General features: G+C 47.7%; 1 protein-coding gene across 1 annotated transcript; it reads right to left on the bottom strand.

Annotated features, from left to right (window-relative positions):
• Positions 1–7254: 7254 nt before the first annotated feature.
• On the bottom strand, positions 7255–10875 carry LOC142754428 (D(4) dopamine receptor-like). Its single transcript, XM_075860379.1, has 2 exons — positions 9918–10875; positions 7255–7550 (listed from the first exon to the last, which is right to left on the bottom strand). The coding sequence occupies exons 1-2, from the start codon at positions 10873–10875 to the stop codon at positions 7255–7257; spliced, it is 1254 nt and encodes a 417-aa protein (XP_075716494.1).
• Between the last annotated feature and the right edge of the window lie 47306 nt (positions 10876–58181).

Here is a 58181-nt window from a genome sequence, read left to right as displayed (position 1 = left end):
GAAACGAGGCAGCTGTTTTCTCCTGAAAACAGTCTGTCTTTTCAGACGTAAAAGCCTCTCATCGTGTGCACATACCCTTAGGGTATGTGCACACACACTAATTACGTCCGTAATTGACGGACGTATTTCGGCCACAAGTCCCGGACCGAACTCAGTGCAGGGAGCCGGGCTCCTAGCATCATACTTATGTACGATGCTAGGAGTCCCTGCCTCGCTGCCGGACAACTGTCTCGTACTGTAATCATGTTTTCAGTACGTGACAGTTGTCCGGCAGCCAGGCAGAGACTCCTAGCATCATACATAACTATGATGCTAGGAGCCCGGCTCCCTGCACTGTGTTCGGTCCGGGACTTGCGGCCGAAATACGTCCGTCAATTACGGACGTAATTAGTGTGTGTGCACATACCCTTAGTGGGCTGTGTGCGCATTCAGATCCTCATTGCCTGGGGAGTGGCATTTACAAATGTATATTGAAATGAACAGCATTCCAGACTTTTGAATGTTTTTTCGGTTCAATCTTTATTATAAGCTTCACATAATCCAAAGCATGTAGTATAAGGTTATGTGCACACACAAAATCCAAAACGTCTGAAAATACAGAGTTGTTTTCAAGGGAAAACAGCTCCTGATTGTCAAAAGTTTTTTGAACCACTCGCTATTTTCGCTGCGTTTTTTACGACACTGTTTGGAGCGGTTTCTCTATAGAGTCAATGAAAAACATCTCCAAAAAGTCCCAAGAAGTGACATGCACTTCTTTTTCACAAGCGTCTTTTTATGTGCCTTTTTTTTAAAGACGAGGTGTAAAAAAACAGCCCGTCGGTACAGAACGCCGTATTTCCCATTGAAATCAATGGGTAGATGTTTGGAGGCGTTCTGCTTCCGTTTTTTGAGGCGTAAATGCCCCAAAATACGCCTGAAAACACCCCGTGTGAACATACCCTAACTGTAGAATAGCAACATTTTGGACTACACAGGCTTTGTCAGGCTGTGGGGAGCACTGGATTGCTCCAAAGCAAACAAAAAAACAGACCAAAATACTGCAGTGAGAATGCAGCCTAAAGAACGAACATACACATACAACCGTATAAATCAATCTTTAACCCATTAAAGACACTGCCTTGTATTCTTGCATTCAGAGCCATAACTATTTATTTTTCATCAACATAGCCATAGGAGGGCTTATTTTTTGCAGAACAAGTTTTGTTTTTTTAATAGCACCATTTTAGGGTACATATAATTTATTATTGCATAGATTAAAAGCTATGTACACTTTTGAAGGCTTTTTTCTTTTTTAATAAATCAATGTTTTATTCTAAACCACTTTTGAATTTGCTTTTAATAAAAAAAAAAAGGTAAAACTTTTTGAGATACAGCTTCTATGTATCCTGTATACATAGAAGCTGTATCTTGCCATCAAAGCCGAATCCGTCAGGTTAGCAGGAGTGACTGCTTCGGTGAAAACTGGTCCTGCGTGTCGGACATGCAGGATCCAGTTATCGATCACATCTGAGTTCATGAACTCGGAAGGGATACCGCAGAGTATACAACTTTTAACATGGGAGCCTGTGTGAAGTATGCTACTGTATGGCATAAGTCACAGACATCCATTTAAGGGATAGGTCATGTGATTCTTAGGCATTCATGCCCTATCTGTTAAACTGATAAGACTATACTCTATAGGTGACAGGCATCCATTTAAAGGATCTAATAGTGGCATCAGTCACCCATAGGCTGTATGGTATCCATTTAACAAATGTCATAAACTCTCATGACCTCAGTTCATGATGTATTTATTTAGCAGATAGTCAATGGTGACCGATACCACTGTTCGGCATTAGTCACAGCCTACATTTGATGTATATGTCGGGAACTTTATCCCACCATATACTTTAAATGTAGGCAAAAACATTGAACAGGGCCTTACACTGTTTATTTTAGCCACATGAGGACTTGTTTTGCAGAAAAAGTTTTATTGTTTTTTTAATAGCTCCATTTTAGGGTACATATAGTTTATTATTGCATAAATTAAAGGCTATGTACACTTTAAGGCTTTTTTTTTTTTTTTTTTAAATAAATCAATGTTTTATTTTAAACCACCTTTGAATTTGTTTTTAATAAAAAAAAATACACTTTTTGAGAAACAGTTTCTATGTATCCTGTATACATAGAAGCTGTATCTTGCCGTCAAAACCAAATACGACTGCTTCGGTGAAAACCGGTCCTGCGTGTCTGACACGCAGGAACCAGTTATCAATCACATCGGAGTACACGAACTCAGACGGGATACCGCACAGTATCCAACTTTTAACATGGGAGCCTATGGGTGAAGTATTTTGTCACGATCCATGGGTATGTGGACCCATTAGACCGCACCACCATAGCAGAGTAGCAGCTGGTCTAACAGTCCTAGTACAATAGTACCTTTAATAGTCCAGACAGTAATGGCAGCTCGGCACAGATCAATTTGTAGACACCAGACGTGTATATCAGCAGGCGTGACCGGTGGCACAACACGACCGCAACAGGTTAAGGCACAGGAACAGATATAGCATGAGATACAGGATACAGGTAAGCAAAGGGAACAATGCTGAACAGGATAACACTAAGGGACCATTTGCTAAGCCTAACATGGGTAAAAACAACAACGCTCAGGCAATGAGTCAAAGGGCAGAGCCCTTTTTATAGTCCAGGGTGATCATGGGCTAATTGCAGATCTTACTCGTGTGTGTGCACTGGCACTAAGGCTGGACGCAAGCGCGCACGCGCCCCCTACGGGAACCAGTGCAGTGATGCGGAAGGTAGTGTCAGCGTCTCTCAGGAGGAAGATGCCGCCCGGTACTCACTCGTCCATGGCCATAGGGGAGCAGGTAAGAACTTTCCGCGGCTGTGGACCTTACAGTAAGCTACTGTATGGCATAAGTCACAGACATCGATTTAAGGGATAGGTCATGTGATTATGAGTTCATGCCAGATCTGTTAATCTGATACTACTATACTCTATGGGTGACAGGCATCAATTTAAAGGATCTAATAGTGGCATCAGCCACCCATATGCTAGAATGGTATCCGTTTAACAGATAAGTCATGAACTCTCATGACCTCAGTTCATGACGTATCTATTTAACAGATAGTCAATGGATGCTACTATTTGGCATTCGTCACAGCCAACATTTAATTTATATGTCAGGAGCTTTATCCTAACGTATGCGTTAATCGTAGGCAAAAACTGAACAGGGCCTTACACTGGCAGGCAACCTATTAGGTCCTGCTTCTGGCAAGGCCTAATAGGCTTATTTACATGACAGACCTGGAGGGATCCCCGCAGGATCCCCCTCCCCTATATCGAACTACATTGATCCCAGCAGTTAAACCCCTTAGCAGATTTGCAATCCCAATTAGAGTGGGTTGTCAACTGTATAATAAGTCACGTGCCCACATCCCCATGCCGTAATTGGTTCAGGAGCTAGTTCAAAAAGGAACCAGCTGCCATTCTTAGTGTGAATGAGTATGTCTCAAACGTCGCTACTCTTGTAAACTTGCTCACAGAGTCAATAAACTACCGTAAATTGCATCCAAGTGCAATCCCCTGGCAGTGGGGACCAGAACAAGCACACCAACATACAAAGCCAATAGGTGTGTGGCCATTGAGAACATGATATTGTGGCGGCATAGTACATCATGTCGTAGGAAGGAGTTAAAGGAAATGTATCTATGAATTATCTTTTACTAATGAAAACCATATACTAAAACCTTCCAAAATTGGTTTATTTTCTGTACACAAATATGAAGGTAGCGGTCTTGTCTGGACTGCTCTGACCTATGAACATCAGTTTAGAGATTTGTTTTACAGCAGCCACATGGACATAGACCTCAATAGGAAAGTGTCAGAAAATTACCCATCAGAGTGTTGTGGGCATGCTCTGCGATCTGTGCAGGGTTTTTTTGTGCAGGGAGAAGGTGAGCTGCCCTCATCCAATGTTAAAAGTTATGTCTGCAGCTGTAGACTAGCGGTGTTATCCTTCATTGTAATCCTGCCTGTAATGATTGAGATTCCGGTGTAGAAGGGATCTCTAGAAAAAGGGATCATCTATTGTGAAACTGCAAGATTTCAGGTTTTTTTAAATTGAAAACACAAACTTCCAAAAACAAATAAAAAAAATTTCATGAAAATTTAACACGGAAATGTAATCTCCTTATCAGGGAGGTCTAGAAGCAGTAAAGAAATAGTTTGCTTACAGGCTGGCAGTTGCAGTTAGGACATTGAGAAATTGTTCCAAATCAAGTTTAATAAATGTATTTGAATATAGTGTGCTATCTAGTCCTACTGCTCTTTAATAAATGCAATTCTAAAACCATGTAGCAATGCCTACACCATATTTTAATATTGTGCAGACCCAGTCCAATTTTCTTTTTATATATAGTATAAATTTTATATAGCGCTTTTAAAAAATAAAAAGTTGTCCTGGGTAATAGTCATATGCACAGGGCAGCTACTAGATTACTTTTCATATAAGGTATGACCTGTACCCATCCAATTCATTTTCTGTGTGTGTTGCTATATTTGAAAGTCTAAATTGGCAAGATTTATTTATTCTGTACATTTACACAAAGACTTCCACATGCTGTCCAAAGTCTTGCACAAATGATCCCCTGTAGCGTATCATACTGCAGGTTTTTTAGGGTACCTCCAGTGTTTTTAGGGTACCTCCAGTGTTTTTAGGGTACCTCCAGTGTTTTTAGGGTACCTCCAGTGTTTTTAGGGTACCTCCAGTGTTTTTAGGGTACCTCCAGTGTTTTTAGGGTACCTCCAGTGTTTTTAGGGTACCTCCAGTGTTTTTAGGGTACCTCCAGTGTTTTTAGGGTACCTCCAGTGTTTTTAGGGTACCTCCAGTGTTTTTAGGGTACCTCCAGTGTTTTTAGGGTACCTCCAGTGTTTTTAGGGTACCTCCAGTGTTTTTAGGGTACCTCCAGTGTTTTTAGGGTACCTCCAGTGTTTTTAGGGTACCTCCAGTGTTTTTAGGGTACCTCCAGTGTTTTTAGGGTACCTCCAGTGTTTTTAGGAAAAATGCTGCCTTTTTTTTACCAAAGAAACGCCACTACCAGGTGTGCGCTGGAAGTCATAAGGGAAATATTAAACGCACTACAAACATTTGTGGCTTTTCCTACCATGTGTGAATGGGGGTTTATAAATCTGTATTCACTTCTATGGTGCTGTACATTGTTGCGGATCTGCCACATGTTAACATTGCCCACCCATTCCCCAACATTGCATCCTACATCATACTTGTGTTATGCTCCATCAGGAAAGAGATTTGTATAAATGGAGATTGTCTATATGAATTTCTCCCCTCTTAAACCCTAGTAAACCGATCTTGAGTATAGAGAACACAGCAGAACACATTACTATCAAAGGCCTGAAGCTTTATTTTAATATTCATAATAATAACTATATACAAACATTGAAAATACAATAAAACCGGACAACCGAACAAAATAAAATATAAAGCAAATCAGGAAAAAATAATAAACTTAAAGACTTTGAACAGAGTAAGGACTTTGACATCATTGAGGCCCGTGTGATCTTTGCCATAAGTTTTTTTGTCAAGATGACCTGAATCCCAGCATAGGGAAGGGGGTTCCCTACTTCCTCTTGCTGGGATCAAATCCTTGTTTTGGCATATATACATATACATACTTTTTTTTATTGATGCAAGCCCTAGAAAGAACATATTCTGAAAATTTTCAAAGGCACTTGACAGAAAAGCCACATAGAACGTTTAGGGGACATTCATAGAGTCATTTTCTACTTGGGTTACATCCATATAGTTCTTGCCAGAAATTAAACTGGCTCCCATCTGAGAAGGTAAGCAGAAAAACTTATACTTTGGGAAAAATGTTCTTGCTTTTCTCTGACAGTTCACATTAGTTTGTTTTGGCAAGAACTAAACAGACTGGAAACATGGCTGCATGAATGCCAAACGTTTCCTACACAACATACCAGACACTTCTTCCAAGGTATCATATAATGTGCTACAACTTTAATAATGCAACTCGAGCAAAAGGAAATTGTGGCATCTATAAAAATAGTGTTATTTCTTGTAACGTTTTACCTAATGGAAGCTACATATCAAAAGGCACAGAATTTTGAAGAAATACATTTACTGCTACCATCTTCTTTATATTGATCACTGTCCAACATCTTCTAGACTTTGTCTGCCACCTTAGGCTCTACAGCTGTTGGGAAGCTACAACGCAGCCTATGGGTACAGCGGTTTTGACATCATGGGGATTTGTAATTTCTCAACAGCTATAGAGCCACAGTCTATAGACCAATGCTAAGCACTACAGTACATAGCACTTGATAGTTTTTATTGAATCAACAAGTTGCCTACTCTTTCTTTTTGCAGGTAACAAAATGTAAGATAGTGTGCTAAATATCCAGAATATTAAAACATTTTATCTACTGCATCAAGATAGAACCAGTCTATCTTTAGAAATTTAATTTGAGTGGTTTTATAAAATTTTAAATAAAATCAAAATTCAGCAAGGTCTTCAAGACAATAGGCAAAACTCAAGGCATTCACAGCCACGCACAGAGTTGTTTTTTTTTCTTTTTCTCTTTTTTGGACCAAACCAATCCGTGGACAGGCTACAATACTACTCGGCCCATCCACAGGAAATTCACTTCGTTTTTAGAGCCTTTTATGCAATTTTTTACTCTTTAAATAGATTGACATTATCTTCATCCATCATTGACATGACCCATTGCATTACGACTGCATAACCAAAGTGAACACATTAAAAACCTATATAATAGAGAAAGTTATTTCACACACCAGAATCCTGGTCAATAGTTGTGAAATAATTTATAAAGAAAAAAAATCAAGCCAAATTCATTTTCTGACATGGACTTAGTTTAGGAATTGGCAGGTCAGAGCTGATAAAACATATTTAATGTAATTTTAGGTTATAGTCATTGAACATGCCACAATGAGTTTGGTTATTATACCCGTTTAAGAAACAGTTTTTGTATTCGTGTCTTGTTCTCCTATGTCTTATACCATTTGTTACACAGCCAGGCAAGCCATTACACTCCTCACGATCACTCATTTAATTAGCTTTTTACAACTAAATAAGTTATGGGCGCTGAACAGATTGCCAGGCATACATTCAGGGGTTAAAGTGCATTTCTAGGTTCATTACAGGAAACCACTGTTGAGAATAGAACATATAAATCGTTTTACTTAATTAATATTAGAAAACAGAGTCCGTTGCTTGGGGAAGAAGCATACAAGTTGATGACATGCTACATGACCTTTCTTGTAAAGCTGCCATCGCATTTTTTTTTGTGACCCGAATAGTGGACTTCCTTTTACCACTTTTCCAGCAGCACCATCTCCACGGACACAGTTTACGGCTAAGTTGACGGAATTTATGGCGAAAACTCCTGTTGATCCAGAAGTAAACAAAGCAGTTGAGGAAGCCATTTCCACTTGGAAGCCACAAGGAAACAAATTCCACCCACTCAGGGACTCTTTCTTTTTTAATAGCTGAAAAAAAAATAAAAAAACGTTTAAAGAATACTTGCAGGAAAAAAAATCTACAAAACTTTAAAATGTATTTCCAATTAGATGTAAAATGCCCTTCCTGCCTATTCGTGATCACGTTCAAAGCTGCAGTTTAAGGGCTCATGCACATGGCAGAGCAGTGGGCACACAGCCCGTACAACATTGCAGAGCCTGTACAGCAAAGGTGTGCTGCCTTATAGCACCCGATTGAATTCCTAACAAAATTTGTTGGATTTGTAAAGAATCTCCCAAAAAATGCCTCCATATAAAATCATAATACAGTCGTGTGCATAAACCCTAAGGCTAGGTTCACACTTGCAGATTGTGCTCTGATAAAGTGGTGAGAACCCACTTTGTCACCAAGGGAGTTGACATAGGGCTAAACCAGGGAGCGGAGTCTAAGGGAACCTCTTGTATGCATCCTTACACCCCTATACAGGTATCTAAACTTCGCTGCAGGGAAACCCTAGTTTGCTACCCCCAGATTAGTCTCTAATGGAGACTGCCAACGTAACAGGTGAAGTGCAGTTGTAGCAGGTGGCAAGATTTATAATGGGTAACTTAGAAAGAGGTCAGGACAGATGGTAGACAAGTACGGTCAAAAGTACAGGCAGAGGTCAAAACAGGAATTCAATAGATGAAATAGCAAGGGTACACTAGGAGAACAGGTTACATTAGGAAGAACCAAATTGCTCCAGCAAAGAGAATGAAAGGAAGGACCCCGTAGACCCAGGAAAGGCTGAGTGGAAAAAGAGGGCATCTGCAGCTTGGAAGGCTGCCAGAAGAGTAGCAGCTCCAGTCATGGCACCGGGAGCAGATAAGTACAGAGCGGCAGCTATTACATTACCAGTCCCCCTATGCTTTCCGTCACATTTCTTTCCCCAAGTTTACGACCTGTAGTCGCTTAGCTCTTGCCAGACAAGCAAGCACATTTGTCCCACATTGACAGACCGGACTTCCAATGCATGGTGCGTGTGCAAATCCTTTTTTACATGGTGAGAATGATCTTACCATGTTGACAAGCAGGGATGCCGGAGGTGTGGCTCTGCTATGAACCAATCAGTGAGCAGATCTTCCTGTAAACTCGCACAGACTGCAGTTCAGTGGGGAACTGTGGGATTTGAAGTCTAAGGCAGGTGAACTAACAATTAATATTGGAGTACTGGGGACATATGGGAGGGGGACAAACAAGGTATACTTTATTACACAACTCAAGACATTGGGAGAGAAGTTGGAAATATCTTCTGTAACCGGAATACCCCTTTAAGAAAAATCGCAATTTTTATACGCTGTGAATGGAACCTGTAGGGGAAGCAAACCGTCCTGACGGTTTTGTATCTAGGAGCCATATGCACTCACACTAAATGCTTCCTGCGTGAGGCATTGTATTCTCCCCTAAAACAGTGCCACAATTTTTTTTTTTTTCATGGATTCCTTTTAATTACTATGTCTATGGGCGCTGTATTACAGAATCCTACAATAAAGATCCATAATATAGCCGTGTGCATGAGGCCTAGTTTGGTTAAATGGCCTTGGAGTGAATCAAGTTATATAAAAGGCACATTACTCAGCAAGTTTAGATACAGAGCCCAGGAGAGAAGACTATATAGGGCAAATAAGTGCGGTTCATCCTGATACATGGTAGAAAAACAAACGTTAAAATAACTTTTTTTTTTTTTACTCACTTTATAGGGCTACTAAACTTTCAAAAAACTTCTGACATGCCACTATGACATGTCAGAAGTCTTGATCGGTGGGGATCTAAGCACTGAGACCCCCACCGATCGCTAAAACAAAGCGGCAGAAGCACTCGGGTGAGCAATGAGCTGCTTGGTTCCTGGTCGGCAAGCAATTTGTGTATGGGCTCAATAGAAAGTCTATAAGTTTGCTAGTTTGTCGGCTGATCGCTTGACTCTTACACGGACCGATGATCAGGAATAAGTGTGCCGTTCCCCTGATCATCTTCCCATGTAAAAGGTCCTTTACTGGCACCATTGATTAAAACATCAATTGAGGTTGGAGATACTTGGTTCTAAGAAATTGAATTATATGTATTTCTTACAGCCATGCATGGGTCAGGTAATGTGGAAAGACCGTTAATTACTGGAATAGAAAATTTCACTAGAGTCATTCTGATTACCGGACTCTTGATTTGTGGCAGGTATATACAACTTCCATTATGTATACTAGGTACACTACAGTTTTCATGACAAATACAGGTGATCATCTGTATACTTGATGACAAGACTATACTATAATATAGAACCACCAAAATTAAAAACCCAGCCAAAGACGGACCTATAGTGAACATTGGAGAATGAATAAATGGAACTATATTATATGTCTTACCATTATACAGGATAGTAATCATGCATGGCGCCCAACATGCGTAGAATACACAGACTACTGGAACCAGGACCTTGGATGCAGCATCTCCTTTACGTGGTCCTTTTTCACCCACTTCCTTGGCTTTACAGAGACTGTTATCTATTCCAGACATTCTAGTTGAAGGCACATTTTCACTCACTGTGGGAATTCCCAGTGTCTGATTTCTGCCAGCTAAGCACACACTCATCCGTCGGCTCTGCTTTCTTGCCACCAGCCACAATCGAAGGTTGGCAAATGTGACTATAGCTGAGCAAGGAAAAAAGATGACTGTTGTGAGGAGTAGAGAGTAAATCATATTACTGGCATAGTCTGGGTTACAGATAAGGGAGGCCCGGGAAAAATAGACATGTATTACTCTCCCACCAGGGATGGATATGGGAGACAAGAAGATTGGTGGCAACAACCAAGCTGCAGCAATTAATAACTTGACCCGGCGGCGACTCATTACCCTGTTGTAATGTAGAGGAAAGAAGACTGCCACATAGCGTTCCAGGCTAATCGTTGCCAAGGAGTAGATTGACGAGGCAAATACAGAAGAATTGAGGAAAGCCACTATGTGACAATATGACCCAAGGGTAGAATTGAGGTCATCTTCATCACCAGGTTCTAGAACAAGGCTGCCATACAGATTGAGTGGGACCACAATTAATGCCAATGTGACATCTGTGCCGGTCAAGGAGATTAGAATATAGCGGCTATTACTGGACCAGCCAGAAACAGATGAAGCAATGACTAACATAACAAAAAAGTTCCCCAAGATGATTAGAAAGCCTAGTGCTGTGATGATTCCTATTTTCAGAGCATGGTTACTATCGGTGCGCCACCACCTTTCTACCATGAGCTCCCCTGTATCCATCTCCATGATGCTTGCATTCCAGGTTGATAGGTTTGTCACGGCTCCGAGCAATATTGACCGCATAATTGCAGCAGAAACAGGCAGTCTGGTGCTAGGAGTTCAGGAGATGGATTCACACCCTATAAAAAAGGAAATGTATAAATAGCAGTCAAGTGAAGTACCAGAGAAAAACGCTAGATAGTGGGTATTAACTAAAAGAAATGGCGCAGCTGTATGGGTCTTGTTTTTTGCCGGAAATACTGCAGTTTTATGGGAACCATCTTGGGATCCAAATATATTAGCATTCATTTTACAACCATTTTTATATTGGCATAGGTTTATATGCCAGTAGGTTTACAATGTGCCATTATTGACATAGGCTGTTCGACATGCCCTAAGATTTATTTTTATTATGTCCTGGTAAGTATTGACCAAGGAGGTTAAATAGTCAGGATCGTATTCTTCTACGATTCCGGCCATTAGGCCATGTTCACTTGTGGCCTACTTGTTGAATATTTGGAATGACATATGCTCTATTTTGCCACCGATTTATACCACAGTATATAAAATATTTATTTAGCTACATTTTGTAAGGAGCCGTAATAGGGCTTTCATAGAGGTGCAAGATCTCTGTACCGTACCTCTTTATGCCTCCAATTTTATACAAGTGCATACAGAGAATTTTTCTCGGGTCTCTAGGTGCCAATATCTGCACTGCGTACTTGAATTAGTCTGTACGGGAATGCACAAAGGCTTTAAAGTGTAACTAAACGTTTAGAAAGTCTATGAGCCCGTACTCCGATACATCGGCTTTCCGGAAACAAAGAGGCTGATCGCTCACACGAGCGCTTCTGTTGCGTTGTTTTAGCAATTAGTGGGGGCCTCAGTGCTCGGACCCCCACCAGTCAAAACTTCTGACATGTTACTACGACATGTCAGAAATTTGGTGAACGTTTAGTTACCCTTCAAGCCATGAGCCATTGTGGCGGGAAGTGGACGTCAATTACAACTACCCGCCCACAGTTTATCAACAGCAGGAGGGCGATTTTACAATTCTCATTATTATATAACAAATAGATGATGCAGATTTTCAACTGTAATGGTAGGAACACAGCGTGAACACCGCGGATTTTCCGCAATGGATTTCATTGCAGAATACACAGCGCAATACAGTAGCAGCAGTGTGGGTGAAATTTTAACAAATCTCATCCACACAGTATAAAAAAAATCAGCTGAAAAAAGGTCATAAATTGAACTGCGGTGCGGTATTTGACGCTGCAGCATGGAAATTAACGATGTCGATCAGGTTTTCCCCATTAAATTCAATGGGGCGGTAAAACCTGCAACAAAGTGCTATAAGTTGGCGACTTTTGCAGCAAAAATGCTGCGATTACACCACAAAAATAAAGATATTATGAATTTGAAATTAATAAATAAAGCTCATGCTTACCCCCTGCAGTAGTCATAGCAACGCAATACTCTTCTGAGCGCAGCCTGGCCTCCTCGGATGACGTTCCATCCCATGTGACTGCTGCAGACACAGCGCCATGACTACGGGTGGGTAAGTTAATTTTTTTTATTTATTTCTGCGGGATTTCCGCAGCAGACATTCACCCGAAAAACCGCACCACAACTTGGTGCCTTTTTTTGGATGGAATTTCCTGTGGCTACCAGGGCGGATTTACGCAGCGTATTTGTCCGGATTCTACCTAGTGCGTTCCTACCGTAAAACAATGTTTTTTAAACAAACTGCAGTATACGCTGCTCGTTCCAATATTTTTGCAGAATATCAATGTGGAAGACGTCAGCATTGAAAATAGCAATTAGACCTACCGGTAATTGTATTTCCAGGAATCCATCATGACAGCACTACAGGAGGTTGCCCTCTTGACCTCTGTAGGGACAGGAAGACAGAGAGGTTAAAAGGCCCCTCCCACCACCCACTTGCCAGTGTTTTTCAATTACTACACCAGGATGGATGCAACCCTATTTTATTTCTAGGGATAATAACTGACATGTTAATTGCACAAATCAGAATTCAATCAGGGAGGGATGTAATGGTGCTGTCATGATGGATTCCTGGAAATACCATTACCGGTAGGTCTAATTGCTATTTTCCAGTACATCCCTCATGACAGCACTACAGGAGCAATACCAGATTATAATGCTCAGGGCGGGACTATGGATTGAAGGACTTTCCGTCCAAAACTTAAATCCGTATCGGACAGAACATCGAGTCTATAATGTTTGTAAAACGTATGATGGCTTGACCAAGTGGCAGCTCTGCAGATTTGGTCCATAGAGGCTTCTCTTCTTTCTGCCCAGGATGCCGAGACTGCCCTTGTTGAATGGGCTCTGATGCCTTGTGGGGCACATAGTCCTTGGGACTTGTAGGCTTCTTGTATGGTGGTTTTTACCCATCTCGCTAGAGAGCCTTTTGAGGCTTTCTTTCCTCTATTCTTTCCCCTATTCTTTCCCCCGAATAGGACAAATAGATTTTTATCTTGTCTCCAGGAGGAGGTTCTATCCAGATACTGAAGAATTGTTCGCCTGACATCCAGGCAATGGAATTTTTCTTCTTGTTGGTCTTTTGGATCTGGATAACAGGAAGGTAGAATTATTTCTTGTTCTCTATGGAAAGCGGTAGATACCTTTGGAATAAATGAGGGATCCAGCTTTAGGATGATCTTATCCTCTTGTACTTTTAGGTACAGTTCTATGATTGACAGAGATTGGATTTCTCCAATCCTTCTTGCTGAAGTAATAGCGACTAAGAATGCAGCTTTTAGAGTTAAAAAATGCATACTAATTTCGTCGAGCAGCTCAAAGGGGGGCTCACAAAGAGTCGTTAACACCACATTCAAATCCCAGGTAGGAACGGATTTCTTTAGGGAAGGTTTCAGTTTAGAGACCGCTTGGGTGAATCTTCTGATCCACCGATGTTCAGCCAGAGGAGTGTTAAAAAAATTTCCTAAGGCTGAAATCTGTACTTTTAAGGTACTAGGGCCAAGTCCTTTTTTGAATCCCGATTGTAAAACATCTAGGATTTTCGCAATGTTGGGAGAAAAGGGATCTGGTCCTGGGATTCCATGCCAGGAACAGAATTTGTTCCAAATCTTTTGATAGATTTTAGAGGTAACTTCTTTATGACTTGATAAGATAGTTGAAATTACCTCGTCTGACAGACCGTGGTTCCTCAAGATCTGCCTTTCAGGATCCAGGCTGACAATTTCAGAGTCTCTATTCCCTGGAAGAAAAAGGGACCCTGGGAGAGAAGATTCTCCTTGACTGGGAGCATGATAGGATCTTCCAACGCTAGGTATTGTACGATTGGAAACCAACTTCTTTTCGGCCAATAGGGAAGAATAATGATGAGCTTTGTCAAATCTTCCTGGATTTTTCTTAACACCATTGGTATTAGAGGAAACGGAGGAAAGGCATAGGCCAGATCCATGTCCCAGTGTTGGGACAATGCATCTACTCCCAATGGGTTGTCTCTGAGATTTAGGGAGAAGAATGTCTCTACTTGAGTGTTTTTCCTCGTGGCAAACAGGTCTATTTGTGGATAACCCCAATTTCGGGTTAGGGACCGAAAGACTTCCTTGTTTAGGGACCATTCTCCTGGGTCTACTTTTTCCCGACTCAGGAAATCTGCTGATAGGTTCTGAGCCTTTTAGGTGGACTGCCGTGACTGATAGGACGTTTTCTTCTGCCCAACTGAAAATTTGTGCATAGAGGGCCTGAAGAAGAATGTGTCTTGTTCCCCCTTGATGGCGAAGAAAGGACACTGCTGTCGTGTTGTCCGATAAAATTCTTATATGCTTCCCTTTTATGGTGGGTGAAGCTCTTATAAGTGTCTCCCATACAGCTCTTAGTTCTTTGAAGTTTGAGGACATCATCTTCATTTGACCAGTCCATGTGCCCTGAAAGTGTTGGTCTTGGATTACTGACCCCCAGCCGTGTTTGCTGGCATCTGTGGTAATCACTACATAAAGGAGAAGTTCTCCAGGGGACTCCCTTGTCTATGTTGTTTGTGCAGAGCCACCACAGGAGGGATGATTTCACAGTCTCGGAAATTTGAATTTTTAAATTCAGGGAGTTTTGTTTTCGATCCCACCGGGACAAGATCAGATTCTGTAAGGGTCTGGAGTGAAATTGGCTCCATGGAATAGATTGGATGCAAGACGTCATCATTCCCAACAACCGCATACATTCCCTTATGGAACAGGTGTCTTTCCCCCAAAATTTTCTTACTTCTGCCAGTAGGAGTATTTGTTTCTCTTTTGGGAGGAAGGAATGTTGAAGGGAGGAGTCCAGCAGTACTCCTAAGAAGACCTTCTGTTTCTGGGGAGGAAGACTCGACTTCTGAAAGTTGATTATCCATCCCAATTCTTGTAGTAGGGAAAGAACCTGTGACCGATGACTGACTAAGATAGCCGGAGTATTTGCTGTCAACAAGAAGTCGTCTAGATATGGGATAATTACTATACCTTGACTTCTTATGAATGCCATGATCTCTGCCATAATTTTTGTAATAATTCTGGGGGCGGAGGAAAGGCCGAAGGGGAGGCAGACAAACTGGAAGTGGAGAATGGAAGGACCGTCCTGAATTGCGAATCTGAGGAATCTCTGGTACGCAGGGTGGATAGGAACGTGATAATACGCATCCTTTAAATCGATCGTACACATTGATGCCTCTTCCCTTATTAGAGGAATAGTCGATCTGATAGACTCCATCTTGAATTTCCGATAATTCACCCATTTGTTTAGGACCTTCAGGTTGATTATTGTCCTGTAGGAACCGTTTGGTTTTTTGACCAAGAAGATTTTAGAATAGTGGCCCTTGCATATCTCGTTGTGGGGAACTGGGGAAATGTCTCTCAATTTGAGTAGTTTCTGGACGTCCTGGATAAGGATCTGATGAAGATCTTTTGCATGGTACTGGGTTATTAGGAATTTCTTTGGAGGAATGGAGGAAAATTCTATTTTGTATCCTTCTTCTATTATCTTTAGAACCCAGGGGTTCTGGGTTATTCTCGACCATTCGGGATAAAATTGTAGGAGTCTTCCCCCCACACTCTTGGCGTCATTGCTTTGAGGGCTGGAATGAATTATTTGGGTTAAGGAGATATCCTCGACCCCTTTTTCCTTTGGGGTAACTCCAGCGACCGGACTTCCCTTTCCCGCTGTAGTTCTGTGAAGTAGGATCCCTCTGTTGGCGAAATCTTCCAAATTGAGGGGGTTTTTTTGGTTTCTCTTCAGGAAACCCCTTTTTTCTATCTGTTGCACTATCTGTTATCAAGGAGAGGACCGAACATCAGAGACCCTGTAAATGGGATAGAACACAACTTGTTTTTGGACTTAGTATCTCCTGACCACATTTTGAGCCATAATGCTCTTCTAGCAGAATTTGAGAGAGCCCCATTCCTGGCAGCAAATCTAATAGATTCCGCTGAAGCGTCTACTAAGAATCCGGTTGCCATTTTTAGTAAAGGTAGAGATTCTAGTAGCTCTTGTCGTGATGTCTTCATCATCAAATGGGTCTCTAGCTGGTTTAGCCATATGAACATTGCTCTTGCTACTGATGTGGCCGCGATATTAGTTGAGATCAAGCAGAGGAAGATTCCCACGCTCTTTTCAGTAGTCCGTCTGCCTTTCGGTCCATGGCGTCCCTCAACTGAGAGGAATCTTCAAATGGGATTGCGGTTTTTTTAGCAACCCTGGCGACTGGGACATCTACTTTTGGGATTTCATCCCAAGGCTTAGTGTCCTCTGGATCAAAGAGAAGTCTGTTCTTAAAATCTCTTGAAATGAAGAGCCTTTTTTCTGAATCTTCCCATTCAGTTGTCACCATTCTTTTAAGATTTTCGTTCACCGGAAAAACCCTTGTTTTCTTTTCCGTTAGACCTCCAAACATCTCATCCTGGATGGTATGTGGTTGGTCTTCTTCGGGAATATCCATAGTTTCCCGTATTGCTTGAATTAAGGTATCCGACATCTCGGAAGAGAAGAAAATTTTTTTCTCTTGAGTGGAAGAAGTTGAAGGTAAGAGTTCCTCTCTTTCTTCTAACTCATACTCCGATAGGTAATAACACTCCTGTTCAGAGTCCGACCCCTGAGAAGGAGGCCAATATTTTTGATCCACTTCAATCCGTGGTCTTTTTGCCCGGGAGTGTGAGGGAGTTTCTTGCGGAGGGGCGAGGGAGGCTACTGACTGACCCACTTCCTCACGAATCATAGTCCTAAGTTCGGACATGAACGTTGGTTGTTCCTCCTTTAGTATTTTGGCAATACAATCCTGACACAATTCTTTTTTATGGGACTCTGGCAATTTTTTTGCACAAGTCGCACAGTTTTAACCTTCTTTTTATCAGTTTGTCTCAGAGAAATCTTTTTCCTAGAGAAAAACAGAAGGTAGGTAAAGTATGGCGTACATACATAAGGGGTCATACCCTTCCCCAAGGGTGAGACTCACGTGACCCTGGGACATATCTGGAGTTCCATCAGGACGAGGAAGTTCCATATCGCGACAGGTAACAGGCAATGCAATATGCAATCCACAAAAAATAAATCCAAGTTAGTGTTATCAGCTCTAACTACATACCTGTGCGTGTCCCTTTAAATGCGGGCGTTTTGAATTTCCCGCCTTCCAAGATGGCCGCGGACCGGAAGTAGCCTGACGTCATTTCCGGTCGGCTATTCGTCCAGCGTGTACCTGGAGTGCAGCCGCCATAGCCGGCGCTAAGGCTTGCTATGCGGTGCAGCGAGGATCCCTGCCGGTGCGTCCATGCCTATGGAGCTGCCGGTCCCCGCCTGGTCCGCGGTCCGGCCGAAGCCTGCTTGGGAAACCCCAGCCCCCACACACACTACCAGAACCCTGCCTAGGATTCCTCCGGTAGGTGTCTTAGGGAGGGAGCTAAGGGACCCGTCGTATGAGGGGTGTTAGCCTGGGCTTTAGGGGGAAGAGAAGGAGGAGTGCACGGACCCCCCGATCTTGCCCCCTGCCCGAGTTTCTTTCCTGCACTAATACAGGAGCTACGCTCTCTGCTCCTGACCCTTGTGGGGACAGGAAGAACACTGGCAAGTGGGTGGTGGGAGGGGCCTTTTAACCTCTCTGTCTTCCTGTCCCTACAGAGGTCAAGAGGGCAACCTCCTGTAGTGCTGTCATGAGGGATGTACTGGAAAACTGCATGTAAAAACGATATTCACATTATTTGCGTTTGTAGTTTCACTTTTTCTAGAACCGTTTATGGGCAGTTTCGGTGCAGTTTTTCTTGTGTAGACGTTCGGTACATTCACAGATTTGTTGCTGAAATTTTTGCGACTGAAATTAATCCCACTCATACCCATGGGATTATTTCTGCTGCACTTGCATGGAGAAAGTCACAGAAATTTTTGCAACAATTCTGAATCGCCTGGACCTGGTTTTAGCTAAACTGCACTGGATGACAAGGAAGTTTTTAGTCTGCAGTTGTGGCCACACCACAAAGTCTGAACCTAGCCTGTGAACATAAAAACCCTAGCACAAATTTCAGTGTTGTAAATCTTATGTTACATAAGGGAAAAAATGCAACTTCAGCAAATACTAACCAATCAGCTCTGGACAGGACATAGTCAGAGCAGAACTATATGTGCCTGCCAATCGATTGGTATAGGGGTAAGGAAAAACAATGGATGGAGTATGCTGGTGTGAAAAGAAAAAAAAAAAAAAGTGGTGTTTAGCATTTCTTTTTTGCCACGATTTTAACAAAATTGCAACAAAAAACATAATTTGGCCACGTGTCATAAATGAGTTTTTCCATAATTGTAATTTATCACCTATTCACAGGATAGGTGATAAACGTCTGATTGCTGGTGGGTTGTCCCTGAGTGCGTTATATGAATGGATCGGTACTAAAACTCTTCTACCACTACATTCACTTTCTATGAGCCCCATCTCCGAAAGCCCCATAGAAAGCAGGAACCTGGACTGGGGTGCGGTTTAAGGGAAGGCCCCCCATGACATTGGAGGGATGCTCTGGCCCTAGGGGAGTGAGGGGCTAACCTAGTATGCAGGAGTCATGTGAGTGTAAATAGCGGGCTAGCGAGAGGGTGAAGAGTTCAAGGGAGTATTAGCGGGAGTGGTGCTTACCTGATTGGTAGTCAGTCAGGATCCAAGGGGAGGGTACATGGAAACACGAAGAAGGCCTTTCAGTCTATCCCAGCAGTGAACATTGACCCACCCTTAATTTTGGTAAATTTATTTATTTTTCTTTTGCTCTATGGTTTAATTTACATTGTAGTTTTGGTTTTCAGTGTTTTTGTTCTCTTTTCTGGCTTGTTTTTCTTTTCTTTGCAGGAGCATTTGTCACGGCAGTTGGCGGGAATGGGGTCTTTGAAGGTGGTACATTTATGGGAGAAGGGGAGACCCATCGCAAGATTGGGGAGTCCCAAAAGGTGGTACCTATATGTTAACCGGTATGTCCCTACCGGGCGGAGGTCTCAGCGGGACGATAATTTTGGTGCAACATTCAGCAGGAGGGCCCTCAAATCGACGCTATGCAGCTGGGGATGGAGAGGTGCTGATGTTGAAATGGAGACAAAATGGTGACTTCAAAGGCCCTTTCCTGTTCGTTATATATATTTATACACACATGTATGTATATATATATATATATATATATATATATATATATATATATATATATAAATATAGTTATTTTATTAAATAAAGAGGCTGCTGTGGCCATTTTTATCCAAAGTTACGCGGTCATGGTCTTTATTTCAGGTAATAGTTAAGATGGGTTCTTTGGTATGTGAGGTTGGGTCTTTCCTTTAATTATAGAAAGGACAGAAATTGTCAGATATTTCAAGGTCAAGTGATGGGAGCAGTGGCGGAGCATGTGCAGTACTGCTCCATTCACATAGGGCATTCGGGTAGGATTGTTCTCAGGATTGGTGTGGGTCCCAGCGGCCAAATCCCCACCGATTAGATATCATTTATCCAGTGTATAGGTGATAAATGATAATCACAGGAAAACCCTTTCTACAATACAGCCTTCTACAATAGAACACATCACAGGGATTTTGATCAGCTTTAGAACTATAGCAGCTGCCCTTTTATGTATAATATCACAGTATTGGGAACAGATCCCAGTGCTTGTGTAGTTTATTCTAGCTGTTACCACTTGGACAAGCATAGATCTAGGGATCTAGGTATCGGTTAGTTTAGCTCATTAGACCGGTTGTCCATTTCCACCGCAAATCCAGACTAAAACGCAGCTGCATTACAACCATCTGAATGAGGCCTTAGGTTGGAGTCACACATGCACTTTTTGATGCGGTTTCTATTAAAATGTCTCTTTAGCCAAAGTCAGAAGTGAATCCAAAAAGGAAAAGTATACGAGACTAAAAATTGCATGTGTGAATCCAGCTGGTCAGGTTAATGTTTTGCCATAACGGGATCCCCCTTCCCATTCCAATGAACATTTTCTCAGAAGTTGCGTTCTCCTACCGACTGATATAAAGTTTGTTTGTTAAAATTGCTGACATGATCTAAATTGATAGGTAAGGTCAAACACCACTGGCAATTTTTTTTTTAATTTTATGTATATTTGCTATTAGCTCTGGGGTGTTTCTGTATTTTACATTATGAATATACTATGGAAAAATTTTTACAAAATTAAAAAATTTACAAAGGTTTTACCAATTCCATATTAGGCCTTAGTGCAAGAGACCTAACTTAGTACCAAAAACTGGATCGTATGGAGTCCTGGGAATAGTTATATAACCTTATATTTGCACCTTCACCGACCGTGCTCCCGTGTCTTTTGGGACATTTTTTCCCCTTTTGGAAAGAAACCTGTAGACACCACACAGGCCACATGCGGTCTAATGGAAGGTGGTGAAAACAAGCACTTCTATATATTCATTGGGGGAGTTTGAACAAAGAAATAGCAAGGAAAAAATGTTTGAGGGTATGTGCACGCGACCTATTTTCAGACAGAATGGAGGCGAATTACGCCTGAAAAGACAGCTCCAATACGTCGGCAAACATCTGCCTATTGCTTGCAATGGGTCTTACGATGTTCTGTGCAGACTAGGTATAATTTTACGCGTCGCTGTCAAAAGACACGTAAAATTACGCCCGCATCAAAGAAGTGCAGGACACTTCTTGGGACGTATTTGGAGCAGTTTTTCATTGACTCCAATGAAGAACAGCTCCAAGTACGTCAGTAAAAGACGCTGCGAAAAACGCGAATACATGCAAAAACTTCTGAAATTCAGGAGCGGTTTTCTCCTGAAAACAGCTCCATGATTTGAGATGTATTTTGCGCGGTCGTGTGAACATACCCGAAGACCTATTAAATGTGACAGCTGGAATCAAGTTGCTATGAGCAATTCTTTTGCTTTTAGCTTATACCAGTTTCCATAAATGCCTTCCATTGCAAATCCAAAAAGCCAGAAAGCAGTCATCAAATTATTCTAACAATATTAGCAAGGCATATATAAATTAAAAACAATATAAAAGCTTGGACTTGATCACTCACATTTTGTCCGTTAACATGAAATCCTTACCTAAAGCACAGAGGCATCCTGGGTAACAAAAGCCTTCCAGCTGTCTTTAATTGCCTTTTATAGTTTCTAGAGTCCAGCAGGGGCAGCAGAGGGCCCCACCTATTTAGCCTCAACTTTACTTACATTTCTATGTTGTTCTTTGGCCTCTTTCACATGAGCGTAATACATGTGCTTTATAGCGCCCATACTACAGTCGCAACGCCTGGACCCCCCCCCCGTGGTTGATTAGAACACAAAAACGCACTCGTTTTACGCTCTTGTGAAAGTGGCCTTAGAATAGAAATACAAATCAGCAAGGTTTTTAAAATATGATGTCTGGGCATGCTGCGCTTTTACTTCCAGGAAAACTATGGATGCCCTAATGGAAACCCTACAGAACCCATTAAAGTCGATGGGTTTACATCGGGCGCCATAAATGTCCGTCATGAAATGGCCCCGGCACTTACTTTTTATCATTCGTCTGTTCCTATGACAGAACAGAAAAAAGGAATGCAAATGTGAATGCAGCCTGAGGGTACGTTCACACGCTAAAGTAAAAACGGAGCTGTTTTGAAACGTTTTTTGATGAATTTTTTATTGCCATTTTTGGAGCTGTTTTTCTATTGACTCAATGAAAAACGGCTCAATAGGTGACATGCACTTCATTTTACAGGGCGCGTAAAAATATGCCCCTTTTTCAAACGGCCGCGTAAAAAAATGTCCCGTCTGAACAAAACGCAGTTTTTCCCATTGAAATCAATGGGCAGATGTTTGGAGGTGTTCTGCTTCCGTAATTTCAGCAGTTTTTAGAGGTGTTTACGCCCTGAAAAACTACTGAAAACTCTGCGTGTGAACATACCCTGAGGCCCTCATGCACACGGCCATAGCTGTGTGCATGGTCCGTGATTACGGCACCGAAGGGCCGCGGAGTGTCATCAATGATCAGTGATTTCAATGAGGCCGGAACGCAAATCCGGACCGTATAATGACATATCCTATTTTTTTCCAGTCCGGGCTCCGGACAATACACGGTCGTGTGCAATGGCCCATAGGTTAACATGTGTTTTATACTATCCGCAATTGGTACTCTACAAGTGCGGATAGTATACGGCTGCAAATGCACGGTCGTGTGCATGAGGCCTTCTGGACATGCTGCAGATTTTGTTGCAGAAATCAATACACAGCAGAAACAACCTCATTCATATAAATGGAACAGATTTTTAGTCTCAGAAAATTCCGCAACAAAATCTACAGCGTGTGCCTTAGGCTGGGTTCACACAGTGCAGATTTGCTGCAGATTTTGCATGCATTTTGTAAGCCAAAACCAGAATTGTATCCAGGAGAGCAGACCTATAAGGCCCTCCTTTATATATTTCTTCTGTTTTGGTTTCGTTCCTTCTTTTGGCTTAAAAAACGCACGCAAAATCTGCAGGAAATCTGCACTGTGGGAACCCAGCCTAAGGCCCCATGCACATGAGAGTATTTTCATCTATCCCGAAATAGTGTCCGTAAATACGTAAATGTACGTATATACGGATCCGTAAAAAAAAGAGGCAGGTTGCAAATTATGTCATCAATATGTTGCCTAGCAACACTCCGGTAAATACGGACGGTTTACGGATGTACATCAGTAGCCGTTTGTATTTACGGAAGCTCCCATAGACTTCTATGGGAAAATCTGTGCCGTAATTACTGACAAGAATAGGACAGGTTCTATGATTTTTTTCAGCACGGACACCAATCAGTAAAAATACTGAAAGGTGTCCGTGGCCAATAGAAATGAATGGGTCCGTAATTACTGATGAAAAATACTGTCGTGTGCGTGGGGCCTCAATGCTACCTGCAAAAAAAGTGCAAGCATAAGGCTGGGTTCACACGACCATGTTACGTCCGTAATGTACGGAACGTATTTCGGCCGGCAGACCCGGACCGAACACAGTGCAGGGAGCCGGGCTCCTAGCATCATAGTGATGTACGATGCTAGGTGTCCCTGCCTCTGCGTGGAACTACTGTCCCGTACTGTAATCATGATTACAGTACGGGACAGTTGTCCTGCAGCGAGGCAGGGACTCCTAGCGTCGTACATAACTATGATGCTAGGAGCCCGGCTCCCTGCACTGTGTTCGGTCCGGGTCTTCCAGCCGAAATACGTTCCGTACATTACGGACGTAACATGGTCGTGTGAACCCAGCCTAAACAAGTATTTAAAAAAATACAGCCTAGAACTGACATCCAGGCTTTGCTCCACTTTAAGGCCTTATTCCCACGAACGTGTGCTTTTTGCACGCGCACAAAACGCAGCGTTTTTTGCAGTTGCAGTTCCGTGTGTCATAAGTGTTTGATGCGTGGCTGTGTGATTTTCGCGCATATGGAATTGTTATGACACTGTTTTTATGTTAACAGAAATGAAGGAGGTGCTTTTATTTTTGCCTTCATTTCTTAAACAACTGTTGCGCGAATCACGCGCAGCACACGGAAGTGCGTCCGGGTGCCGCACGTGATCCTCACGCACCCATTGACTTCAATGGGTGCGTGATGCGCGAAAACCGCTCAACAATAGGACATGTCGTGAGTTTTACTCAGCGGACATACGCTGCGTGAAAATCATGGACTATCTGAACGGCCCCATTGAGTTACATAGGTCTGTGCGACGCGCATGATTTTCACACGCGTATCACGGACGTGAACTACGCTCGTGTGAATAAGGCCTAAGGGTAAGGCCACACGGTGCGGCCATGTTGCATTTATGTTGCGTTTTTAAACTGCAGCAAGTCATTTTTCAATAGAAGTCAATGGTGTTTGTTACGAACAGACTGCTGTTATTATATAACAATGAGTTTTTTATGTAGTTAACTGCATCTTCATAATGTCCGACCGCATGCGGTTAATGACCGCACTGCAAAAGTCATTGCTGATCTGCTTGTGTTTTTGCTAAGGGTATGTTCACACGGCAATGCCAATTACGTCTGAAATTACGGAGCTGTTTTCAGGCGAAAACAGCTCCTGAATTTCAGACGTTTTGACAAGTGCACACGTATTTCGCGGCGTCTTTTACGGACGTAATTGGAGCTGGTTTTCATTGGAGTCAATGAAAAACGGCTCCGATTACGTCCCAAGAAGTGACATGCACTTCTTTGAGGCGGGCGTCTTTTTACGCGCCGTCTTTTGACAGCGGCGCGTAAAAAAAAAAGCAGTTTTGGAGCCATTTTTTCGGCCGTAATTCAAGGCGTAAAACGCCTGAATTACGTCCGTAAATAGGGCGTGTGAACATACCCTAAGGCTGGGTTCACACGACCTATTTTCAGACGTAATGGAGGCATTTTACGCCTCGAATTACGTCTGAAAAAACGGCTCCAATACGTCGGCAAACATCTGCCCATTACTTTCAATGGGCTTTACGATGTACTGTGCCGACGACCTGTCATTTTATGCGTCGCTGTCAAAATACAGCCTCGTCAAAAGAAGTGCAAGACACTTCTTGGGACGTAATTGGAGCCGTTTTTCATTGACTTCAATGAAGAACAGCCCCAAATTACGCCCGTAAATGACGCCCCGCAAAACGCGAGTACATGCAATTACGTCTGAAATTCAGGAGCTGTTTTCTCCTGAAAACAGCTCCGTAATTTCAGACGTAATTGCAATTATCGTGTGCACATACCCTTAGGCTGGGTTGACACGAGCATGTTACGTTTGTAATGGACGGAACGTATTTCCGCCGCAAGTCCCGGACCGAACACACTGCAGGGAGCCGGGCTCCTAGCATCATAGTTATGTACGACGCTAGGAGTTCCTGCCTCTCCGTGGAATTACTGTCCCGTACTGAAAACATGATTACAGTACGGGACAGTTGTCCTGCAGCGAGGCAGGGACTCCTAGCGTCGTACATAACTATGGTGCTAGGAGCCCGGCTCCCTGCAGTGTGTTCGGTCCGGGACTTGCTACAAAAACGTCTGAAAATCAGGAGCTGTTTTCGCTTGAAAACAGCTCCGTATTTTCAGACGTATTTTGCTAAGCTATGTGAACATACCCTAAGGCCTGATTCACACGAACGCTGCGCATCTCGGATGTGAAAAACTGCAGTTTTTCATGTCCGAGGTGCATCCATGCTCAGCGCTGCGGGACGCGATGTCACGCATCCCCCATAGTTGAGAATCTTCAATGTTTTTTTTTTTCGTTTTTCGCGGCGTATTTTACAACGTTATTGGAGCTGTTTTTCAATGGAGTCAATGAAAAACGGCTCCAAAAACGTCCCAAGAAATGACATGCACTTCTTTGACGCAGGCGACTTTTTACGCTCCATCTTTTGACAGCGACACGTAAAATTACACCTCGTGGGAACAGAACATCGTAAAACCCATTGAAAGCAATGGGCAGATGTTTGTAGGCGTAATGGAGCAGTTTTTTCAGGCGTAATTCGAGGTGTAAAACTCCCGAATTACGTCTCAAAACAGTGCGTGTGAACATACCCCTAAGGCCTGATTCACACAAACGATGCGCATCTCGGACTTTAAAAACTGCAGTTTTTCACATCCGAAATGCATCCGTGCTCAGCGCTGCGGGACGCGATGTCACGCATCCCCCATAGATGAGAGTCTATGGAGGGATGTGTGATGCGTGAATAGATAGGACATGTCCTATTTTCCAGTTTCAACGGCCGTCCCACGAACGTTTAACACGTTCGTGTGAATCAGGCCTTAGGCCCTATTCACACGAACGTGTCCATTTTGAGCGCGCAAAAACGCTGCGTTTTGCACGCGCAAAAGTTCAGTGTGGCATATGTATATCTGGAGTGGCTGTATATGGTGCATCCAATGGAACATGCCATAAAGTTCTGTACAGAAGCTGACAGAAAACAACAGCTGGATACAATCAGAGGCATATGGAGGTATAGTAAAGACCCGAGCACTTCTGTAATGTGGCATTGTGCATGAGGCCTAATTCCAATAATTTCTGCAAAATTGGACAGACACAAACATGTTGCGTTCTTCTTTTTTGCTTAACCCCTTCCCGCTTTGGCCACTTTTGACCTTCCTGACAGAGCCTCATTTTTCTAATCTGACGTGTCAATTTATGTGGTAATAACTTTGGAATGCTTTTACCTATCCAAGCGATTCTCAGATTGTTTTCTCGTGACACATTGGACAAGTTAGTGTTAAAATTTGGTCGATAAATTAATTATTTAATTGTGAAAACACCAAAATTTTGTGAAAAATTTCAAAAATTAGCATTTTTCGAAATTTTAATGTATCTGCTTGTAAGACAGGTAGTTATACCACACAAAATAGTCGCTAATTAACATCCCCCATATGTCTACTTTAGATTGGTATCGTTTTTTTCAATATCCTTTTATTTTTCTAGCACGTTACAAGGCTAAGAACTTTAGCAGCAATTTCTCACATTTTCAAGAAAATTTCAAAAGGCTATTTTTGCAGGGGCCAGTTTAGTTGTGAAGTTGCTTTGAGGGTCTTATATGTTAGAAACCCACAATAAGTCACCCCATTTTAAAAACTTCACCCCTCAAAGTATTCAAAACAGTATTTAGAAAGTTTCTTAACCTTTTAGACATTTCACAGGAATTAAAGCAAAGTAGAGGTGAAATTTACAAATGTAATTTTTTTTTTGTAGAAATTCATTTTTAATCCATTTTTTTGTAACACGGAAAGTTTCACCAGAGAAACACAACTCAATATTTATTTCCCAGGTTCTGCAGTTTTAGGAAATATCCCACATGTGGCCCTAGTGTGCTTATGGACTGAAGCACAGGCCTCAGAAGCAAAGGAGCACTTAGAGAATTTTGGGGCCTCCTTTTTATTAGAATATATTTTAGGCACCATGTCAGGTTTGAAGGGCTCTCGCGGTGCCACAACAGTGGAAATCTCCCAAAAGTGACCCCATTTGGGAAACTACACCCCTCAAGGAAATTGTTTAGGGATATAGTGAGCATTTTGACCCCAAAGGTTTTTTTCAGAGATTATTGGAATTAGGCTGTAAAAATGAAAATCTACATTTTTTTAAAAGAAAATGTAGGTTTAGCTAATTTTTTTCTCATTTCCACAAGGACTAAGGGAGAAAAAGCACTGCAATATTTGTAAAGCAATTTCTCCTGAGTAAAACAATACCCCAAATGTGGTCATAAACGTCTGTTTGGACACACAGCAGGGCTTAGAAGGGAAAGAGCACCATTTGGCTTTTGGAGCTCAAATTTAGCAGGAATGGTTTGCGGAGGCCATGTCGCATTTAAAAAAGTATCTGAGGTAACAAACAGTGGAAACCCCCACAAGTGGCCCCATTTAGGAAACTACACCCCTTAAGGAAATTATGTAGGGGTATAGTGAGCATTTTGACCCCACAGGTTTTTTGCAGAAATTATTGGAAATAGGCAGTGAAAATAGGTTTAGCAATTTTTTTCTTATTTCCACAAGGATTAAAGGGGAAAAAGCACCCAACATCTGTAAAGCAATTTCTCCAGAGTAAAAATAATACCCCATATGTGGTCATAAACGGCTGTTTGGACACACGACAGGCAATGTTCCCTCTAAGTCTTGGCAGCTCCTGAGCGGGGCAGTTAGGGAGCAGGGCAAGTCTCCATCAATGCTGAGGGATCTTATGACCAAAACTAATACCCCCAGTAAACGCTAATATAACATACTTAGTAAGAAAACGTATTCTAAATTAATTTTAATAACTTTTCTGCGAGATTCCAGCAAGGCAAGCGTAATCTCGCGAGATTACGATGTAACCTATCATTTCAAACGACATTACGCTTGCCTTGCTGGGATCTCACAGAAAAGATTCAGAAGTGTCAGGATTCTGAATAAACATCACGTCCAGGCTGGTAGTGATGTATATTCATTGTCAGGACACTGCAGTAATGTGTGTGTGTGTGTGTGTGTGTGTGTGTGTGTGTGTGTGTGTGTAGATAGCACCATACAGACCCCCTGTAGAGAGCGCCACACAGACCCCCTGTAGAGAGCGCCACACAGACCCCTGCAGATAGTGTCACACCTCCTACCTGTAGAGAGCACCACACATACCCCCTGTAGAGAGCGCCACACAGACCCCCTGTAGAGAGCGCCACACAGACCCCCTGTAGAGAGTGCCACACAGACCCCTGAAGATAGCGTCCCACCTCCTACCTGTAGATGGTGCCACACAGACCCCCCTGTAGATAGTGCCACACAGACCCCCAGAGGATAGTGCCACAGACCCCCCTGTAGATAGCGCCACACAGCCCCCCTGTAGATAATGTCACACAGATCCCCCTGTAGATAGTGCCACACAGACCCCCCCTGTAGATAGTGCCACACAGACCCCCTGTAGATAGTGCCACACAGACCCTCTGTATATAGCGCCACACAGCTCCCTGTAGATAGCGCCACACAGCCCCCTGTAGATAATGTCACACAGACCCCCCTGTAGATAGTGCCACACAAACCCCCCTGTAGATAGCGTCACACGGAACCCCCTGTATATAGTGCCACACAAACCCCCCTGTATATAGTGCCACACAAACCCCCCTGTAGATAGTGCCACACAGACCCCCCCTGTAGATAGTGCCACACAGACCCCCTGCAGATACTGCCACACAGACCCCCTTGTAGATACTGCCACACAGACCCCCCTGTAGATACTGCCACACAAACCCCCCTGTAGATAGTGCCACACAGAACCCCTGTACACAGCGTCACGCGGACCCCCCTGTAGATAGCGCCATACAGCCCCCTGTAGGTAATGTCAGACAGACCCCCCTGTAGATAGTGCCTCACAAACCCCCCTGTAGATAGCGTCACACGGAACCCCCTGTATATAGTGCCACACAAACCCCCCTGTATATAGTGCCACACAAACCCCCCTGTATATAGTGCCACACAACCCCCCCTGTAGATAGTGCCACACAGACCCCCCCCCCGTAGATAGTGCCACACAGACCCCCTGCAGATACTGCCACACTGACCCCCTTGTAGATACTGCCACACAGACCCCCCTGTAGATACTGCCACACAAACCCCCCTGTAGATAGTGCCACACAGAACCCCTGTAGACAGCGTCACACGGACCCCCATGTAGATAGTGCCACACAAACCCCCCTGTAGATAATGCCACACAGACCCCCCTGTAAATAGTGCCACACAGACCCCCCTGTAGATAGTGCCACACAGACCCCCAGAGGATAGTGCCACAGACCCCCCTGTAGATAGCGCCACACAGCCCCCCTGTAGATAGTGCCACACAGCCCCCCTGTAGATAATATCACACAGTCCCCCTGTAGATAGTGCCACACAGACCCCCCGTAGATAGTGTGAAGGATGGAGTGGACAGAAGTTAATGTTTATAATAATTTTCTTTCTTTAATAAAATATAGACTATAGAGTTGTGTACATAATTGTGATGAAGCAATAGTAGGATTAGATAAGTATACGTGGCAAGATGGCCCCTGAACAGGGACTACGCACTAATAAAATAACAAGTCACTTCCTGGTATGAACGAACTATGAACTATGAAGACATATCTAAAGGACCAGATAAGGGTGAACCTATCCAAGGATGACACAAGTAACAAGAGGCTTACAGTGATACGTGCTTTTATAAAAGTGTGATAACATGTACCCACCCCCAGGAGAAAGGAGATATAGAACAAATGTGTGTAATAAAGCAGTGACGCCTCTCCTGATGCTGAGTAAGGAGCTTTGTACCAGACTCTGTGTGGTGTGATTCCTTTCGTACGAACTCAGCGTATTATCCCTGCCGGTTGAGACTGATTAGTACCCGAACATTTTGGCGCCCGGCGTGGGGCCACACTCGAGGGATAAGCCGTGTCCGTGATCGACGACCCCCAGACGCCTCAACATCGAATCGCCAGCCACGCTCCCAGGAAGTCTGATCAGCTTCAAATAAAACACGGTAAAGTTAAGTTCATGTTTATGAATATTGGCTCTTATTCGTGTGGGAGAGTGAGCAGGTGATAAGATACCGAGGTATTTGGAGTCGATCCCGGCCACACTCTCAGCGACAGAGAGTTAACCCGCTGTGTGGCTCCAAGAATCATAGTATAGATAGTCGCGTCTCGCCGGCATAGGTGATAAGTATAAGTGTAATAATTCAATTAGTCGCAGGGTATAGTTTGATACCATTAAGACGACAGGTATAAGTGTAATAATTCAATTAGTCGCAGGGTATAGTTTGATACCATTAAGTCGACAGGTATAAGTGTAATAATTCAATTAGTCGCAGGGTATAGTTTGATACCATTAAGACGACAGAGACAGACAGTCAGTTATAATTGTGTTCAGAAACATCGAGAATAAGGTTTCATTCTCAGGACGGTGTTAAATATAGAACAGTATGTTTAATGTGTTTAAAACAAAGAGACAGGCAAAGGAAGGTGGTCCATTAACCGCAAAAGAGATAGTAGAAAAAAGAGAAGGCAAGAAGAATGTAGAAAATAGTAAGAAAGTTATGCACATATGTGGCATATTTATAGATGGAAGGTTACAACCAGGAGAATGGGCTGCAGCTCTTAGGGAAAACAAGGGAAGATTAAGTGACGAAGGAAAGTTAGATGAAGCATTAGCTTGGCAAGAACAGCCATAGCCATAACTAAAGACAAGTTTACTGAGCAAGAAATACGAGACAGAAAGGGTAAAATCATCAAATATGTGTATTACAAAGAACGTGTCCAGCCACCGCCCTATAATGGCGACGGTGGAATTCTAACTGCGTGGGAGTGTCCCAGTTGTGGTCAACAGAACCCGCCCCAAGTTGAATATTGTGTATCATGTCCCTTTCCACGCCCCGATCCTCCCATATATGCCACGCCTTCGGCACCACTCCCCGCCCCAGGAGGCCATCTTGGTACACCTAAACCTGTTGTTCCGTTATATCCGGTACTCACACAAGAAGGTGGATTTTATAAGCCCCCTCCGGAGGATGTGGCCACGCCCGGCCCAACCAAATCAGTATGAAATAATCACCTTGTTAATTTTGTCATTTGTAGTGTTTTTTCTATTTACAGAAGTTCCAGTCTAGTTCACTGATGAAACAACACGTAATCATAATATGGAGATGGTGGCCGTCAGATTGTACTGTTAAACATTAACGTAGATAATTCCTATACAATGGTGTGATAAATGATTGCAGATACGTATGTTGTTTTGCCGGCATTGAAAGTGTTAAGATTGTGAGAAGCTGTGAGAAGCTGTGAGTTTGTGACCCCCCCCCCCCCTCCCCCCTGTAGTGTGCTGTGTTTGGGAGGAGGAGGAGGGGGGCTGACTGGGTGCAGTCTGCAGGGCTGATGAGACAAAGGGATTTCAATATGCACTGCTGAGATATATATATATCAGTAATGTCTACAAACCTAAATACATTTCTTCTCTTTTGCGCAAGCGCTGTTGGTTATAAAAGTTCCGACATTTATGTGTTATGATGTGATCAGATTTCATGTGTTTTGATAATTCAGATGTATTAAACTACAGATACTGTGAGACACGGGGTTTTGAAAATGTATGTGCCCCCACCGTTCCCTATTTTTATATACTGTTTATTGGTTTGCAGTAATTAATGTGATCAGAGATAATATTTTCTGTTTTATTGAATAACTAACTACAATTGTTCTATTTTTGATTTCACATAGAAATTATGTCATTGTAAAGATCAAATGTTTGTCAGGAAAAAGTCATTTTTGTTTCAGGCTGTTGTACATTACAGGGGGTTAAATTAGTGTTATGTTGAGATGTAGTTTTGAACTCTGCTACATCACTCTCGCAGAGTCCACAAAGGGGGGAAGGGTGAAGAAACTGATCAGGTACAATTTTGGTTTATGTGTAAGAGACCATCCCCCTCCAGCAAAGTTACACAGGAGGCGATGTGACATCACTCACACGAGTCTTTATGGATTTAGATGAGGGAGAAGGCAAAACGAAACTTGTCTGGACATTGTTAATTTGATGTAAAGTTTTTAGGGATGTTTTATTTTTATTTGTTTTTGTATTAATCAAGTATTTTCAGACCCTGATAAAAGTGAGATTCTCAAAGTATTCTGGATTATCAGCTGAATGAGGAGGAGTTGTGTTTGGTAGCGGCTTGTGACACCAATCCATGGAGTACCTCTACGCAAGCATATACTTTGTACTGTACTGAACAAAATGGACATGCCACTGCAGTTCTCACACAAAGTCATGGACCACAGCAGCGCCCGGTAGCATATTATTCAGCTAGACTAGACCCTGTGGCCCGAGGTTCCCCATCATGTGTGAGAGCTATCATTGCTGTAAATTCAATGTTAAACAAGGCCTCAGATTTGGTCCTGGCATTTCCAGTCCAAGTTTTTGCACCACATGATATTACTGCTATTTTTACTCAAGTACAGCTAAAGCACTTGTCAACAGCAAGATATTTGAGATTAATTTGTGCACTTATTTTTCTGAGCAGGTTACTTTACACCGCTGTACTACATTGAACCCAGCTACCTTACTGCCTTTGGAGCAAGGGGGAGAAGACGTAGGTAAAGTATGGTCACAATTTCTGTCTGAAACTGATGAACATGATTGTATGGCCCTTATGGCCCAGGAAACAGTGGGGTTCGCACATGTAAAAGATACCCCACTCCAAAACCCAGACCTAAATACTTTTTGTGGATGGTTCAAGGTATTTTGTAGAAGGATCTTTTCTTACAGGATATGCAGTAACCACCGAAGATGTAGTCCTAGAAGCAGCCTCCTTACCAGCGTCCCGCTCAGCACATGAAGCGGAGCTTAAGGCCCTGGCAGCAGCATGCCAACATGCAGAAGGAAAGACAGCAAATATATACACTGACTCTCGAAGTAGCAGTAGTAAACATTAAAAGCTCACACCAAGGTGAGTTCACCAGAGACAAAAGGAAATGCTTTGGCAGACCAAGCCGCAAAAGCAAGCAGCACAGAAGCTACCCGTGTTAGCAGCCGTATGTCAGATAAAAGATCCAGAGGAAACAAGACCAGCTGTAAGCCCGGAACTACTGCAAAAACTTCAAGGACAAGCAACAAAAGAAGAAAAAGACAAGTGGACGGCCCAAGGAGCAACGCTACGAAAAGATGGCCTCTGGCAATGCCAGAATAAACTGTGCCTGCCTAAGACAATGTTCCCAATGATGGCCCAAATAACACATGGAGCGACTCACCAATCAAAAACGGCAATGATGGACTTGGTAAACAAGGTGTGGTATGCCCCAGGGTTTAGTGTGATGGCCAGCAGTTTTACACAAGGATGCATGATCTGTGCAACACATAATATTGGAAGAACTGTAAAAGTACCACAGAAGCACACACCCAGACCTATATATCCGTTCCAGAGACTGCAGATAGACTATATTCAACTACCCAAAGTCGGTACCTATGAGTATGTGCTTGTTTGTATTGATCTCTTTTCAGGATGGCCAGAAGCTTTTCCAGTAACCAAAGCTACAGCCGTAGCCCCAGCAAAGAAACTGATCAACGAGGTGGTGTGCAGATATGGAGTTCCAGAGATGATCGAGAGCGACAGAGGAACTCATTTTACGGGTGAAATCATGAACCATGTGTTGTCAGCTCTAGGCATAAGTCAAGCCCTACATACACCATACCATCCACAAAGTAGTGGGAAGGTTGAGAGACTAAATGGGACTCTCAAATTGAAAATCCAAAAAGCAATGGTAGAAACCGGGAAACCATGGACCGAGTGTCTACCATTAGCCTTGTTCTCAGTAAGATACACGCCCACAAAAAGAACAGGTCTCAGCCCATATGAGATCTTATTTGGGTCGGCTCCCAGATTAGGATGTTATTTTCCACAGGTGCTCCAAATGCAGTATGGTAGACTAACAGATTATGTATCAACGCTGAACAAACAATTGACCAAGGTGCATGCACAAGTCTTTGCTTCCATTCCAGGTCCTGATTCAGTTGAAGGGACGTATAAGCTAGAACCGGGAGATTGGGTCATTGTCAAAAGACACGTGAGGAAGAGCCTTGAGCCACGGTTTGATGGTCCTTTTCAAGTTTTGCTCGTTACAAGCACCTCAGTGAAGCTCGAAGGAAAGGCAAGCTGGATTCACGCCAGTCATTGTAAAAAGGTTCTTCAGCCAGAAGAATGAAGATCTTTGCGGTTGTTGCGGCGGTTGTTGCGTGTGCTCTTATACAAAAAGGCAGAACTGCTACTCCTGTACACGTAATCAGTACAGAATCACTGGAACAGTTCAGGACAGGGTGGGCGAATGCCACAGTGATAGAAAGCAGGGTAACTACACCTGTAAGGCCAATGCCCCGTGTTATACTACAAATGTGACTACAACCGAAGGGACTTGGAAAAAAGGACCACATGGAGGGACTGTGTACCTTCACATAGACAAAACAGCCAATATTAGCATACAAGAAGAGACGCCGGGGCTGTTGCTTTGTTGTTATGGACCAGATTTACAGTATCTACAGAAATATACAACCAGTAAAAATAGAAACGAAATGATAAATAAGACTTATGAAAGATGCAACAAGGAGAGGCTCAACTCTACGATTGTAATAAAAGAAACTGATGGGATGATATTATGTATGAATAATAGCCAAATAAGAAAAAGAATGTACACTTCAATATTTCCTTCCCTGAATCCCCCAGCTGTCATAGACAAAAAAGAGAATGGTATGACCCGCTATTAGGAGGGGTAGGAACGGGATTAGGAGTATTGAATGGTATACAGTTAGAAACAGTTATGAACAAATTAAACTCAGTGGAGATGACACATGTACTGCATTAAGGATAGGTGCGTCATGGTTACCTACTACCTTTGACTTACAGCAAAAAGGGTTAGCTATAGATGAACTGTTTCTAAATGTTTTTAATGAAAGTATGCTAACCGAATATAGAACATTACAGAATATATCAACTTTTGTAAAATGGACAGTATTGGCTGTCGTCTTATACAGGGAATCTCGGCTATGTGGGACCTGAGGGTCCATTTAGAATTATGGATATGGTAAATTCCACAGAATGGGAAAAATTGATTATTGAACAGCCAAACCCCGTTGCCCCTAGGATCCGAACCATCTCACAAATAGTTGCATCGCGAACCCAGGATTCGAAGACACTATGGCTATGGAAACTGGATTTGGGGATACAAATCTATGGTTGGAATGGATGAAATATCCCGCCACTAAAAAATTGAAGGACTTTTACCAACTCCATCCATGAAAACAACCACCCTTTATCGAGACTATTGTTCTGAAGATGAATAGATAGTGTAGGGTGTGCACCGACTCTTTAAGTCCAGCTACAAAGGGGGGTCTCCTAATAGGGGAGGCTCGTCTCAAACTGGTGAAAAAATCCTTTTACTCCCCTTTCCCAGAGCACGGACACACTTAGGTTAAGAAATGAAGAAAATAATGATAAAAGGGAGGACTGTGAAGGATGGAGTTAATGTTTATAATAATTTTCTTTCTTTAATAAAATATAGACTATAGAGTTGTGTACATAATTGTGATGAAGCAATAGTAGGAATAGATAAGTATACGTGGCAAGATGGCCCCTGAACAGGGACTACGCACTAATAAAATAACAAGTCACTTCCTGGTATGAACGAACTATGAACTATGAAGACATATCTAAAGGACCAGATAAGCGTGAACCTATCCAAGGATGACACAAGTAACAAGAGGCTTACAGTGATACGTGCTTTTATAAAAGTGTGATAACATGTACCCACCCCCAGGAGAAAGGAGATATAGAACAAATGTGTGTAATAAAGCAGTGACGCCTCTCCTGATGCTGAGTAAGGAGCTTTGTACCAGACTCTGTGTGGTGTGATTCCTTTCGTACGAACTCAGCGTATTATCCCTGCCGGTTGAGACTGATTAGTACCCGAACAATAGTGCCACACAGACCCCCCTGTAGATAATGCCACACAGACCCTCTGTAGATAGCGCCACACAGCTCCCTGTAGATAGCGCCACACAAACCCCCCCTGTAGATAGTGCCACACAGACCCCCTGCAGATACTGCCACACAGACCCCCCTGTATATAGTGCCACACAAACCCCCCTGTAGATAGTGCCACACAGACCCCCCCTGTAGATAGTGCCACACAGACCCCCTGCAGATACTGCCACACAGACCCCCTTGTAGATACTGCCACACAGACCCCCCTGTAGATACTGCCACACAAACCCCCTGTAGATAGTGCCACACAGAACCCCTGTAGACAGCGTCACGCGGACCCCCCTGTAGATAGCGCCATACAGCCCCCTGTAGGTAATGTCAGACAGACCCCCCTGTAGATAGTGCCTCACAAACCCCCCTGTAGATAGCGTCACACGGAACCCCCTGTATATAGTGCCACACAAACCCCCCTGTATATAGTGCCACACAAACCCCCCTGTATATAGTGCCACACAACCCCCCCTGTAGATAGTGCCTCACAGACCCCCCCCCTGTAGATAGTGCCACACAGACCCCCTGCAGATACTGCCACACTGACCCCCTTGTAGATACTGCTACACAGACCCCCCTGTAGATACTGCCACACAAACCCCCCTGTAGATAGTGCCACACAGAACCCCTGTAGACAGCGTCACACGGACCCCCATGTAGATAGTGCCACACAAACCCCCCTGTAGATAATGCCACACAGACCCCCTGTAAATAGTGCCACACAGACCCGCCTGTAGATAGTGCCACACAGACCCCCAGAGGATAGTGCCACAGACCCCCCTGTAGATAGCGCCACACAGCCCCCCTGTAGATAGTGCCACACAGCCCCCCTGTAGATAATATCACACAGTCCCCCTGTAGATAGTGCCATACAGACCCCCCATAGATAGTGCCACACAGACCCCCCTGTAGATAATGCCACACAGACCCTCTGTAGATAGCGCCACACAGCTCCCTGTAGATAGCGCCACACAAACCCCCCCTGTAGATAGTGCCACACAGACCCCCTGCAGATACTGCCACACAGACCCCCCTGTATATAGTGCCACACAAACCCCCCTGTAGATAGTGCCACACAGACCCCCCTGTAGATAGTGCCACACAGACCCCCTGCAGATACTGCCACACAGACCCCCTTGTAGATACTGCCACACAGACCCCCCTGTAGATACTGCCACACAAACCCCCCTGTAGATAGTGCCACACAGAACCCCTGTAGACAGCGTCACGCGGACCCCCCTGTAGATAGCGCCATACAGCCCCCTGTAGGTAATGTCAGACAGACCCCCCTGTAGATAGTGCCTCACAAACCCCCCTGTAGATAGTGCCACACAGACCCCCTGCAGATACTGCCACACAGACCCCCTTGTAGATACTGCCACACAGACCCCCCTGTAGATACTGCCACACAAACCCCCCTGTAGATAGTGCCACACAGAATCCCTGTAGACAGCTTCACGCGGACCCCCCTGTAGATAGCGCCATACAGCCCCCTGTAGGTAATGTCAGACAGACCCCCCTGTAGATAGTGCCTCACAAACCCCCCTGTAGATAGCGTCACACGGAACCCCCTGTATATAGTGCCACACAAACCCCCTGTATATAGTGCCACACAAACCCCCCTGTATATAGTGCCACACAACCCCCCCTGTAGATAGTGCCTCACAGACCCCCCCCCTGTAGATAGTGCCACATAGACCCCCTGCAGATACTGCCACACTGACCCCCTTGTAGATACTGCTACACAGACCCCCCTGTAGATACTGCCACACAAACCCCCCTGTAGATAGTGCCACACAGAACCCCTGTAGACAGCGTCACACGGACCCCCATGTAGATAGTGCCACACAAACCCCCCTGTAGATAATGCCACACAGACCCCCTGTAAATAGTGCCACACAGACCCGCCTGTAGATAGTGCCACACAGACCCCCAGAGGATAGTGCCACAGACCCCCCTGTAGATAGCGCCACACAGCCCCCCTGTAGATAGTGCCACACAGCCCCCCTGTAGATAATATCACACAGTCCCCCTGTAGATAGTGCCATACAGACCCCCCATAGATAGTGCCACACAGACCCCCCTGTAGATAATGCCACACAGACCCTCTGTAGATAGCGCCACACAGCTCCCTGTAGATAGCGCCACACAAACCCCCCCTGTAGATAGTGCCACACAGACCCCCTGCAGATACTGCCACACAGACCCCCCTGTATATAGTGCCACACAAACCCCCCTGTAGATAGTGCCACACAGACCCCCCTGTAGATAGTGCCACACAGACCCCCTGCAGATACTGCCACACAGACCCCCTTGTAGATACTGCCACACAGACCCCCTGTAGATACTGCCACACAAACCCCCCTGTAGATAGTGCCACACAGAACCCCTGTAGACAGCGTCACGCGGACCCCCCTGTAGATAGCGCCATACAGCCCCCTGTAGGTAATGTCAGACAGACCCCCCTGTAGATAGTGCCTCACAAACCCCCCTGTAGATAGTGCCACACAGACCCCCTGCAGATACTGCCACACAGACCCCCTTGTAGATACTGCCACACAGACCCCCCTGTAGATACTGCCACACAAACCCCCCTGTAGATAGTGCCACACAGAATCCCTGTAGACAGCTTCACGCGGACCCCCCTGTAGATAGCGCCATACAGCCCCCTGTAGGTAATGTCAGACAGACCCCCCTGTAGATAGTGCCTCACAAACCCCCCTGTAGATAGCGTCACACGGAACCCCCTGTATATAGTGCCACACAAACCCCCTGTATATAGTGCCACACAAACCCCCCTGTATATAGTGCCACACAACCCCCCCTGTAGATAGTGCCACACAGACCCCCCCCCCCCCGTAGATAGTGCCACACAGACCCCCTGCAGATACTGCCACACTGACCCCCTTGTAGATACTGCCACACAGACCCCCCTGTAGATACTGCCACACAAATCCCCCTGTAGATAGTGCCACACAGAACCCCTGTAGACAGCGTCACACGGACCCCCGTGTAGATAGTGCCACACAAACCCCCCTGTAGATAATGCCACACAGACCCCCCCTGTAAATAGTGCCACACAGACCCCCCTGTAGATAGTGCCACACAGACCCCCAGAGGATAGTGCCACAGACCCCCCTGTAGATAGCGCCACACAGCCCCCCTGTAGATAGTGCCACACAGCCCCCCTGTAGATAATATCACACAGTCCCCCTGTAGATAGTGCCACACAGACCCCCCCGTAGATAGTGCCACACAGACCCCCCCTGTAGATAATGCCACACAGACCCTCTGTAGATAGCGCCACACAGCTCCCTGTAGATAGCGCCACACAGCCACCTGTAGATAATGTCACACAGACCCCCCTGTAGATAGTGCCACACAGACCCCCCCTGTAGATAGTGCCACACAGACCCCCCTGTAGATAGCGTCACACGGACCCCCCTGTATATTGTGCCACACAAACCCCCCTGTATATAGTGCCACACAAACCCCCCTGTAGATAGTGCCACACAGACCCCCCTGTAGATAGTGCCTCACAAACCCCCCTGTAGATAGCGTCACACGGAACCCCCTGTATATAGTGCCACACAAACCCCCTGTATATAGTGCCACATAAACCCCCCTGTATATAGTGCCACACAACCCCCCCTGTAGATAGTGCCACACAGACCCCCCCCCCCCCCGTAGATAGTGCCACACAGACCCCCTGCAGATACTGCCACACTGACCCCCTTGTAGATACTGCCACACAGACCCCCCTGTAGATACTGCCACACAAACCCCCCTGTAGATAGTGCCACACAGAACCCCTGTAGACAGCGTCACACGGACCCCCGTGTAGATAGTGCCACACAAACCCCCCTGTAGATAATGCCACACAGACCCCCCCTGTAAATAGTGCCACACATACCCCCCTGTAGATAGTGCCACACAGACCTCCAGAGGATAGTGCCACAGACCCCCCTGTAGATAGCGCCACACAGCCCCCTGTAGATAGTGCCACACAGCCCCCCTGTAGATAATATCACACAGTCCCCCTGTAGATAGTGCCACACAGACCCCCCCGTAGATAGTGCCACACAGACCCCCCCTGTAGATAATGCCACACAGACCCTCTGTAGATAGCGCCACACAGCTCCCTGTAGATAGCGCCACACAGCCACCTGTAGATAATGTCACACAGACCCCCCTGTAGATAGTGCCACACAGACCCCCCCTGTAGATAGTGCCACACAGACCCCCCTGTAGATAGTGCCACACAGAATCCCTGTAGACAGCTTCACGCGGACCCCCCTGTAGATAGCGCCATACAGCCCCCTGTAGGTAATGTCAGACAGACCCCCCTGTAGATAGTGCCTCACAAACCCCCCTGTAGATAGCGTCACACGGAACCCCCTGTATATAGTGCCACACAAACCCCCTGTATATAGTGCCTCACAAACCCCCCTGTATATAGTGCCACACAACCCCCCCTGTAGATAGTGCCACACAGACCCCCCCCCCCCCCCGTAGATAGTGCCACACAGACCCCCTGCAGATACTGCCACACTGACCCCCTTGTAGATACTGCCACACAGACCCCCCTGTAGATACTGCCACACAAATCCCCCTGTAGATAGTGCCACACAGAACCCCTGTAGACAGCGTCACACGGACCCCCGTGTAGATAGTGCCACACAAACCCCCCTGTAGATAATGCCACACAGACTCCCCCTGTAAATAGTGCCACACAGACCCCCCTGTAGATAGTGCCACACAGACCCCCAGAGGATAGTGCCACAGACCCCCCTGTAGATAGCGCCACACAGCCCCCCTGTAGATAGTGCCACACAGCCCCCCTGTAGATAATATCACACAGTCCCCCTGTAGATAGTGCCACACAGACCCCCCCGTAGATAGTGCCACACAGACCCCCCCTGTAGATAATGCCACACAGACCCTCTGTAGATAGCGCCACACAGCTCCCTGTAGATAGCGCCACACAGCCACCTGTAGATAATGTCACACAGACCCCCCTGTAGATAGTGCCACACAGACCCCCCCTGTAGATAGTGCCACACAGACCCCCCTGTAGATAGCGTCACACGGACCCCCCTGTATATTGTGCTACACAAACCCCCCTGTATATAGTGCCACACAAACCCCCCTGTAGATAGTGCCACACAGACCCCCCTGTAGATAGTGCCTCACAAACCCCCCTGTAGATAGCGTCACACGGAACCCCCTGTATATAGTGCCACACAAACCCCCTGTATATAGTGCCACATAAACCCCCCTGTATATAGTGCCACACAACCCCCCCTGTAGATAGTGCCACACAGACCCCCCCCCCCGTAGATAGTGCCACACAGACCCCCTGCAGATACTGCCACACTGACCCCCTTGTAGATACTGCCACACAGACCCCCCTGTAGATACTGCCACACAAACCCCCCTGTAGATAGTGCCACACAGAACCCCTGTAGACAGCGTCACACGGACCCCCGTGTAGATAGTGCCACACAAACCCCCCTGTAGATAATGCCACACAGACCCCCCCTGTAAATAGTGCCACACATACCCCCCTGTAGATAGTGCCACACAGACCTCCAGAGGATAGTGCCACAGACCCCCCTGTAGATAGCGCCACACAGCCCCCCTGTAGATAGTGCCACACAGCCCCCCTGTAGATAATATCACACAGTCCCCCTGTAGATAGTGCCACACAGACCCCCCCGTAGATAGTGCCACACAGACCCCCCCTGTAGATAATGCCACACAGACCCTCTGTAGATAGCGCCACACAGCTCCCTGTAGATAGCGCCACACAGCCACCTGTAGATAATGTCACACAGACCCCCCTGTAGATAGTGCCACACAGACCCCCCTGTAGATAGTGCCACACAGACCCCCCTGTAGATAGCGTCACACGGACCCCCCTGTATATTGTGCCACACAAACCCCCCTGTATATAGTGCCACACAAACCCCCCTGTAGATAGTGCCACACAGACCCCCCTGTAGATAGTGCCACACAGACTCCCCTGTAGATAGGGCCACACAGATCACCTGTAGACAGTGCCACATAGACCCACCCTGTAGATAGTGCCACACAGACCCCCGGTAGATACTGCCAAACAGACCACCCTGCAGATACGGCCACACAGACCCCCCTGCAGATACTGCCACACAGACCCCCGGTAGATACTGCCACACGGACCCCCCTGTAAATACTGCCACACATACCCCCCTGTAGATACTGCCACACAGACCCTCCTGTAGATAGTGCCACACAGACCCTCTGTAGATAGCGCCACACAGCTCCCTCTAGATAGTGCCACACAGACCCCCCTGTAGATAGTGCCACACAGACCCCCCTGTAGATAGCGTCACACGGACCCCCCTGTATATTGTGCCACACAAACCCCCCTGTATATAGTGCCACACAAACCCCCCTGTAGATACTGCCACACAGACCCTCCTGTAGATAGTGCCACACAGATCGCCCCTGTAGACAGCGTCACACGGACCCCCATGTAGATAGTGCCACACAAACCCCCTGTAGATCGTGCCACACAGACCCCCCTGTAGATAGTGCCACACAGACCCTCTGTAGATAGTGCCACACAGCCCCCCTGTAGATAATGTCACACAGATCCCCTGTAGATAGTGCCATAAATACCCCCTGTAGATAGTGCCACACAGACCCCCCTGTAGATAGCGCCACACAGACCCCCATGTAGATAGTGCCACACAGACCCCCCTGTAGATAGTGCCACAGACCCCCCTGTAGATACTGCCACACAGACCCCCCTGTAGATACTGCCACACAGACCCTCCTGTAGATAGTGCCACACAGACCGCCCCTGTAGACAGCGTCACACAGACCCCCATGTAGATAGTGCCACACAAACCCCCTGTAGATCGTGCCACACAGACCCCCCTGTAGATAGTGTCACACAGACCCTCTGTAGATAGTGCCACACAGCCCCCCTGTAGATAATGTCACACAGATCCCCCTTGTAGATAGTGCCACACAGACCCCCCTGTAGATAGCGTCACACGGACCCCCCTGTATATTGTGCCACACAAACCCCCCTGTATATAGTGCCACACAAACCCCCCTGTAGATAGTGCCACACAGACCCCCCTGTAGATAGTGCCACACAGACTCCCCTGTAGATAGGGCCACACAGATCGCCTGTAGACAGTGCCACATAGACCCACCCTGTAGATAGTGCCACACAGACCCCCGGTAGATACTGCCAAACAGACCACCCTGCAGATACGGCCACACAGACCCCCCTGTAGATAGCGTCACACGGACCCCCCTGTAGATAGTGGCACACAGACCCCCCCTGTAGATAGTGCCACACAGACCCCCTGCAGATACTGCCACACAGACCCCCCTGTAGATAGCGTCACACGGACCCCCCTGTATATTGTGCCACACAAACCCCCCTGTATATAGTGCCACACAAACCCCCCTGTAGATACTGCCACACAGACCCTCCTGTAGATAGTGCCACACAGATCGCCCCTGTAGACAGCGTCACACGGACCCCCATGTAAATAGTGCCACACAAACCCCCTGCAGATACTGCCACACAGACCCCCCTGTATATAGTGCCACACAAACCCCCCTGTAGATAGTGCCACACAGACCCCCCCTGTAGATAGTGCCACACAGACCCCCTGCAGATACTGCCACACAGACCCCCTTGTATATACTGCCACACAGACCCCCCTGTAGATACTGCCACACAAACCCCCCTGTAGATAGTGCCACACAGTACCCCTGTAGACAGCGTCACGCGGACACCCCTGTAGATAGCGCCATACAGCCCCCTGTAGGTAATGTCAGACAGACCCCCCTGTAGATAGTGCCTCACAAACCCCCCTGTAGATAGTGCCACACAGACCCCCTGCAGATACTGCCACACAGACCCCCTTGTAGATACTGCCACACAGACCCCCCTGTAGATAGCGTCACACGGACCCCCCTGTATATTGTGCCACACAAACCCCCCTGTATATAGTGCCACACAAACCCCCCTGTAGATAGTGCCACACAGACCCCCCTGTAGATAGTGCCACACAGACTCCCCTGTAGATAGGGCCACACAGATCGCCTGTAGACAGTGCCACATAGACCCACCCTGTAGATAGTGCCACACAGACCCCCGGTAGATACTGCCAAACAGACCACCCTGCAGATACGGCCACACAGACCCCCTGCAGATACTGCCACACAGACCCCCGGTAGATACTGCCACACGGACCCCCCTGTAAATACTGCCACACATACCCCCCTGTAGATACTGCCACACAGACCCTCCTGTAGATAGTGCCACACAGACCGCCCCTGTAGATAGTGCCACACAGACCCTCTGTAGATAGCGCCACACAGCCCCCTGTAGATAATGTCACACAGACCCCCCTGTAGATAGTGCCACACAAACCCCCCTGTAGATAGCGTCACATGGAACCCCCTGTATATAGTGCCACACAAACCCCCCTCTATATAGTGCCACACAAACCCCCCTGTAGATCGTGCCACACAGACCCCCCCTGTAGATAGTGCCACACAGACCCCCTGCAGATACTGCCACACAGACCCCCTTGTAGATACTGCCACACAGACCCCCCTGTAGATACTGCCACACAAACCCCCCTGTAGATAGTGCCACACAGAACCCCTGTAGACAGCGTCACGCGGACCCCCCTGTAGATAGCGCCATACAGCCCCCTGTAGGTAATGTCAGACAGACCCCCCTGTAGATAGTGCCTCACAAACCCCCTTGTAGATAGCGTCACACGGAACCCCCTGTATATAGTGCCACACAAACCCCCCTGTATATAGTGCCACACAAACCCCCCTGTATATAGTGCCACACAACCCCCCCTGTAGATAGTGCCTCACAGACCCCCCCCCCCCCCCCCGTAGATAGTGCCACACAGACCCCCTGCAGATACTGCCACACTGACCCCCTTGTAGATACTGCCACACAGACCCCCCTGTAGATACTGCCACACAAACCCCCCTGTAGATAGTGCCACACAGAACCCCTGTAGACAGCGTCACACGGACCCCCATGTAGATAGTGCCACACAAACCCCCCTGTAGATAATGCCACACAGACCCCCCTGTAAATAGTGCCACACAGACCCCCCTGTAGATAGTGCCACACAGACCCCCAGAGGATAGTGCCACAGACCCCCCTGTAGATAGCGCCACACAGCCCCCCTGTAGATAGTGCCACACAGCCCCCCTGTAGATAATATCACACAGTCCCCCTGTAGATAGTGCCACACAGACCCCCCCGTAGATAGTGCCACACAGACCCCCCTGTAGATAATGCCACACAGACCCTCTGTAGATAGCGCCTCACAGCTCCCTGTAGATAGCGCCACACAAACCCCCCTGTAGATAGTGCCACACAGACCCCCTGTAGATACTGCCACACAGACCCCCCTGTATATAGTGCCACACAAACCCCCCTGTAGATAGTGGCACACAGACCCCCCCTGTAGATAGTGCCACACAGACCCCCTGCAGATACTGCCACACAGACCCCCCTGTAGATAGCGTCACACGGACCCCCCTGTATATTGTGCCACACAAACCCCCCTGTATATAGTGCCACACAAACCCCCCTGTAGATACTGCCACACAGACCCTCCTGTAGATAGTGCCACACAGATCGCCCCTGTAGACAGCGTCACACGGACCCCCATGTAAATAGTGCCACACAAACCCCCTGTAGATCGTGCCACACAGACCCCCCTGTAGATAGTGCCACACAGACCCTCTGTAGATAGTGCCACACAGCCCCCCTGTAGATAATGTCACACAGATCCCCTGTAGATAGTGCCATAAATACCCCCCTGTAGATAGTGCCACACAGACCCCCCTGTAGATAGCGCCACACAGACCCCCATGTAGATAGTGCCACACACACCCCCCTGTAGATAGTGCCACAGACCCCCCTGTAGATACTGCCACACAGACCCCCCTGTAGATACTGCCACACAGACCCTCCTGTAGATAGTGCCACACAGACCGCCCCTGTAGACAGCGTCACACGGACCGCCATGTAGATAGTGCCACACAAACCCCCTGTAGATCGTGCCACACAGACCCCCCTGTAGATAGTGCCACACAGACCCTCTGTAGATAGTGCCACACAGCCCCCCTGTAGATAATGTCACACAGATCCCCCTTGTAGATACTGCCACACAAACCCCCCTGTAGATAGTGCCACACAGACCCCCTTGTAGATAGGGTCACACAGACCCCCTGTAGATAACGTCACACAGACCCCCCTGTAGATAGTGCCACACAGACCCCCAGAGGATAGTGCCACAGACCCCCCTGTAGATAGCGTCACACAGCCCCCCTGTAGATAATGTCACACAGATCCCCCTGTAGATAGTGCCACACAGACCCCCCCTGTAGATAGTGCCACACAGACCCCCTGTAGATAGTGCCACACAGACCCTCTGTATATAGCGCCACACAGCTCCCTGTAGATAGCGCCACACAGCCCCCTGTAAATAATGTCACACAGACCCCCCTGTAGATAGTGCCACACAAACCCCCCTGTAGATAGCGTCACACGGAACCCCCTGTATATAGTGCCACACAAACCCCCCTGTATATAGTGCCACACAAACCCCCCTGTAGATCGTGCCACACAGACCCCCCCTGTAGATAGTGCCACACAGACCCCCTGCAGATACTGCCACACAGACCCCCTTGTAGATACTGCCACACAGACCCCCCTGTAGATACTGCCACACAAACCCCCCTGTAGATAGTGCCACAGAGAACCCCTGTAGACAGCGTCATGCGGACCCCCCTGTAGATAGCGCCATACAGCCCCCTGTAGGTAATGTCAGACAGACCCCCCTGTAGATAGTGCCTCACAAACCCCCCTGTAGATAGCGTCACATGGAACCCCCTGTATATAGTGCCACACAAACCCCCCTGTATATAGTGCCACACAAACCCCCCTGTATATAGTGCCACACAACCCCCCCTGTAGATAGTGCCTCACAGACCCCCCCCCCCCGTAGATAGTGCCACACAGACCCCCTGCAGATACTGCCACACTGACCCCCTTGTAGATACTGCCACACAGACCCCCCTGTAGATACTGCCACACAAACCCCCCTGTAGATAGTGCCACACAGAACCCCTGTAGACAGCGTCTCATGGACCCCCATGTAGATAGTGCCACACAAACCCCCCTGTAGATAATGCCACACAGACCCCCCTGTAAATAGTGCCACACAGACCCCCCTGTAGATAGTGCCACACAGACCCCCAGAGGATAGTGCCACAGACCCCCCTGTAGATAGCGCCACACAGCCCCCCTGTAGATAGTGCCACACAGCCCCCCTGTAGATAATATCACACAGTCCCCCTGTAGATAGTGCCACACAGACCCCCCCGTAGATAGTGCCACACAGACCCCCCTGTAGATAATGCCACACAGACCCTCTGTAGATAGCGCCACACAGCTCCCTGTAGATAGCGCCACACAAACCCCCCTGTAGATAGTGCCACACAGACCCCCCCTGTAGATAGTGCCACACAGACCCCCTGCAGATACTGCCACACAGACCTCCTTGTAGATACTGCCACACAGACCCCCCTGTAGATACTGCCACACAAACCCCCCTGTAGATAGTGCCACACAGAACCCCTGTAGACAGCGTCACGCGGACCCCCCTGTAGATAGCGCCATACAGCCCCCTGTAGGTAATGTCAGACAGACCCCCCTGTAGATAGTGCCTCACAAACCCCCCTGTAGATAGTGCCACACAGAACCCCTGCAGATACTGCCACACAGACCCCCTTGTAGATACTGCCACACAGACCCCCCTGTAGATACTGCCACACAAACCCCCCTGTAGATAGTGCCACACAGAACCCCTGTAGACAGCGTCACGCGGACCCCCCTGTAGATAGCGCCATACAGCCCCCTGTAGGTAATGTCAGACAGACCCCCCTGTAGATAGTGCCTCACAAACCCCCCTGTAGATAGCGTCACACGGAACCCCCTGTATATAGTGCCACACAAACCCCCTGTATATAGTGCCACACAAACCCCCCTGTATATAGTGCCACACAACCCCCCCTGTAGATAGTGCCACATAGACCCCCCCCCCATAGATAGTGCCACACAGACCCCCTGCAGATACTGCCACACTGACCCCCTTGTAGATACTGCCACACAGACCCCCCTGTAGATACTGCCACACAAACCCCCCTGTAGATAGTGCCACACAGAACCCCTGTAGACAGCGTCACACGGACCCCCATGTAGATAGTGCCACACAAACCCCCCTGTAGATAATGCCACACAGACCCCCCTGTAAATAGTGCCACACAGACCCCCCTGTAGATAGTGCCACACAGACCCCCAGAGGATAGTGCCACAGACCCCCCTGTAGATAGCGCCACACAGCCCCCCTGTAGATAGTGCCACACAGCCCCCCTGTAGATAATATCACACAGTCCCCCTGTAGATAGTGCCACACAGACCCCCCCGTAGATAGTGCCACACAGACCCCCCTGTAGATAATGCCACACAGACCCTCTGTAGATAGCGCCACACAGCTCCCTGTAGATAGCGCCACACAGCCACCTGTAGATAATGTCACACAGACCCCCCTGTAGATAGTGCCACACAGACCCCCCCTGTAGATAGTGCCACACAGACCCCCCTGTAGATAGCGTCACACGGACCCCCCTGTATATTGTGCCACACAAACCCCCCTGTATATAGTGCCACACAAACCCCCCTGTAGATAGTGCCACACAGACCCCCTGTAGATAGTGCCACACAGACTCCCCTGTAGATAGGGCCACACAGATCGCCTGTAGATACTGCCAAACAGACCACCCTGCATATACGGCCACACAGACCCCCCTGCAGATACTGCCACACAGACCCCCGGTAGATACTGCCACACGGACCCCCCTGTAAATACTGCCACACATACCCCCCTGTAGATACTGCCACACAGACCCTCCTGTAGATAGTGCCACATAGACCCCCGGTAGATACTGCCAAACAGACCACCCTGCATATACGGCCACACAGACCCCCCTGCAGATACTGCCACACAGACCCCCGGTAGATACTGCCACACGGACCCCCCTGTAAATACTGCCACACATACCCCCCTGTAGATACTGCCACACAGACCCTCCTGTAGATAGCGCCACACAGCTCCCTGTAGATAGTGCCACACAGACCCCCCTGTAGATAGTGCCACACAGACCCCCCTGTAGATAGCGTCACACGGACCCCCCTGTATATTGTGCCACACAAACCCCCCTGTATATAGTGCCACACAAACCCCCCTGTAGATACTGCCACACAGACCCTCCTGTAGATAGTGCCACACAGATCGCCCCTGTAGACAGCGTCACACGGACCCCCATGTAGATAGTGCCACACAAACCCCCTGTAGATCGTGCCACACAGACCCCCCTGTAGATAGTGCCACACAGACCCTCTGTAGATAGTGCCACACAGCCCCCCTGTAGATAATGTCACACAGATCCCCTGTAGATAGTGCCATAAATACCCCCCTGTAGATAGTGCCACACAGACCCCCCTGTAGATAGCGCCACACAGACCCCCATGTAGATAGTGCCACACACACCCCCCTGTAGATAGTGCCACAGACCCCCCTGTAGATACTGCCACACAGACCCCCCTGTAGATACTGCCACACAGACCCTCCTGTAGATAGTGCCACACAGACCGCCCCTGTAGACAGCGTCACACGGACCCCCATGTAGATAGTGCCACACAAACCCCCTGTAGATCGTGCCACACAGACCCCCCTGTAGATAGTGCCACACAGACCCTCTGTAGATAGTGCCACACAGCCCCCCTGTAGATAATGTCACACAGATCCCCTGTAGATAGTGCCATACATACCCCCCTGTAGATAGTGCCACACAAACCCCCCTGTAGATAGCGCCACACAGACCCCCATGTAGATAGTGCCACACAGACCCCCCCTGTAGATAGTGCCATACAGCCCCCTTATTTATATAGTGCCACAAAGCCCCCTTGTATATAGTGCCACACAGCAATCTCCCCTGTATATAGTGCTTCACAGCCCCTTCTCCCCTTGTATGTAGTGCTACACAGCCAACTCTCCTCTTGTATATATTGCTACACAGCCCCCCTCCTCCCCTTGTATATATTGCTTCACAGCCCCTCCTCCCCTGTATATGTACACAGCCCCCCTTTTCCCTTGTATATAGCGCTACACAGACCCCCCTGTAGATACTGCCCCACAGACCCCCCTGTAGATAGTGCCACCTGGACCCCCTGTAGATAGTGCCACACGGACCCCCCTGTAGATAGCGTCACACGGAACCCCCTGTAGATAGTGCCACACAGACCGTCCTGTAGATAGTGCCACACAGACCGTCCTGTAGATAGTGCCACACAGACCCCCTTGTAGGTAGTGTCACACAGACCCTCTGTAGTTAGTGCCACAGACCCCCCTGTAGATAGCGCCACACAGCCCCCCTGTAGATAATGTCACACAGACCCCCCTTGTAGATAGTGCCACACAGACCACCTTGTAGATAGGGTCACACAGACCCCCTGTAGATAACGTCACACAGACCCCCCTGTAGATAGTGCCACACAGACCCCCAGAGGATAGTGCCACAGACCCCCCTGTAGATAGCGCCACACAGCCCCCCTGTAGATAATGTCACACAGATCCCCCTGTAGATAGTGCCACACAGACCCCCCCTGTAGATAGTGCCACACAGACCCCCTGTAGATAGTGCCACACAGACCCTCTGTATATAGCGCCACACAGCTCCCTGTAGATAGCGCCACACAGCCCCCTGTAGATAATGTCACACAGACCCCCCTGTAGATAGTGCCACACAAACCCCCCTGTAGATAGCGTCACACGGAACCCCCTGTATATAGTGCCACACAAACCCCCCTGTATATAGTGCCACACAAACCCCCCTGTAGATAGTGCCACACAGACCCCCCCTGTAGATAGTGCCACACAGACCCCCTGCAGATACTGCCACACAGACCCCCTTGTAGATACTGCCACACAGACCCCCCTGTAGATACTGCCACACAAACCCCCCTGTAGATAGTGCCACACAGAACCCCTGTAGACAGCGTCACGCGGACCCCCCTGTAGATAGCGCCATACAGCCCCCTGTAGGTAATGTCAGACAGACCCCCCTGTAGATAGTGCCTCACAAACCCCCTGTAGATAGCGTCACACGGAACCCCCTGTATATAGTGCCACACAAACCCCCCTGTATATAGTGCCACACAAACCCCCCTGTATATAGTGCCACACAACCCCCCCTGTAGATAGTGCCTCACAGACCCCCCCCCCCCCCCGTAGATAGTGCCACACAGACCCCCTGCAGATACTGCCACACTGACCCCCTTGTAGATACTGCCACACAGACCCCCCTGTAGATACTGCCACACAGAACCCCTGTAGACAGCGTCACACGGACCCCCATGTAGATAGTGCCACACAAACCCCCCTGTAGATAATGCCACACAGACCCCCCTGTAAATAGTGCCACACAGACCCCCCTGTAGATAGCGCCACACAGACCCCCTGTAGATAGTGCCACACAGCCCCCCTGTAGATAATATCACACAGTCCCCCTGTAGATAGTGCCACACAGACCCCCCCGTAGATAGTGCCACACAGACCCCCCTGTAGATAATGCCACACAGACCCTCTGTAGATAGCGCCACACAGCTCCCTGTAGATAGCGCCACACAAACCCCCCCTGTAGATAGTGCCACACAGACCCCCTGCAGATACTGCCACACAGACCCCCCTGTATATAGTGCCACACAAACCCCCCTGTAGATAGTGCCACACAGACCCCCCCTGTAGATAGTGCCACACAGACCCCCTGCAGATACTGCCACACAGACCCCCTTGTATATACTGCCACACAGACCCCCCTGTAGATACTGCCACACAAACCCCCCTGTAGATAGTGCCACACAGTACCCCTGTAGACAGCGTCACGCGGACACCCCTGTAGATAGCGCCATACAGCCCCCTGTAGGTAATGTCAGACAGACCCCCCTGTAGATAGTGCCTCACAAACCCCCCTGTAGATAGTGCCACACAGACCCCCTGCAGATACTGCCACACAGACCCCCTTGTAGATACTGCCACACAGACCCCCCTGTAGATAGCGTCACACGGACCCCCCTGTATATTGTGCCACACAAACCCCCCTGTATATAGTGCCACACAAACCCCCCTGTAGATAGTGCCACACAGACCCCCCTGTAGATAGTGCCACACAGACTCCCCTGTAGATAGGGCCACACAGATCGCCTGTAGACAGTGCCACATAGACCCACCCTGTAGATAGTGCCACACAGACCCCCGGTAGATACTGCCAAACAGACCACCCTGCAGATACGGCCACACAGACCCCCTGCAGATACTGCCACACAGACCCCCGGTAGATACTGCCACACGGACCCCCCTGTAAATACTGCCACACATACCCCCCTGTAGATACTGCCACACAGACCCTCCTGTAGATAGTGCCACACAGACCGCCCCTGTAGATAGTGCCACACAGACCCTCTGTAGATAGCGCCACACAGCCCCCTGTAGATAATGTCACACAGACCCCCCTGTAGATAGTGCCACACAAACCCCCCTGTAGATAGCGTCACATGGAACCCCCTGTATATAGTGCCACACAAACCCCCCTGTATATAGTGCCACACAAACCCCCCTGTAGATCGTGCCACACAGACCCCCCCTGTAGATAGTGCCACACAGACCCCCTGCAGATACTGCCACACAGACCCCCTTGTAGATACTGCCACACAGACCCCCCTGTAGATACTGCCACACAAACCCCCCTGTAGATAGTGCCACACAGAACCCCTGTAGACAGCGTCACGCGGACCCCCCTGTAGATAGCGCCATACAGCCCCCTGTAGGTAATGTCAGACAGACCCCCCTGTAGATAGTGCCTCACAAACCCCCTTGTAGATAGCGTCACACGGAACCCCCTGTATATAGTGCCACACAAACCCCCCTGTATATAGTGCCACACAAACCCCCCTGTATATAGTGCCACACAACCCCCCCTGTAGATAGTGCCTCACAGACCCCCCCCCCCCCGTAGATAGTGCCACACAGACCCCCTGCAGATACTGCCACACTGACCCCCTTGTAGATACTGCCACACAGACCCCCCTGTAGATACTGCCACACAAACCCCCCTGTAGATAGTGCCACACAGAACCCCTGTAGACAGCGTCACACGGACCCCCATGTAGATAGTGCCACACAAACCCCCCTGTAGATAATGCCACACAGACCCCCCTGTAAATAGTGCCACACAGACCCCCCTGTAGATAGTGCCACACAGACCCCCAGAGGATAGTGCCACAGACCCCCCTGTAGATAGCGCCACACAGCCCCCCTGTAGATAGTGCCACACAGCCCCCCTGTAGATAATATCACACAGTCCCCCTGTAGATAGTGCCACACAGACCCCCCCGTAGATAGTGCCACACAGACCCCCCTGTAGATAATGCCACACAGACCCTCTGTAGATAGCGCCTCACAGCTCCCTGTAGATAGCGCCACACAAACCCCCCTGTAGATAGTGCCACACAGACCCCCTGTAGATACTGCCACACAGACCCCCCTGTATATAGTGCCACACAAACCCCCCTGTAGATAGTGGCACACAGACCCCCCCTGTAGATAGTGCCACACAGACCCCCTGCAGATACTGCCACACAGACCCCCCTGTAGATAGCGTCACACGGACCCCCCTGTATATTGTGCCACACAAACCCCCCTGTATATAGTGCCACACAAACCCCCCTGTAGATACTGCCACACAGACCCTCCTGTAGATAGTGCCACACAGATCGCCCCTGTAGACAGCGTCACACGGACCCCCATGTAAATAGTGCCACACAAACCCCCTGTAGATCGTGCCACACAGACCCCCCTGTAGATAGTGCCACACAGACCCTCTGTAGATAGTGCCACACAGCCCCCCTGTAGATAATGTCACACAGATCCCCTGTAGATAGTGCCATAAATACCCCCCTGTAGATAGTGCCACACAGACCCCCCTGTAGATAGCGCCACACAGACCCCCATGTAGATAGTGCCACACAGACCACCCTGTAGATAGTGCCACAGACCCCCCTGTAGATACTGCCACACAGACCCCCCTGTAGATACTGCCACACAGACCCTCCTGTAGATAGTGCCACACAGACCGCCCCTGTAGACAGCGTCACACGGACCGCCATGTAGATAGTGCCACACAAACCCCCTGTAGATCGTGCCACACAGACCCCCCTGTAGATAGTGCCACACAGACCCTCTGTAGATAGTGCCACACAGCCCCCCTGTAGATAATGTCACACAGATCCCCCTTGTAGATACTGCCACACAAACCCCCCTGTAGATAGTGCCACACAGACCCCCTTGTAGATAGGGTCACACAGACCCCCTGTAGATAACGTCACACAGACCCCCCTGTAGATAGTGCCACACAGACCCCCAGAGGATAGTGCCACAGACCCCCCTGTAGATAGCGTCACACAGCCCCCCTGTAGATAATGTCACACAGATCCCCCTGTAGATAGTGCCACACAGACCCCCCCTGTAGATAGTGCCACACAGACCCCCTGTAGATAGTGCCACACAGACCCTCTGTATATAGCGCCACACAGCTCCCTGTAGATAGCGCCACACAGCCCCCTGTAAATAATGTCACACAGACCCCCCTGTAGATAGTGCCACACAAACCCCCCTGTAGATAGCGTCACACGGAACCCCCTGTATATAGTGCCACACAAACCCCCCTGTATATAGTGCCACACAAACCCCCCTGTAGATCGTGCCACACAGACCCCCCCTGTAGATAGTGCCACACAGACCCCCTGCAGATACTGCCACACAGACCCCCTTGTAGATACTGCCACACAGACCCCCCTGTAGATACTGCCACACAAACCCCCCTGTAGATAGTGCCACACAGAACCCCTGTAGACAGCGTCATGCGGACCCCCCTGTAGATAGCGCCATACAGCCCCCTGTAGGTAATGTCAGACAGACCCCCCTGTAGATAGTGCCTCACAAACCCCCCTGTAGATAGCGTCACATGGAACCCCCTGTATATAGTGCCACACAAACCCCCCTGTATATAGTGCCACACAAACCCCCCTGTATATAGTGCCACACAACCCCCCCTGTAGATAGTGCCTCACAGACCCCCCCCCGTAGATAGTGCCACACAGACCCCCTGCAGATACTGCCACACTGACCCCCTTGTAGATACTGCCACACAGACCCCCCTGTAGATACTGCCACACAAACCCCCCTGTAGATAGTGCCACACAGAACCCCTGTAGACAGCGTCTCATGGACCCCCATGTAGATAGTGCCACACAAACCCCCCTGTAGATAATGCCACACAGACCCCCCTGTAAATAGTGCCACACAGACCCCCCTGTAGATAGTGCCACACAGACCCCCAGAGGATAGTGCCACAGACCCCCCTGTAGATAGCGCCACACAGCCCCCCTGTAGATAGTGCCACACAGCCCCCCTGTAGATAATATCACACAGTCCCCCTGTAGATAGTGCCACACAGACCCCCCCGTAGATAGTGCCACACAGACCCCCCTGTAGATAATGCCACACAGACCCTCTGTAGATAGCGCCACACAGCTCCCTGTAGATAGCGCCACACAAACCCCCCTGTAGATAGTGCCACACAGACCCCCCCTGTAGATAGTGCCACACAGACCCCCTGCAGATACTGCCACACAGACCTCCTTGTAGATACTGCCACACAGACCCCCCTGTAGATACTGCCTCACAAACCCCCCTGTAGATAGTGCCACACAGAACCCCTGTAGACAGCGTCACGCGGACCCCCCTGTAGATAGCGCCATACAGCCCCCTGTAGGTAATGTCAGACAGACCCCCCTGTAGATAGTGCGTCACAAAACCCCCTGTAGATAGTGCCACACAGAACCCCTGCAGATACTGCCACACAGACCCCCTTGTAGATACTGCCACACAGACCCCCCTGTAGATACTGCCACACAAACCCCCCTGTAGATAGTGCCACACAGAACCCCTGTAGACAGCGTCACGCGGACCCCCCTGTAGATAGCGCCATACAGCCCCCTGTAGGTAATGTCAGACAGACCCCCCTGTAGATAGTGCCTCACAAACCCCCCTGTAGATAGCGTCACACGGAACCCCCTGTATATAGTGCCACACAAACCCCCTGTATATAGTGCCACACAAACCCCCCTGTATATAGTGCCACACAACCCCCCCTGTAGATAGTGCCACATAGACCCCCCCCCCATAGATAGTGCCACACAGACCCCCTGCAGATACTGCCACACTGACCCCCTTGTAGATACTGCCACACAGACCCCCCTGTAGATACTGCCACACAAACCCCCCTGTAGATAGTGCCACACAGAACCCCTGTAGACAGCGTCACACGGACCCCCATGTAGATAGTGCCACACAAACCCCCCTGTAGATAATGCCACACAGACCCCCCTGTAAATAGTGCCACACAGACCCCCCTGTAGATAGTGCCACACAGACCCCCAGAGGATAGTGCCACAGACCCCCCTGTAGATAGCGCCACACAGCCCCCCTGTAGATAGTGCCACACAGCCCCCCTGTAGATAATATCACACAGTCCCCCTGTAGATAGTGCCACACAGACCCCCCCCGTAGATAGTGCCACACAGACCCCCCCTGTAGATAATGCCACACAGACCCTCTGTAGATAGCGCCACACAGCTCCCTGTAGATAGCGCCACACAGCCACCTGTAGATAATGTCACACAGACCCCCCTGTAGATAGTGCCACACAGACCCCCCCTGTAGATAGTGCCACACAGACCCCCCTGTAGATAGCGTCACACGGACCCCCCTGTATATTGTGCCACACAAACCCCCCTGTATATAGTGCCACACAAACCCCCCTGTAGATAGTGCCACACAGACCCCCCTGTAGATAGTGCCACACAGACTCCCCTGTAGATAGGGCCACACAGATCGCCTGTAGATACTGCCAAACAGACCACCCTGCATATACGGCCACACAGACCCCCCTGCAGATACTGCCACACAGACCCCCGGTAGATACTGCCACACGGACCCCCCTGTAAATACTGCCACACATACCCCCCTGTAGATACTGCCACACAGACCCTCCTGTAGATAGTGCCACATAGACCCCCGGTAGATACTGCCAAACAGACCACCCTGCATATACGGCCACACAGACCCCCCTGCAGATACTGCCACACAGACCCCCGGTAGATACTGCCACACGGACCCCCCTGTAAATACTGCCACACATACCCCCCTGTAGATACTGCCACACAGACCCTCCTGTAGATAGCGCCAAACAGCTCCCTGTAGATAGTGCCACACAGACCCCCCTGTAGATAGTGCCACACAGACCCCCCTGTAGATAGCGTCACACGGACCCCCCTGTATATTGTGCCACACAAACCCCCCTGTATATAGTGCCACACAAACCCCCCTGTAGATACTGCCACACAGACCCTCCTGTAGATAGTGCCACACAGATCGCCCCTGTAGACAGCGTCACACGGACCCCCATGTAGATAGTGCCACACAAACCCCCTGTAGATCGTGCCACACAGACCCCCCTGTAGATAGTGCCACACAGACCCTCTGTAGATAGTGCCACACAGCCCCCCTGTAGATAATGTCACACAGATCCCCTGTAGATAGTGCCATAAATACCCCCCTGTAGATAGTGCCACACAGACCCCCCTGTAGATAGCGCCACACAGACCCCCATGTAGATAGTGCCACACACACCCC

Source organism: Rhinoderma darwinii, chromosome 1 (genome assembly GCF_050947455.1).
Source record: "Rhinoderma darwinii isolate aRhiDar2 chromosome 1, aRhiDar2.hap1, whole genome shotgun sequence".
NCBI classification, from domain to species: Eukaryota; Metazoa; Chordata; class Amphibia; order Anura; family Rhinodermatidae; genus Rhinoderma; species Rhinoderma darwinii.
The sequence above is the reverse complement of the archived record's forward strand: the minus strand, read 5'-3'. Positions and strand labels throughout refer to the sequence as shown.

Excerpts from the sequence above, each read along its gene's own strand:
- LOC142754428 (XM_075860379.1), bottom strand. The coding sequence starts at position 10,875 with ATGCGGTCAATATTGCTCGGAGCCGTGACAAACCTATCAACCTGGAAT. Across the intron at positions 7,551-9,917 it reads GATTACTATCCTGTATAATG|CTATTAAAAAAGAAAGAGTC; the intron begins GTAAGACATATA and ends TTTTTTTTTCAG.